Source organism: Oncorhynchus masou, chromosome 32 (assembly GCF_036934945.1).
Source record: "Oncorhynchus masou masou isolate Uvic2021 chromosome 32, UVic_Omas_1.1, whole genome shotgun sequence".
NCBI classification, from domain to species: Eukaryota; Metazoa; Chordata; class Actinopteri; order Salmoniformes; family Salmonidae; genus Oncorhynchus; species Oncorhynchus masou.
Genome location: NC_088243.1, coordinates 42931392 through 43003480, shown reverse-complemented (window position 1 = coordinate 43003480; position 72089 = coordinate 42931392). Strand labels below are relative to the sequence as shown.

Sequence of the window (72089 nt, the reverse complement as noted above, 5' to 3'; positions counted from 1 at the left end):
GTACCTAATTTGTCAGACTTAAGTAAAAGTAAAGATACCTTAATAGAAAACGACTCAAATAAAAGTGAAAGTACTACTTGAGTAAAAGTATGAAAGTATTTGGTTTTAAATATACTTAAGTATAAAAAGTAAATGTTATTGCTAAATATTTACTTAAGTATCAAAAATAAAAGTATAAATCATCTCAAATTCCTTATATTAAGCAAACCAGATGTCACAATTTTATTTTTTATTTTTATATTACGGATAGCCATGGGTATTCTCCAACTGCCATGGGCATACTCAGACATCATTTACTAATGCAGCATTTGTGTTTAGTGAGTTAGCCAGATTATAGGCAGTAGAGATGACTAGGGATGTTCTCTTGATGTAAGAAGTAAAAAGGGCAATATTTTCTTTTGGAATGTAGTAAAGTAAAAGTTGTCAAATATATACAGTTCCAGTCAAAAGTTTGGACACACCTACTCATTCAAGGGATTTTCTTTATTTGACTATTTTCAACATTGTAGAATAATAGTGAAGACATCAAAACTATGAAATAACACATATGGAATCATGTAGTAACCAAAAAAGTGTTAAACAAATGACAATATATTTGAGATTTTTCAAAGTAGCCACCTTTTGCCTTGATAACAGCTTTGCACACACTTGGCATTCTCTCAACCAGCTTCATGTGGTAGTCACCTGGAATGCATTTCAATTAACAGGTGTGCCTTGTTAAAAGTTCATTTGTGGAATTTTCTCCCTTCTTAATGCATTTGAGCCAGTCAGTTGTGTTGTGACAAGGTAGGGGTAGTATACAGAAGATAACCCTATCTGGGCCAAGTCCATATTATTGCAAGAACAGCTCAAATAAGTAAAGAGAAACAGTCCATCATTACTTTAACTTCATGCGACGAGCAATCCCGTATCCGGGATCCTATTTATAGCCTCAAGCTCATTAGCATAACGCAACGTTAACTATTCATGAAAATCGCAAATGAAATGAAATAAATATATTTGCTCTCAAGCTTAGACTTTTGTTAACAACACTGTCATCTCAGATTTTCAAAATATGCTATTGAACTATAGCTAAACAAGCATTTGTGTAAGAGTATTGATAGCTAGCATAGCTATAAGCCTAGAATTCAGCCAGCAACATTTTCACAAAAACAAGAAAAGCATTCAAATAAAATCATTTACCTTTGAAGAACTTCAGATGTTTTCAATGAGGAGACTCTCAGTTAGATAGCAAATGTTCAGTTTTTCAAAAAATATTATTTGTGTAGGACAAATCGCTCCGTTTTGTTCACGTTTGGCTACGAAAAAAACCTGTATCCAGTTATAGCCTCAAGCTCATTAGCATAACGCAACGTTAACTATTCATAAAAATTGCAAATGAAATTAAATAAATATGCTAGCTCTCAAGCTTAGCCCTTTCTTAACAACACTGTCATCTCAGATTTTCAAAATATGCTTTTCAACCATAGCAAAACAAGCATTTGTGTAAGAGTATTGATAGCTAGTGTAGCATTTAGCGGGCAACATTTTCACAAAAACCAGCATTTACCTTTGAAGAACTTCGGATGTTTTCAATGAGGAGACTCAGTTAGATAGCAAATGTTCAGTTTTTCCTGAAAGATGCTTTGTGTTGGAGAAATCGCTCCGTTTTGTACATCACGTTTTGCTACCAAAAAAAACCGAAAATTCAGTCACCAAAACACCAAACTTTTATCCAAATTAACTCCATAATATCGACTGAAACATGGCAAACGTTGTTTAGAATCAATCCTCAAGGTGTTTTTCACATATCTCTTCATTGATATATCGTTCGTGGAAGTCTGCTTTCTTCTCTCAATCACATGGAAAAATACTTGCAGCTGAAGTTTGCGCACCAATTTCGACGCAGGACACCGGGCGGACACCGGGCGGACACCTGGTAAATGTGGTCTCTTATGGTCAATCTTCCAATGATATGCCTACAAATACGTCACAATGCTGCAGACACCTTGGGGAAACGGCAGAAATTGTAGGCTCATTCCTGGCGCATTCACAGCCATATAAGGAGACATTGGAAAACAGCGCTTCAAACATTTTGCTCATTTCCTGTTTGAAGTTTCGCCTGTAGCATCAGTTCTGTGGCACTCACAGATAATATCTTTGCAATTTTGGAAACGTCATTATTTTCTTTCCAAAGTTGTCAATTATATGCATAGTCGAGCATCTTTTCGTGACAAAATATCTTGTTTAAAACGGGAACGTTTCTTTATCCAAAAATGAAATACTGCCCCTAGAGTTCCAAGAGGTTAAGAAATGAAGGTCAGTCAACATTTCAAGAAAGTTTTCTCAAGTGCAGTTGCAAAAACCATCAAGCGCTATTATGAAACTGTCTCTCATGAGGACTGCTCCTACTTCGAAAGGAAGACCCAGAGTTACCTCTGCTGCAGAGAATAAGTTAATTAGCGTTAACTACACCTCAGATTGCTGCCCAAATAAATGCTTCACAGAGTTCAAGTAACAGAGACATCTCAACATCAACTGTTCAGAGGAGACTGTGAATCGGGCCTTCATGGTTGAATTGCTACAAAGAAACCACTACTAAAAGACACCAATAAGAAGAAGGGACTTGCTTTGAACAAGAAACAAGAACAATGGACATTAAACCGGTGGAAAACTGTACTTTGGTCTGATGAGTCCAAATTTGAGATGTTTGGTTCCAACCGCTGTGTCTTTGTGAGATGCAGAGTATGTGAACAGATGATCTCCGCATGTGTGGTTCCCACCGTGAAGCATGGAGGAGGTGGTGTTGCTGGTGACACTTTCTGTGATTTTATTTAGAATTCAAGGCTCACTTAACCAGCATGGCTACCACAGCATTCTGCAGCGATACACCATCCCATATGGTCTGTGCTTAATGGGTATACCATTTGACTACCAATAGCCCTTACACACTTCCAGGCTGTGTAAGGGCTATTTGACCAAGAAGAAGAGTGATGGAGTGCTGCATCAGATGACCTGCCCTCCACAATCACCCGACCTCAACCCAATTGAGATGGTTTGGGATGAGTTGACTGCAGAATAAAGGAAAAGCCGCCAACAAGTGCTCAGCATATGAGGGAACTCCTTCAAGACTGTTGGAAAAGCATTCCTCATGAAGCTGGTTGAGAAAATGCCAAGAGTGTGCAAAGCTGTTATCAAGGCAATGGGTGGCTACTTTGAAGAATCTATTATCTAAAATATATTTTGACTTGTTTACGCCCCCCTTTTTTTTACAATTTTTGCCTAAAATGACATACCCAAATCTAACTGCCTGAAGCTCAGGCCCTGAAGCAAGGATATGCATATTCTTGGAGCCATTTGAAAGGAAACACTTTGAAGTTTGTGGAAATGTGAATGGAATGTAGGAGAATATAACACAATAGATCTGGTAAAAGATAATACAAAGAAAAAATCCAGCCGTTCTTTTGTATTTTTTTGTTCCATCCTCTTTGAAATGCAAGAGACAGGCCATCATGTATTATTCCAGCCCAGGTGCAATTTAGATTTTGGCCACTATATGGCAGCAGTGTATGTGCAACTTTTTAGACTAATCCAATGAACCATTTATTTTCTGTTTAATAAAATATTGTTTCAATACTGCCCAAATGTGCATAATTTGTTTATTAATAACTTCATGTTCAAAATTGTGCACTCTCCTCAAACAATAGCATGGCATTATTTCACTGTAATAGCTACTGTAAATTGGACAGTGCAGTTAGATTAACCTCTCTGGGATATGTGGGACGCCACCTGGCCAAAAGCCAGTGAAAATGCAGAGCGCCAAATTCAAATAAATTACTATAAAAATCTAACTTTCATGAAATCACACATGTAAGATACCAAATTAAAGCTACACGTGTTGTGAATCCAGCCAACGTGTCAGATTTCAAAAAGGCTTTTCGGCGAAAGCAAACGATGCTATTATCTGAGGGTAGCACCTCCGTAAACAAAGAGAAAACATATTTCAACCCTGTAGGCACGACACAAAACACAGAAATATAAATATAAATCATGCCTTACCTTTGACGAGCGTCTTTTGTTGGCACTCCAATATGTCCCATAAACAAAACAAATGGTCCTTTTCTTCGATTAATTCCGTCGATATATATCCAAAATGTCCATTTATTTGGCGAGTTTGATCCATAAATCACCGGTTCCAACTCACGCAACGTGACTACAAAATATCTCAAAGGTTACCTGTAAACTTTTCCAAAACATTTCAAACTACTTTTGTAATACAACTTTAGGTATTTTTAAAAGTAAATTATCGATAAAATTGAAGACGGGATGATCTGTGTTCAATACAGGAAGAAAACAAACTGACGCTACCTTTTTTGTCACGTGCCTCTATCTAACAGTACACTTGAAGTGACCCTCATTTTGAACAGGGCTACTTCTTCATTACACAAAGGAAAAACCTCAACCAATTTCTGAAGACTGGTGACATCCAGTGGAAGCGGTAGGAACTGCAAGAAGGTCCCTTAGAAATCTGGATTCCCAATGAAACCCATTAAAAAGAGAGTGACCTAAAAAGAAAAATCTGAATGGTTTTTCCTCTGGGTTTCGCCTGCTACATACGTTCTGTTATACTCACTCATAGTGTTGATGTCTTCACTATTATTCTACAATGTAGAAAATAGTAAATAATGACATCAGCTTTTGTGAATGAACAATGAAGATGTCGCGCCCCACTGTGGCCCAGGAGTACGATTAACACACACACACACGTACACACAGATTTATTTAACAAGATTGAGAAGAAAGGGAGTGTGTTTCTCATTCGACTTCAGGACAAGACGAGACACGTAGACTGAAACTGGGTGCGAGCATCTCGAAAGAAGCCCTCGCGATAGAGAGAGAGAGAGTATAAAGTGTCTGTTTGAGGAGGAGGAGGGGATCACCTGTGTCTCACGGCCAGGTAAGGGCCCGGTTTCGAGCAGTGATACTGTACTAGTCCGGATGGCGAGGTGGTCTGACTGAACATGTTCCCTGCAGGTGATTTGGGATGAGGCAACAACGAGGCCATGGAAAGCCTGGAAAGCACTCTGGTCTCACTATCCCACGGGAATATCGCAAGTCATCCATAAAGAAAGTGGAGGGGTGGAGGGAGGGAAGGGGGGAAGAAGAAGAAGAGAAGGAGGAGGTAGATGGTTATCGTAAGAGGGAGAGAAGGAAGTGCAGAGTACTGCACGCTATGTTTGAATCAGTGGGTCTTGCTTTTGGTCCATTTGACAGTGTGATAAGGAGTTTCACACATCACTCACACCCACACGCCTGATTTACAGCCATTTCCCAGAAAGACGATTACACTGTCTATTCCATAACACATCCGGTCATTTGTAAAGTTTTTATTTATCTCCCTTTCTGTGCACAAACATGTAAATACACATGTACTCACACACACAAGGCATGTTTAAAAAAAACTCATAACAGGAAACAAATGCACGGACGTTTCATTTCCATATCCTTTCACGCTTCAAACTGTCAAAAAGGTAATGTCACCAAATTCCTGCATGTAGTTGGAATTTTATATTTTTTCTCAGTGGAGTGTGTGTTGAAACACCAGCTGTCCCTCTCACATTTCACTTAGAGAACAATATATTTTAAGTATCTGCTGCTGCAAAACCAAGCAGAAAATTGGTAGTAATTGTTGTAGCTAGTTGGAGTTGTCTGTGCTATCACAGCATTTTGCCCTCAGGGTTGCCAGATTGGGCCTGTGGCTGCAGGCTGCTGACTTGGATCATGTTAACTACTGCAGCCTGGAGCCAAGTTCCTTTAGGGCTGTAATAGGGAGGGCTCTATGGCTCTGCACTGGACTGAAACCAGCCAGAGAGATTAATCAAGCTTCGCTCTCTGGGTGTGTCCGACTCAAACGCTCCCGAAGCTGTTAAAAAGTGTGTGTGTTTTCTGAAATATTCAGAGATTAGGGGTGTTAAGTCTAAATCCCATTGATTAGGTTTGCAGGCGGGTTTGGTAAAGGTCTAATGAATTCACTGGAGAATGTTTACTTTGAACGAGCATGTTGTAATTAATAAAACCAAAAGCTTACCTTGACTTGGAAGAGTTCCAGTGTTGTGTTGAATAGTCATAGCCAGCTAGCTAACATAGCATCCTTCTGTTTGAGCCGGGTGTTTGAGTAGGCTAATCTAGCCAGCTGCATTTGCTAGCTACTATAAATAAGTGAAAATGAAAGTGATAATAAAAAATGACACTTTTTCTCTCTTGCTTCTCTTTCATTTTTGAAGAAATACATTTTTTGAAAACTGTTCAAATATTGTCTTACTCTTTCTTTGAGTCAACTACTCACTCCATTCTATGCACTGCAGTACTAGTTAGCTGTAGCTCATGTTTCCCGTACTTGATTCATTGTCTGATCCTTGATTGGGTGGACAACATGTCAGTTCATGCTGCAAAAGCTCTGATAGGTTGGAGGATTTCCTCTGGAAGTTGTCATAATTACTGTGTAAGTCTATGGAAGGGGGTGAGAACCAAGAGCCTCCTAGGTTTTGTAGTGAAGTCAATGTAAGCTAGCTGTCCACTGGCTACACTGGTGGTACCCTACAGAGTGCTTTTGACGCTACTGTAGACCTTCATTGTAAAACAGTGTGTTTTAATCAATTATTTGACGACGTGAATATATTTAGTATAGTTTTATCTTTTTCAATGTTTTACCATTTTTATTTTTTATGAAATTCAGTGAGGAGGATGGTCCTCCCCTTCTTCCTCCGAGGAGCCTCCACTGTTGGACATGAAAGACTGTTAAAGCACCAGGAAATCAGCTCAAAGTGATTTTAATTCAGGGAGGCATATGTGATCATATCACAATGTAATTGGGGTTTGAAATTATTCTGTGTTTGTCAAATATTATATCTGTTTGGGGTTCTTGCTTTGTGGATAATTATCAATTTCTTTGTGGATTTTGATGTGTGCTTAGGGTTGTCTTGCTGGAAGGTCCACTTGTAGCCAAGTTTCAACCTCCACTCTTGAGTTGACTTGAGAATACATTCTCATTTACAGCAACAACCTGGGGAAAATTAAAAAATATAGTAAAAGTATATAGTAAGCCTACAAAATACACTACCAGTCAAACATTTTAGACCACCTACTCATTCAAGGGGTTTTCTTTATTTTTACTATTTTCTACATTGTAGAATAATAGTGAAGACATCAAAACTATGAAATAACACATGTGGAATCATGAACTAACCAAAAATGTGTCAAACAAATCAAAATATATTTTATATTTCAGATATTTCAGATAGCCACCCTTTGCCTTGATGACAGCTTTACAAACACTTGGAATTTTCTCAACCAGCTTCATGAGGTAGTCTCCTGGAATGCATTTCAATGAACAGGTGTGCCTTCTTAAAATGTTCATTTGTGGAATTTCTTTCCTTCTTATCGCATTTGAGGCAATCAGTTGTGATGTGACAAGGTAGGGGTGGTATACAGAAGATAGCCCTATTTGGTAAAATACCAAGTCCATGGCAAGAACAGCTCAAATAAGCAAAGAGAAACGCTTCACAGAGTTCAAGTAACAGACACATCTCAACATCAACTGTTCAGAGGAGACTGTGTGAATCAGACCTTCATGATCGAATTGCTGCAAAGAAACCACTACTGAAGGACACCAGTCGTGAAGAGGGCACGACAAAACCTTATCCCCCTCAGGAGACTGTAAAGATTTGGCATGGGTCCCCAGATCCTCAAAAGGTTCTACAGCTGCACCATCGAGAGCATCCTGATCGGTTGCATCACCACCTGGTATGGCAACTGCTTGGCATCTAACCTTAAGGGTATTGTGAACGGCCCAGTACATCACAGGGGCCAAGCATCCTGCCATCCAGGACCTATATACTAGGTGGTGTCAGAGGAAAGCCCATAAAATTGTCAGAGACCCCAGTTACAGACTGTTTTCTCTGCTACCGCATGGAAAGCGGTACCGGAACGCTAAGTCTAGGACCAAAAGGCTCCTCAACAACTTCTACCCCCAAGCCATAAGACTGCTGAACAATTCATAAAATCACCACCGGACAATTTACATTGACCACCCCCCACCTCCCCATTTTGTACACTGCTGCTACTCAATGTTTGTTACCTCTGCATAGTCACTTCGCCCCCACTCACATGTACAGATTACCTCAACTGGCCTGTACACCCTCACACTGACTCGGTACCGGTGCCCCTGTATATAGCCTCGTTATTGTTATTCTTGTGTTACTTTTCATTTTGGTCTACTTGGTAAATATTTTCTTCTTCTTGAACTGCATTGTTGGTTAAGGGCTTGGAAGTAAGCATTTCACGGTAAAGTCTACACTTGTTGTATTCGGCGCATGTGACAAATGAAGTGTGATTTGATTTGAATAAGAAGAAAATACTTTCTTGGGCCAAGAAGCACGAGCAATGGACATTAGACTGGTGGAAATTTGTCCTTTGGTCTGGAGTCCAAATTGGAGATTTTTGGTTCCAATCTCTGTGTCTTTGTAAGATGATCTCCGCATGTGTATTTCCCAACATAAAGCATGGAGGAGGAGGTGTTATAAACAAGGCAATTAACCCAATGTTCCTAGGCCAACATTGAAAATAAGAATTTGTTCTTAAATGATTTGCCTAGTTAAATAAAGGTAAAATAATCAAATCAAATAAAAATGTGATGTGGGGGTGCTTTGCTGGTGACACTGTCTGTGATTAATTTAGAATTCAAGGCACACTCAACCAGCATGGCTACCACAGCATTCTGCAGCGATACGCCTTTCCATCTGGTTTGGGTTTAGTGGGACTATAATTTGTTTTTCAACAGGACAATGACCCAACACACCTACAGGCTGTGTAAGGGGTATTTTACCAAGAAGGAAGGTGAGTTCTGCATCAGATAACCTGGCCTCCACAATCCCCCGACCTCAACCAAATAGAGATGGTTTGGGATGAGTTGGACCACAGAGTGAAGGAAAAGCTGCCAACGAGTACTCAGCATATGAGGGAACTCCTTCAAGACTGTTGGAAAAGCATTCCAGGTGAAGGTGGTTGAGAGAATGCAAAGGGTGGTTATTTGAAGAATCTCAAATCTAAAATATATCTTGATTTGTTTCACACTTTTTTGGTTACTACATGATTCCATGTGTTATTTCATAGTTTTGATGTCTTCACTATTATTCTACAATGTTGAAAATAGTAAAAAATAAAGAAAAACCCTTGAATGAGTAGGTGTTCTAAAACTTTTGACCGGTAGTGTATATAAGCAGGCAAAACACAGAAACATTATATAAAAAAAACATAATATCATGCATAGAATCAAAAGAAACAAACAAATTAATTTGTATAACAAAAAAGTGTATAACGGGTGTGCGTGGCCAAAGTGCTCTATTGTCACGTCATCCAACAAATGTAAATGCCTGGAGTTTGCTAAACGGCATTGGAAATTGGATTGGAACCAGTGCTTTAGTCAGATGACATTAAAATAGTGCTCTGGCCATCCATACCAGTGTTGGGTTTGGCATTGAAAAGAGAATGCATAAGCAGAAAAGAACCCCTTACCTAGTGTAAAAAATGGTGGTGCATCTTTGATGTTATGAGGTTATTTTGCTTCCACTGTTCCTAGAGCCCTTGTTAAAGTCAACGGCATCATTAACTTTATCCAGTACCAGGACATTGTAGCCCAAATCTGGTTGCCTCTGCCAGGAGGCTGAAACTTGACCGAAAATGGATCTTCCAGCAAGACAGCACCAAGCACACATCAAAATCCACAAAGAAATGGTTAATTTGCCACAAGATCAACATTTTGCAATGGCCATCTCAGTCTCCGGACATGAAACCCATTGAAAACCTGTGGATTGAATTGCAGAGGGCAGTCCATATGCGCAGACGAAGGATATCAAGGATCTGGAAGGATTCTGCATCGACAACTGTTCTACGACACCTCGCAATGTATTCTCCAACTCATAAAACATTTTAGAAAAAGGCTCAGTGCCATAATTTTCACTACCGAGTTCCAAATTGCCTCTGGAAGCCACGTCACAAGAACGGTTCGTCGGAAGATTCATGAAATGGGTTTCCATGCCCGAGCAGCCACACATAAGCCTAAAATCAACATGCGCAATGACAAGCGTTGGTTGGAGTGGTGTAAAGCTCGCCACTATTAGAATCGGGAGCATTGGAAATGCGTTCTCTGGAGAGATGAATCACACTTCACCATCTGGCAGTCTGACGGTCGAATCTGGGTTTGGTGGATGCCAGGAGAACGCTACCTGCCCAGCTGTAAAGTTTGGTGGAGTTGTAATAATGGTCTGGGGCTGTTTTTCATGGTTCGGGCTAGGCCCCTTAGTTCTAGTGAAGAGAAATCTTAACGCTACAACATACAATGACATTCTTGACGATTCTGTGCTTCCAACTTTGGGGAAGGCCCTTTCCTCTTTCAGCATGACAATGCCCCCATGCACAAGGCGAGGTCCAGACAGAAATGGTTTTGTCGAGACTGGTGCGGAAGAACTTGACTTGCCTGCACAGAGCTCTGACCTCAAACCCATCGAACACCTTCGGGATGAATTGGAACGCCAACTGCGAGCCAGGCCTAATCACCCAACATCAGTGCCCGACCTCACTAATGCTCTTGTGGCTGAATGGAAGCACGTCCCTGCAGAAATGTCCCAACATCTAGTGAAAAGCCTTCCCAGAACAGTGGAGGCTGTTATAGCAGCAAAGGGGGGGACCAACTCCATATTAATGCCCATGATTTTGGAATGAGATGTTCAACGAGCAAGTGTCCACATCCTTTTGGTCACGGACTGTATTTCTAGCACTGTCACAGAATGGTTGGTTCGAGAGGCCTGCGGGGAATGGCTAAGCCTATCCTGTGCTAAGGTGAGTCATAGGCCCTTTTCTCCTTTGATTTTCAATGAGTCTAATAGAAATGCATGTGGCAGTATTGGGCAACACCAACAACTGTATTTAAACTCCATACATTCCCCATGGATACTCAACAGCCATAATGTGTTGCAATGGTTGGGGATTTGAAGTGGTAAGTGGCAGCCCCCCCCCCATCCTTCCATCCTTCATCCTGCCCCCAACTCTGGAGCCCATGTTGGGTTGCTGGGAGCCTGGGAGGGAGAGCAGGGGTTGGAGAGGGGTGCCAGTAGGATCTGTCGTGTTCTCTCTCAGGGCTCTGTGCTTGGCTAAAGCAAATACATTGACAAGACAGCTCTCTACCTGAGAGTGCATGCACACAATCACACACACTGTAGCGCCAAAAGCACCTGCCAGGGGTCACAATAGCAGACCCCCTGTCTTCTCCATACACACACACACACACCCGTGGGTTGCCCCAAGGTCCACCGGGGTGCAGCGGGGTCCAGCATTCAGGGCGGTGGTGTTGTTTGGATTACCACTGTCTTGTAAGCGAGGGTCGAATAGATACAGGGAATGATAACTACAGATCTGCTAATAACCAAGAAAAGGGTAGAGAAGAAAGGAGAGAGGGAAAGAAGGAGTTTTGGTATTCAGGTCAATTCCTTTAGCTTAAGGTAACAGGTGCACACATTGTCCTCACCAGAGGGAATGACATGCTCCAGGGTTCTAGCGTCGTACACCACTATCTGCACAAATGCCTCCTTGACAAGCTACCCATTATAGATTGAGAGGTAGGGTTGGATTCAATCCGTATCGCAGAAGTGTTATTGAAGATCTGCGTTGTAGCTCGATTGAAATTTAAAGGCAATGTTCCCATGTTCGTGGAGACCACATTCACGCTAAACGGTGCATATGTCGGCTCAAAAGGAAATTACCTTTACATTTTAACACAGATCTTACGCGATATGGATTGAATCCAGCCCCTTAGATAGCTTATGATACCACATGTGAATGTTGCTCTTTTAACCTTTGCAAAGGTTTTTCTTTCAGTTATTTGTATATTATTGTGTTTCATATTCGCATATACAATACCTCATTTGTTAGAAAAATATATGAGTTGTGTTCTAAAAGAAGTTATAGGCCTCTGTACAGCTTTCCACAAAATATCGTAAAATGTTAAAAATACTCAAAACTAAACTAAAGTAAAAAATGGAATTCATATGAAAACAGTACAGGGTTAGAGGTTAGCTCTACATTTCAGACAAGGCTTAGTGGGAGAGTGGGTGCTTGTTGTCTTTAGCAGTGGAAGGACTGAAGAAAGGAAGAGAAAGGAAGAGTTACTGAGAGAGGGGAAGATAGAGCGGGAGGGAAAGGCGATGAGAGAGCCCCTTCTCAGCGGAAGTGGGGCGTAGAGACACCCCCTGACATGTCTGTTTGCTTGTACTCATGCATGACTGCACACACACACACACATAAATACGCATGTGTGCGCACACATACGCCAGACAGACACAAAGACAGGCAAGTAAAGCAGGCAGGTCGGACAGACGGATAGACAGATGGCGCCGAACAGTTGGTAGTGCAGTTTCAAGGCGTGAAAGGGGAGCACACCATTTCTATTCACACCCTGTAGTGAAGCTGAGCTGCAGACTTGATCTGTGTCTTGATTGGGGCCGTTAACACCTCCACACTCTCAGAGAATAACACCACCACTCATTCGTTTTTACCAGGGTTGGGATGATGGACAGTCACTGTGGAGCACTTTCAAATGTTCCTACCTCTTTATCTCAGAGCACTCAAGTCTCCTAAGATTCTTCTCAACTCTAATCTTCATCAAACAGAGTGTGTAACAGGTTGAATTGTTGAACAAATATCTGTAGGTCCGCCAGAGGCCTGTTCAACACCTCAACCTGTGATAAAGGCAATGTAGCCTAGTGGTTAGAGCGTTGGACTAGCAACCGGAAGGTTGTGAGTTCAAACCCCGAGCTGACAAGGTACAAATCTGTCATTCTGCCCCTGAACAGGCAGTTAACCCACTGTTCCCAGGCCGTCATTGAAAATAAGAATTTGTTCTTAACTGACTTGGCTGGTTAAATAAAGATAAATAAAAAAACAAGAGAAAGGGAACACTCTCTCTATTCAATTCAAGGGCTGTATTGGCATGGGAAACATATGTTAACATCAACATAGCAAGTCAAATAAATAATAAACAAAAGTGAAATAAACAATAACAAATGGAACAGTAAACATTAAACTCACAGAAGTTCCAAAAGAATAAAGACATTTATTTATTCATATTATGTCTTTATACAGTGTTGTAGCGATGTGCAAATAGTTAAAGTACAAAAGGGGAAATAAATAAACATAGATATGGGTTGGATTTACAATTGTTCTTCACTGGTTGCCCTCGTGGCAACAGGTCACAAATCTTGCTGCTGTGATGGCACACTGGTATTTCACCCAGTAGATATGGAATTTTGTCAAAATTGGGTTTGTTTTCAAATTCTTTGTGGATCTGTGTAATCTGAGGGAAATATGTGTCTCTAATATGGTCATACAGGAGGAGGATAGGAAGTAAAGCTCAGTTTCCACCTCATTTTGTGGGCAGTGTGCACATAGCCTGTCTTCTCTTGAGAGCCAGGTCTGACTACGCCGACCTTTCTCAATAGCAAGGCTATGCTCACTGAGTCGGTACATAGTCAAAGTTTTCCTTAAGTTTAGGTCAGTCACAGTGGTCAGGTATTCTGCCACTGTGTACTCTCTGTTTAAGGCCAAATAGCAAATAACAACCGTGAAGCTACAAATGAGACCTGTGCTGACACAAGCAACTAGCATAGACAATCACCCACAAACAAACAGTGCAACCCAGGCTACCTAAGTATGATTCTCAATCAGAAACAACTAATGACACCTGCCTCTGATTGAGAACCATACTAGGCCAAAACATACAAATCCCCAAATCATAGAAAAACAAACATAGACTGCCCACCCAACTCACGCCCTGACCATACTCAATAAATACAAAACAAAGGAAATAAAGGTCAGAACGTGACAATGGATAGTTTTTTAGTTTTTTGTGTGCTCTAGGGCAACGGTGTCTAGATGGAATTTGTATTTGTGGTCCTGGCGACTGGACCTTTTTTGAACACCATTATTTTTGTCTTACTGAGATTTACTGTCAGGGCCCAGGTCTGGCTGAATCTGTGCAGAAGATCTATGCGCTGCTGTAGGCCCTCTTTGGTTGGTGACAGACGCACCAGATCATCAGCAAACAGTAGACATTTTACAACAGATTCTAGTAGGGTGAGACCGGGTGCTGCGCACTGTTCTAGTGCCCTCCCAAATTTGTTGATATATATGGTGAAGAGGATGGGGCTTAATCCAAATCCCTGTCTCACCCCACGACCCTGTGGAAAGAAATGTGTGTGTTTTTTGCCAATTTTAACCACACACTTGTTGTTTATGTACATGGATTTTATAATGTTGTTTTTCCCCCAACACCACTTTCCATCAATTTGTATGGCAGACCCTCATGCCAAATTGAGTCAAAGTCTTTTTTGAAATCAACAAAGCATGAGAAGACTTTAGCTTTGTTTTGGTTTGTTTGTTTGTCAACTAGGGTGTGCAGGGTGAATACGTGGTCTGTCGTACGGTAATTTGGAAAAAAACACAATTTGACATTTGCTCAGTACATTGTTTTTACTGAGGAAATGTACGAGTCTGCTGTTAATGATTATGCAGAGGATTTTCCCAGGGTTGCTGTTGACACATATCCCACGGTAGTTATTGGGGAATTTGTCTCCACTTGTCACGTCTACTCCTGTTCCTCCCCTCCGGAGTTCGACGTTGCCGGAGTACTAACCACCCACTAACCACGCACACCTGACATCCATCATTACGCACACCTGACATCCATCATTACGCGCACCTGCAGATCATTAGGATACTCACCTGGACTCTATTACCTCTCTGATTATCTTCCCTTTACCTATCACTCCCTTGGGTTCCTTCCTCAGTCGGTACTGCTCCTGTGTTCATGCTATATCGCCACTGTTACGTTGTCTCGTTTTCATGTTTGTTGTTTTTATTAAAAAATTTTGGCCCTTTTTTCGTGATATCCAATTGGTAGTTACAGTCTTGTCTCATCGCTGCAACTTCCGTACAGACTCGGTAGATGCGAAGGCTGAGAGCCGTGTGTCCTCCTAAACACAACTCAACCAAGCCGCACTGCTCCTTAACATAATGCTCGCTTAACCCGGAAGCCAGCCACACCAATGTGTCAGAGGAAACACCGTACACCTGGCGACCGTGTCACAGTGCATGCGCCTGGCCCGCCACAGGAGTCGCTAGTGCGCGATGGGACAAGGACATCCCTGCCGGCCAAAACTTCCCTAATCCGGACGACGCTGGGCCAATTGTATGCCACCCCATGGGTCTCCCGATCATGGCCAGCTGCAACAGAGCCTGGACTCCAACCAGGACCTCACAGCTAGCACTACGATGCAGTGCCTTAGACCACTGCGCCACTAGGGAGACCCCACAGCGTCAGTGTTATACCACTTTTGTTGATTGGGGTGATCAGTCCTTGCTTCCAAATTGGGGAAGATGCCAGAGCTAAGGATGATGTTAAAGAGTTTAAGTATAGCCAATTGTAATTTGTTGTCTGTATATTTTATGATTTTATGAGGATACCATCAACACTACAAGCCTTTTTGGGTTGGAAGGTTTGTATTTTGTTCTGTAGTTCATTCAATGTAATTGGAGAATCCAGTGGGTTCTGGTAGTCTTTAATAGTTGATTCAAAGATTTGTATTTGATCATGTTTTTGCTGTTTGTTCTTTGTTATAGGGCCAAAAAGATTGGAGATGTGGTTTACCCATACATCACCATTTTGGATAGATTACTCTTTGTGTTGTTTGTTTTCCAATTTTCCCATTAGTCTATGGATTCTTCAATTACTGAAGAATTTCTCATTTCTGACGTGCTGTTACTCCTTTTTCCGTAGCGTATTTCAGTATTGTTTTAGTGATTCACAATAGTGAAGGAGTAGACTTCTCTATGTTTTAATGTTTTTGATTGGATAGGTTTCTCAATTTCTTTCTTAGATTTTTACATTCTTCATCAAACCATTTGTCATTGTTAATTTTTTTTAGGTTTTCTGTTTGACATTTTTAGAATTGGATAGGGAAGCTGAGAGGTCAAATATACTGTTGAGATTTTCTACTGCCAAGTCTACACCTTCACTATTACAGTGGAATCTTTTGTCCTGTAAGTTGTCTAAAAGGGATTGAATTTGTTGTTGACTAATTGTTTTTTGGTAGGTTTCCACACTACATTCCTTCCATCTATAGCATTTCTTAATATTTTTCAGTTCCTTTGGCTTTGATGCCTCATGATTGAGTAATGCTCTGTTCAAGTAGACTGTGATTTTGCTGTGATTTGATAGGGGTGTCAGTGGGCTGACTGTGAATGCTCTGAGAGACTCTGGGTTGATGTCAGTGATAAAGTAGTCTACAGTTCTACTACCAAGAGATGAGCTATAGGTGTACCTACCATAGTCAATGGTAGGCTTTGAGGGGACTTCTATGTACATACCCAGCTTGCGACAGAGCTGCAGGAGTTTTTGTTGGTTATGTAGTTGTGCCTAGAGGGGCATATGGGGGAGGGAATGCTGTTACCTCCAGGCAGGTGTTTTCCCCCCTGTGTGCTGAGGGTGTCAGGTTCTTTATTTGGTTCTGGCATTTAGGTCGCCACAGACTAGTACATGTCCATGGGCCTGGAAATGATTGATTTCCTCCTACCGGATTGAGAAGCTGTCTTCATTTAAAGTATGGAGATTCTAGTGAGAGGATATAGGTAGCACACAGGAGGATATTTTTCTCTGTTAAGATCATTTTCTTTTGAATGTCTAGCCAAATGTAAAAGGTTCCTGTTTTGATTAATTTAATAGAGTGAGTTAGGTCGGCTCCAAAATTAGCATACCCCCCTGAGTCCCTTCCCTGTTTCACACCTGGTAGTTTGGTGGATAGGACTACCAGCTCTCTGTAACCTAATAACTAATATGTTAATATCACCTCCATAAATAGAGAGAGAGAGGGACAGAGCGAGAGAGTCCCACACCTGAAAGGAGAGGCCGTTCACGCCCAGGGAGAGGTGATGAAAGGTGAACGAATAGCTGTCAGGGGCTGTATTGTGCAAAAGGCCCTCTCTTTCAACCCCTCATTCTTTTTGGTACTATCTCCCTTTGTCTCTCCCTTTTGTCTCTCCCATTCTCTATCGTCCCATTCCCTCTCTCTTGCTCTTTTGTTCTACTTCGCCCACTTGACTCTCTCCTTCCTCTCTCTTTCTCTCTCTGAGGTTGTTGCAGATGCCAACACTCCTATATGGCTATCTAATTCAAATCAGTGTCTGCAAACAAATAGAAGATGCATTTAATGATCCTACAGTGCAGTGGAGACTGGTGACTTGGAAAATTGAGGAGGATGGGAGATCTACGGTATAGGTGCGGACCACCTAGATGACAAAGCGTGTTTCAAAAATCGCCAAAGACTAATTATCTTAACCTAAATAATTGAATAAAGACATTAGTAGTACAATATTATGGGGAATGGGAATGAGGGGGCTTCTTACAGTGTTGGGAAGGGATTACAGCAGTGATTGAATGAGGGTATGAGGCATGAGTTGAGGTGTTCACAGTCTTGACTTCAATGCAGGACCGGGTTTGAGGTGTTCATTGGCTTCAGTGCAGGACAGGCTCATCGTGGATGGATGGTGTTGAAGAAGAGCTCAACTTCCACTGAGGGCAGGACAGGATATGACTGGGAAGACAAAAAACAATAACACAACACACTGCACAGTTAGACAAAAGAGCTAAGAATGAGTTAGTCCAAGCAAATAGTAAAATCATTGATGTGTAATAATGTGATTGTGTTTGTGAATGTGATTGACTACATATAGTAATGAGAGAAAATGGACAGGTCTACTCACATTCAATGTGCCAGTGGATGAGCAGGTACATGAGACATGGCTTCAGTTCATGTAAGGAGAGAGTTGACAATGGTAGTGGAGTGGAGTAGTCATCACCTCTTAATCAGGGAACAGGAAGACTTAGCTTTCAATACAAATAGCAGATACATTCCATTAAAGTAAATCAAATCAGTAGCCTAATAGGTTTGGGCAACAAGTTTCTCCATGAAGTTAAACTCAGACGTCTCAGATTTCACAACGTCAAACACAGACTGCACAGCTCACCCACTTGACAGACCAAAGTAGCCCGAGAATTGTTCCTGAATAAAGCCATGATCATCCACATTACCTGACAATAACTGACAACTGTGAGCAGACTGGTGGCACCATTGGTCCCAGAGCGGTAGGGCAATTTCTCTCCCCCCCCCTTTTTCTTTATCTGGTAACCTAACCAGGAAAACTCTGGACCCTATTGGGTATAACATTGATTCATTTGTTGTTAAAAGGTTTTATATGTGCGATGATAGGACCAGTTTTTCTAAATCAGGTCACATGGTTTAAAAAACTCCTGGGAAATACTACTGGCCCTGGGGAGGATGAAAACCTTGTCAAACTGCAGCAACCTTATACTTGTTCATATAAATTATATTTAGACTAGACTAAGAGGGGGTTTCCTCTACCCAGACAGAGAGACAACAACGGATAGACAATTTAACTCACAGGGCTGAGCTTGCTTTATATATATATATATATATCCCATTTAGCAGACGCTTTTGTCCAAAGCGACTTACAAGTCGGCTGGGGCCACTACTTTTACATATGGGTGGCCCTAGCGGGAATCGAACCCACGACGCTTGTTTGCATCATGCTGGCCTATGCAATAACACGAACTCACTATTATCACTATTATGTTGATTAATTCCAGGTAATCATTTTCGATTGAAAAGGTATAGGTAGCCTAGGCAGCCCAAGTTTAAATGTAAACCTAAATGTATCACATTCACATTTTCTCCTGACAAATAAATGGACTATAAATACATAGGGTTACCAATTTGTTTACTCTGACCAGATGGACAGGGTGCATAGGCTGTATGCATCTGCTCTTATTAGTAGCCTATAATTGATCAGACTGAACAATTGTCTTGTTTTCAGCCAACACAGCATGTCAGATCTCTATTGTTGAAGTGTAGCCTCGGCTGCTGCAACATTTATGAGATGAGTTTTTTGCTTGTGTCCGTCTGTAGTGATTATGCGCTGTCGCCTTTGCTAAATAAATACCAGAGGAAAGTGGAAAGACCACGCGCTGCGTCAACCTCTCGCTTTAATCGCACTTTTAATGGATGATGCAATGAAATCATTCTGAATTGATTTCACCGTCCCAAAAGAAGACAGGAGAAATGTCCATATGCTCAGCATTTAAAGCATGGTAAAACGCAATTACATCTGCAAGTTCCTTGTTAGTTGCCCTTGTTAGCTAAACTTTCCCTCTCGTAGTGCCCCTAAGTAAAAGCCAACTCTGGCCGATAAGCTGCTTGTGACCGTTTCTTCTTACCTTCTCGTTGTGTTGCACAGTTTGAATATGCAGACATTCGTCCATTACATGATCGATGCAGCTTTTTCCAAGAAGCTTGAATCTGACGTGGGCAATGAATGGGGTTCTTCAACAAGAAAATCCACTACATTGTTGTTAGCGTTCGATAGCCATTCTGGCTGAGAAAACTGCACTCTGGTAGCTAGCTAACATTAGCAATTGCTACTAAAGTTAGCAAGGCAACTTGAAATAAATGGCACTAAAAATAAAAGTTATAAAAATCAAGAAAACAACATATAATCTACCTCCTACATCTCCTGTAGTTTGAAAAAACTAATTTGAATTGAATAATATCCTAAAAATCCTAAAACTATCACTCAATTCTCAATCTCTATCCAATATGTCACCAACTCACAAAATTTCTCAACACATAGAACCCCCATAATGCTCTGTGGTACAACCCCAATACACCACACTAGGTTTGTTCATCCAATCCCATGATTGGATGGACAACATGTCAGTTCATATCGCAAAATCTTTGATTGGTTGGAGGACGTCCTCCGAAAGTGGTCATAATTACCATGTAGGTCTATGGAAGGGGGTAAGGCTTACGAGCCTCCTAGATTTTGTATTGAAGTCAATGTAGCCAGAGGAGGATAGGGAATAGCTGTCCTCTGGCTACACCATGTTGCTAGCCTAGAGTGGGTTGTTGAGACTACTGTAGACCTTCATTGCAAAACAGTGTTTTAATCAGGCATTTGGTGAAATGTGAATATATTTAGTATAGTTTTATCTTAAAAGGATAACTTTTTAAAATGTTTCATAATTTTCTTTTTTGCTGAAATTCACCGAGGTAGATGGTCCTCTCCTTCCTCCTCTGAGGTGCCTCCACTAATACAAGTGAGAATTTCAATTAGTACAGAAACCTCACATAAGTCACTTCTAAAAATCGTACCGTTATTAGTCAGTGCTTCGACGTCATTACACAGTCGGTTACTGTATTTTATGTGCCTGTTGCTATGACCATGATATAATCATGATATTGTTTGTAACTCATTGGGCTGTAGCTCAAGTGATCAAAACCAAACTTGGCTGAAATCTAATCTAATACAAACAATGAGAGTGATTAAAAAGTGTGACCTCACTGAGTTCAGCTAATAACACTTCCTGAGGATTACATTATTATAGGGAACGTAGATACCTAGTCAGTTGCAGATCTGAATGCATTCAACCGAAATGTGTCTTCCGTATTTAACCCAGAGGTGTGTCACTCAATGCATTTTCTCTCTTTCTCTTTTCATCTGATTTACATCCAACTTGCCCTCAGGCCTCAGTGTGTGTGACGGTGTGTGTCTCTGTGTGTGAGAGGGTTTGTGTGTGTGGGGGGTGGGGGGGAGGCGCAAGTGTCAGAGCACACACCCTTATGTGTCTCCACGCCAGATGCCCTGAGGTCCCAGGAACAGAAAACACACACGTATACACCACACACACACACGCATACACACATACAGTATACACCCTTACAGATGCATGCATTACATATTAATTTATCTTCAGTGCACAGATGGCCAGAAAGGCATGTTTATGCCAGAGTCCGGATCAATTCCATTTTAATTCCATCCATCCATCCATCCATCCATTAATCATATTTATTATGATCTAAAAGGCACAACTGATCCTAAATCTCTAATCTGAGATGCCCATGTGTTGTTGTTTTTGGTTCTTCAGAAAGGAACGGAAAATGTGTGGGTGGATGAGGCCAGTGCACGTTTGCCTGGAGGAGCCTTATCATTGTAACAATCTAAGAAGATCCTTATAGGAACACAGATTTCTGTTGGTAACTCAATTCATAATTCATTGTGAAATAATTGTGAAGAAAGGTATCATGTAATTTGTATATTGTGATCTGTGCTGGATGGGCTGACCCCCCTTTCTTATTCATCTGTCATTTCGTTTCCTCTGTAATCACATGGTAATACGCCTAACGAAATAAACTACATTCAAAATACAATAATATACAGTACCAGTCAAAAGTTTGGACACGTACACATTCAAGGGTTTTTTCTTTATTTTTTTTACTGTTTTCTACACTGTAGAATAATAGTGAAGACATCAAAACTATGAAATAACACACATGGAAACATGTATTAATCAAAAACTTGTTAAAAAAATCAAAATATATTCTTCAATGTAGCCACCATTTTTTGGTTACTACATGATTCCATATGTGTTATTTCATAGTTTTGATGTCGTCACTATTATTCTACAATGTACAAACTTTTGACTGGTACTCTATGTTTGTGATATTTCCTATTATATGTGAAATATTTTTCATTTTTATTTTTTTCACCTTTATTTAACCAGGTAGGCAAGTTGAGAACAAGTTCTCATTTACAATTGCGACCTGTTCAAGATAAAGTAAAGATGTAATGCTTTTGAGAGTTATGAACTCTCAACTCGGATTTCTTTCTAGATTTGAAATAATACGTATTTCCTGTTTATTGAAATGCAAAATTCAAACCAGAAAAAATCCTAACCTAATTCTAAAAAATGTAAATCAGCAAATGTTTTTTTGTAAACTATTGCAGAAATTTACTAAGCACATGAAAAGGAGTTTCTTTATTGGGAACATATTCTAATGTTTATCATGTGCCTCTTGTGGATAATTCAATATGCAATGTAACACATCCTTACAAATCCTACCCAAATATAAAGTATTGAACCACTACTCCCAACTACTCCCATCAAATAGTTTTGCCAATGATAATTACAAACACAAGGGCACCAAAACCACCAGTTGAAATTTCACAACATCGTAGACTCAGAGAGAGAAAGTAATGATACTGAATTAACGTTACCATTTTAAAGCCTAGTTCCTGCAAAAACTCTTTGGTTTATCACTCTAAATAAGAAGCATTTCACACCTTGGAGAAGCCAATCTCACTATTTTCTTTAAATCTCAATGAGATGCGTGAAATGCTGCCCAGCATTGTCCTGCTAAGTACCCACCACCCACACCTGGTTTCTCACCAGCACTGAAACAGTTAACCCATCTACACCTGTCCTATCAGGCACCTGTCTCCAGAGCCCTCGGCCAATCAGGAGTGAGTGAGGAAAGCTACCTGTCGGCATGAAATAAATGTTGGGAGCCAATGTGGACAGGAATCAAACAAGCTCACTCAGCGGGACAAGTCTGCTTCTCTCTGCTAAGACTGACTGACAGCCTTTCACAAGAACACACAAACACATACACACTAGAGGAGACTTTACCTAAAGAAGCCTGAGATCTACTGTCTTGGAAAGGAGTCATGACCAAAGAGATTGAGTAAGTTGACCATTTTTTCTGTGACATGCTATGTTTCATGGGGTTGGAGTTGGTGTTTCATGCTAGAATGTGTTATTTAAGGGAAATGTGTATGGACTTGGAATAATTCATTTTATTTAAACGCTTTTAACAAAACCCAAAGTCACTTTATATACAACAGAAAATCAGCAGGATAAAACTAGTTAAAATCACACATTAAAATAAGTAAGTATATAAAAGAACACTAAACATGATGACAGACTAACCAGCGAGAACACTAAACAGGATGACAGACTAAACATGGAGAACACTAAACAGGATGACAGACTAAACATGGAGAACACTAAACAGGATGACAGACTAAACATGGAGAACACTAAACAGGATGACAGACTAAACATGGAGAACACTAAACAGGATGACAGACTAACCAGGGAGAACACTAAACAGGATGACAGACTAAACATGGAGAACACTAAACAGGATGACAGACTAAACATGGAGAACACGAAACATGATGACATACTAACCAGGGAGAACACTAAACAGGATGACAGACTAAACATGGAGAACACTAAACAGGATGACAGACTAAACATGGAGAACACTAAACAGGATGACAGACTAAACATGGAGAACACTAAACAGGATGACAGACTAAACATGGAGAACACTAAACAGGATGACAGACTAACCAGGGAGAACACTAAACAGGATGACAGACTAAACATGGAGAACACTAAACAGGATGACAGACTAACCAGGGAGAACACGAAACATGATGACAGACTAAACATGGAGAACACTAAACAGGATGACAGACTAACCAGGGAGAACACTAAACAGGATGACAGACTAACCATGGAGAACACGAAACATGATGACATACTAACCAGGGAGAACACTAAACAGGATGACAGACTAACCAGGGAGAACACTAAACAGGATGACAGACTAACCAGGGAGAACACTAAACAGGATGACAGACTAACCAGGGAGAACACTAAACAGGATGACAGACTAACCAGGGAGAACACTAAACATGGTGACAGACTAACCAGGGAGAACACTAAACATGGTGACAGACTAACCAGGGAGAACACTAAACAGGATGACAGACTAACCAGGGAGAACACTAAACAGGATGACAGACTAACCAGGGAGAACACTAAACATAATGACAGACTAACCAGGGAGAACTCTAAACAGGATGACAGACTAACCAGGGAGAACACTAAACATGAGGACAGACTAACCAGGGAGAACACTAAACATGAGGACAGACTAACCAGGGAGAACACTAAACATGAGGACAGACTAACCAGGGAGAACACGAAACATGAGGACAGACTAACCAGGGAGAACACTAAACATGAGGACAGACTAACCAGGGAGAACACTAAACATGAGGACAGACGAACCAGGGAGAACACTAAACATGAGGACAGACGAACCAGGGAGAACACTAAACATGAGGACAGACTAACCAGGGAGAACACGAAACATGATGACAGAAAGTGAACTAGATAGAGGATGTGTGAAGAGCTGTGTCTTTTAGTGTGGACTTGAATGTATGTATGGATTGCGAGGTTCTGACATGGAGACGGAGGGACTTCCAGAGTTGCACTGCTACTCTGGCCCCAATCTGACTTGTGTCTTGTGGTTTAACTTCCAAGGTGAAATGCAACCAGTCATATAGTCAAGTGTATTGGTTGGTTAGAATGACAGATGTAAGGCCTTTGGCTGAAACTGCTGTTGATTCTGCAACATTCTCCCCTCCTCTTGTAATTTTCATCTGAACTTTTCTGCCGAGGGCCAGAATAGAAAATTATGCAAGCGTTGACTTGTTCATTCATCTTCTGTTGTACAGTAGTTTGAGCCACTTAGACTTCCAGAGAGAGGGTGAGAAATCAGGCACTCGGGGCCCCCCTTCTCTTTTTCTCTTTACATTGTGTAATGAGACCCCCATGTGAAAGGTGTGTTTTTAGAAAAGTGTGTGTCAGGTTTCTCCATTTTATATTTGACATTCTCTCTCTCTCCCCGCTATTTTGTAAATTTAAGCCGGCTCATGATTTAAACTGGCCTGTCATAAGCCGTGTTGACACTAACCCAGGGGGTACAACACACAATGGGGGAGAGAGAAACGGGTATCCCCCGAATGTGTTAGAGGGGCTGATTAATGACAATGTGTAATGAGTTGAATTACATAACAGTGTAGTAGTGAAACTCTAGACCGGGATTCTCTTTTGTAACATCTGTATTGAGCATTATTTAGGGAAAGGAGAGTAGCTAATGAGATATTGTGGTGTTATAGTGTACTGAGGTGAGTGAGCGTACAGGGAGAGACAGGTGTATCTTAGAACAGTGGTGGGTAGAAGTTTTGAGGTGAAGCATTTTAGTAAACAGTTGTATGGAATTATAGAAGACGTATAGGTGACCACACAGTCTTATTTGATGCTAATATACCTTATTGTGACAGTCATTAAGAGTTTGGGTTGGAATCGTAACAGCTTAGGTATTGTTCTTGCCATTCTCCCTCTCTCCTAATCAAACATAGTCGGCTGTCAATGTCTGGAGTCTTCCTCTGTTGTTGGCACATGATGTGGTAGCCCATAGGTAAATCTGCACTGTTTGCATGCTGGCCATTTCAGGGCAACTTACAGGAGAATGCTTATCCCATTCCCAGTAGCCAGGAAATTCCCAAAACAAATCCTGCTTTTCTCTCTGTTTATCCTGGTCTGAGGAGTAACTCATCCTTCCCCCAAATCCCTTGTTTTCTTTCTGGCCTTTTGGCAATATTGAAACCCAGGGACTCCCAGGTGAGCATTCTGGTCCTGAAATGTTTACTTTAGAAATCGTTATATGTTCCTACGAAGGGAAAGGCTCAAATCAAATAAGTTGTTTCTTTCTTTCCTAAAAAAAAAAACACCATACAGTTCTGAGGTAAATTGATCATTTTGAGGTCATACAAGGCATGTTTGTGTCCATGAGCTCTTGGCCCCTGGCATGTTGAACTTCTCTGACACTTGCAGCCAAATATGGTTAAGATCTGTGGTTTTGCAATCGAAACCCTCCAGAGGAAGGTATGTGCAGTGCTTAAGGTTGTTATTAGCATGCAGATGATCACACCATAAAGCCCTTGCCTTTCTAATACACCGGTAAAGAGGCACTTCTATAGACAAAACATGCTCATTGTTGCCTTTCTAATATATTATTGTATTATTTAAAAAAAGAAGATGAATTTAATGACCTAATCCTTCACTGTAATGCCACATTCTGAATGGGAAGCCTACCATTTTGACCTGTAATAAAACTATAATGTAAGTTTATTCATGTGATGTTTTTCCTGGCCCTGTTTGCTGCAGGACTCTGGGATTGGTCCTTCAGAACGAGAGCTTCAACTACCAGCGCTACAATAACTACAGCATGGACTCCTGGGCCTACACAGACAGCCTACTCGCATACGACCAGTGCAAGGTAACTGTGTGTCTGTGTGTTATACCACCTGTTCAACTTTGAGTCCTGTGTATAGATATTGTGCTGTATCAGTACTCATGGTTGTTGTTTTACTTTCACAGACACCCAAAGAGCAGAAGATGGTTGCATGCAGCCGAGGCAGTAGCATGTACAAGCCATCAGAGAGGTAAGATTGACTTCTGAGCAATTATTGACACTACCAAGAGTATGGACTTGATTGAGAGAGCCACCTGTCAATCTAGGGAGAGAGGCACTAAAGGGGGGTGCTTATGGCACAGATAAGGGGGTAAGGGATTTTAAGTGGTTGCCGGGTGGTATTAGGAGTTCCCATGTCATGAAGTCAAGCCCATTGACATGGAGTCAAGCGGTAGAGGCAGGGCAGGGTTTTGGTGAGGTTAGAGTTGGGTGAGCTGGTGGCTAATCCCCATGTCAAACAGAGCCCAAAGGGATTATGGGCCGTGGTACACCTCCTTCTCATCATTCTCCTCCCTCCCCCGAACAACACTCTGACTCACAAAGGAGGAGAAGCAGCCCCAGCTCTGCTGCTCTCTCACCCTCTCTTTTGTCTGGGTTGAAAAATGGCCATCGGTGGATCACGCTGTTGTCCCGTCAAACACACCCGTCAGTCCCACAGAGAAACTTATAGAAAGAGAGAAAACATTCCAGGATTAGGCCGTAAACAGTTCCTGCCCAGCTCTGTTTAGTTCACTTTCAGTAGCATTGTGTGCTTAGTGGACTCTGAGAACTAAACTGGCTTTATTCATGTTTTATTGACTTTGACGCCTATTTTTACAGTCTGTAATTGTGTGCATGTGTGCTGCTGTATCTGCTACTGTATAAAAGAGCTGGAGTTTATTTGAAGGAAGGAAGTACCTTTGACAATCAGTGTTTCGCGCGAGAGTAGTATTTGTCAAACAACCCCATTGATTTCATTGAGTGTCAATCGAAGGGGTGGCGAATTGGGTTGGTCCTGTATCTAAACTCCTCCCCCCAATCCAGGACTATGATTGGCTCCTCCCCCGAGCTGATCTCCCTGGAGACGCCAGCAAACATTATGAAGCTGCTGTCCGAGAACATTTCATCCAACCATCCCCAGGAGGCGCTGGAGCTGAACAGCAAGCTGTCACCCCTCTGTCCCCCCTCTGTCCCCCAAAACCCTCTCCCTCTCACTCCCAGTGCCGACACCTACCACAAGCAGGTCATCAACAACATCTTCGACTCCTTGCTCTCCCAGAAGTGGCCCACAGAGACAGCCTTCCCTGAGGCCACCACCGAGGTAAGCTTACAGCACCAAGAAGAGTAGCCATCTTGTTTTTTGTCTAAATCACAACTGGTGTTGTCCTTTGTACATTTTCATCTCTGGCAATGTCTCATCTTCCCCTTCACTTCTAGTTACCCTCCCTCCATCTCTCTCTTTCTTTTTGTCCTTTTCATATTCACTCTTCTCACATTTTGTCTTGTGTCGCCCTGAAGCAGACTCTACCCTACAGCAATCCCTTTGCCGAGCAGCACAGCCCAGTTTACTCTGACACTTACAGCAAATCCCCTCCAGAGAGATACAGGTAGCTATTTGCCCCCCGAGAATCAGATCAAATTATGACACCTGTGTGATGACTTCAGTCATCACGTCAGCTTGAACACTGAACTATTGTACGCCCAGTATCGCTAATACTTATTAGGCTAAAGATAATGAATATAATTGAGCTCTGTGTAAATTATAAAGCAATGGGGGGTAAAATTCCAATAGCAACGCATAATGCTGTGCACTAACATTCTTCTCTGTTCTTTTCTGTCTCCAGGAACAATTTCCAGTTCATTCTGGGAGCCCCTCAAGCCATCCAGCACAAGTCGTCTGAGCTGCCCATGGTTTACCTCAACAAGGGCCAGTTCTACCCCATCTCCCTTCAGGGGGTGGACAGCTCAGCCAGTCTGATCCCCAACAAAGTCAAGGTGAGTCGAGCTTTGATGACATCACCCAGGAACATTTCCTCTATCCATAGGATGTTCTGTCTGACACAACCCCAGTGAAAGTATGTTCCTTAGGAATCTCCCGAGAAAAAAATATATATATATCCCGGTTCAACATTGTTGACTGTCTGAACCAAGTCGTGGTGAATTGGGGTGGGAAACCTTTTTCTCTCTTTCTGTGATGAGTGATTTCGGGTTTGGAGTTCCGCCAGGCACAGTACTCGGGCCATTGCATATTTCGTCTGGCGGGGCCAAACCCAATGCATGTCAGCCAGTTAGTCAGGCCCTGAGTTCTTTGTGACTAAGTCAGAAGGAGAACAGGGGGAGAGGTGTGGTGCCAACGGCATGGGTGACAACCCTCTCTTTTGTCAAGTAAAAAGAGAGCACACACAAGCCCTGCTAATAGTTGGTGACAATACCAGGAGAGAATTGAGGATTTAGAATTATGATAACAGGGCCTGATGTCTGAATAAAACGTGCCCAGTTGTGCCTTTCTCAAAGTCGACGACGCACCAACAAAGACGTATAACCTACACAAAATGTACCTTGTCTGATCGCTCTCTCTCTCTCTCTCTCGCTCTCTCTCTTTCCCTATTTTCTCTTCTTTCTCTCTCTCTTTGTTTGTGGCTCTCTTTCTCCAGACGGTGGTCATGGCGGTGTTTGAGAACGACAAGAGCGCAGAGATTCAGCTGAGGTGCTGGAATCATTGGCACGCACGGCAGCCGACCGTTAAGCAGAGAGTCATTGACATCGGTATGGCACCGCAACTTTGACCGTCTACACACAAACACATGTATAGTATAGAAACAGACAGTTACAAGGCTTTCCCCGTTGTCTTCTCTGAAGAATGTCATGGATAAATGCCATTGGTCAACATCTACAACAACAAATGCCACTGACTGGAAGAATTTTTTTTATCAGTTTTTGTTGTTTTTGCTTTTTGTAAGGTTGTATCTATTCTGAGCAGATAACCACTTCAATGAAAGACAATAACAATTCCAATGGCTCCAGAAATTTCTCTGAACTAAATCAATATCTTTCTATTTATCTACTAGCTGACTACAAAGAGGTATTCAGTGGCATCAGCCACGTGGAAGAGGTGGCCTTCAACGCTTTGTCCTTCATCTGGAACCCCAATGAGGAAGCTAAGGTAAAAGCAGCGAGGAAACTGGAGCAACAGTGGAAAACACGCACACTGGCACTCACACAGATGATGTCGTAATGCTTGGCGCACCCCTATTATGTACCCAGCCATGCTACCCATTGAGCTGAAATGGGGCGATGAAGGAGCACTGAGGGTTGGGAGGGGAGGAATCCCTGGCATGCGGCTGCCCCGGTGCAAGGGAAGAGCGTCACGTCGAGAGCGCTTACTGCAATCTGCTCACTGCCCCCCAGGGCATAAGGGTGGGGCAATAAAACTCACTGCAGGTGAGGGAGAGAGAATGAGAAGGGAAAGGACGGGTTGGAAGGAATGAGAGAGAAAAACTCCTTTTAATAAACACGGAAGGCACTTGTTGTCACAACCATCCCTTTCCACTCCTGGCCCCTCACAATAGTATGTTCAAATCAATGCCTCTCATATCCTAAAACCTTACCAAGACCCAACCAGTGTGCAAACATTCTAGACTTTTCTGCTATACTGTACCTCTGTACATTTGTCCACATTGGAGGGGGTTTTACAATCCAAAAAGGTGTCATTACACCATGTGTCCATAGACTTCTAGTGTTTGTTTTGTAAAACAAAAAAGCGAATTGTGTCAATGCCACCAACGTACCTTATAGGAAACATCGCTGCACTCTATACTCCTCTGTAAACTGGTTATCTTTGGGGTGGCAGTGTAGCCTAGTGGTTAGAGCATTGGACTAGTAACCGAAAGGTTGCAAGTTCAAATCCCTGAGCTGACAAGGTACAAAATCTGTCGTTCTGCCCCTGAACAGACAGTTAACCCACTGTTCCTAGGCCGTCATTGAAAATAAGAATTTGTTCTTAACTGACTTGCCTAGTAAAATAAAGGTGTAAAAAAAAAAAAAAATCTCTGTATACCCGTCACAAGGCCCACTGGTTGATGCTTATTTACATTTTAGGCCTCACTCCCCCCTATCTGAGATATCTACTGCAGCCCTCATCCTCCACATACAACACCCGTTCTGCCAGTCACATTCTGTTAAAGGTCCACAAAGCACACACATCCCTGGGTCGCTCCTTCGCTGCAGCTAGCGACTGGAATGAGCTGCAACAAACACTCAAACTGGACAGTTTTATCTTAATCTCTTCATTCAAAGACTCAATCATGGACACTCTTACTGACAGTTGTGGCTGCTTTGTGTGACATATTGCTGTCTCTAACTTCTTGCCCTTTGTGCTGTTGTTTGTGCCCAATAATCTTTGTACCATGTTTTGTGCTGCTACCATGTTGTGTTGCTACCATGTTGTTGTTATGTTGTGTTGCTACCATGCTGTGTTGTCATGTGTCGCTGCCTTGCTATGTTGTTGTCTCTTGTCGTGATGTGTGTTTTGTCCTATATTTTATTTATTTTATTTTTAATCCCAGCCCCCGTCTCCGCAGATGGCTTTTTGCCTTTTGGTAGGCCGTCACTGTAAATAAGAATTTGTTCTTAACTGACTTGCTTAGTTAAATGAAGGTTAAATTTAAAAAAAATGTTTTAATGATTTTTAAGGTTCCAATTGCTGTGCAAGGACCTTTAACCTTTTACTGCAGTGGGCTAAATCAGGGTCACACAGAGTGTTTCTTGGTAGTCTTAAACAAATCTACATTGAAACAAAATATACACCTCTCACACATGGTTATGGGCCTACAAAAAAAGAAGACAACTGTACCATGTCAGACATAGAGTAGAAATGTATTCAATGTTGAGTTTGCATCCCAATATTACACTTTACATACATCAGAGAAGACTGAAATATAGCAAAACCGTTTGACATCGATACACCGTATTTTCTGCGGCTTTTAAAAAATAATGTTCATTCATTATGAATAACATTTCACCCATGAGGCCACTAGGTCATTTGACGACAGAAAAGTGCTACAGGGCAGCAAAACTGTTCTCGAAAGTTCCAATTCAGCTGTTGTCTGATATCCTGTTTAACCCTCTTCTTCTCTCTCCTCCAGGTATACATTGGCATTAACTCTCTGAGCACCGACTTCTCCTCTCAGAAGGGAGTGAAGGGGCTTCCTCTCAACCTCCAGATCGACACATATGACTTCAGCAGCGGCACCAACCACCTAATCCACAGAGCAGCCTGCCAGGTCAAAATCTTCTGCGATAAGGTCAGTGAAGATCTCGATCCACTGTGCTACTAGCTATGCTCATCCATGACATAAAAATATTTGTTGTTGTTTGTTTTTAAAGAAATGCACCTGTTGTACGGCTGACTCATTTGTTAAATGAAGAGTAAAAGTGTCAGAGTGGAGCTTTGACCATCTGTCTTTTTCCTCAGGGTGCAGAGAGGAAGATGAGGGATGAAGAGAGGAAAAGGAGCAAGAGGAGGGTCAAGACAGTCATTGACTCAAGCAACAACAGTAAGTCTAGCTCAGGCTCTTATTACTAATATCATGACAGCCTACTACATCCACCAACAAAATAATCCATCGATACATCATGTTGTGTGTCAAAACACGCAAATAAGGAATTTAATTACAGTTTGAGTATCTTTCATCAGTTTGTTTTTATCGTGAAGCTTGGCCTTCCCAAGTCCAATTCAACTCCATTGCGTGATTGAAAATGTACTCTGACTAGATCAGCAGTGGAGCAAGACACCAACCCAAGCAAGAAATACATCCTGTATTTTAAGTCTGTGATTGTAATTTAACACCTCATGGGTTTCTAACAAAATGTAGAATTTGGGGATTTAGCCCCATTTGTATGAATAGCATCCGACTATTTCTTAAAGAGAATAACTAGTGGTGCATTACAATGTCATAGAGCCAGTTTCCGACACTTAGGTAAACCTTACTCATAGACTAAAGAGCACCGGGTAAACCAGTCCTTTATACCTTAGGCCAGTCTGTAACGGCAATTCTAAACCAGTGTTCTCCTCTCCCTCCTCAGCCAACAAGTCAGTAGTGTCCAGCTCAATGGGAAGTGGCAGCACCTTCTTCAAGACCCTGGAGGACCACGTCACCAACCCTGTCCTCTTCATCCCAGAGATGCACCTCTCCAACATGCAGCGCTGCGGCCTGGTAGGTCCCCCCCCATCCCTTATTCACTTCCCCTTTATTTTCCTCTCTCTCTCTCTCTCTCTCTCTCTCTTTTTTTTTCTGGGATTGAGGGATCTTGGAGTTCACCACCACAAGAGTGAGTTGAGTCATGTTCCCTGCTATCCCTGGACTGTAGCTCCAGGCTGACGGCGCGCAGGGGGGGGAGGGATAGTGTGGGAAAAGTGGGTTGGGATGGGAGAGTGAGGAGAGACAGACGCCGAGATCAGACGATCTAGTTGGTGGGTCGTTCAGTTTCCTCGACTCAACTCGACTCAAGTGTGACTGACACACGGATTAACCTGCGGGGGCTTAGACAAAGACACACACACACACACCTGGCACACACACACACACACACACACACACACACACAAGTCCCCCTTTTCAGTGTTGTTGACACAAGTCAGTGAAGGTGGTAAGGGCTGCAGTCCTGACAGGCCTTTAGTTCCCACAGTCTGGGCTTTAGAGAGTGGGGAAGGAGAGTGTGTATGTGCTCAGTATGTCTAGTAAGGTCTGCATGCCAGCCCCTTTCCAGCCCTTTCCAGTATTGTTTCCCTAGTGTTAATGAACACACACTTATTAGACAGTACATAGATTATATACATCTTCACAGCTTTAAGGGAGGAAAGCAAGGTAGAGATGTGACCTAATTCAGGCTAAAGGTGAAGGGGGTACCTTGCATTTTGGGGGGGAGGGGGTTCAAGACTTCAGTATCGTAAATCATTCCATCGCTCAAAGAAAATGTCTTCGATAACTTTCTTAGAAAAGGTCAGCTTCTTTAGAGGGGAGCGACATCAACATGACTCGTAAAAGAGTCTGGAAATGTTCTGTTCTATAATATACACTGTGACTCGCTGACCGGTTGTGAGACAAACATCTCTGATAGTCAGACAAACGTCTTGTCTGGAACCTTTTATCTGTCTGCATCTGCGTCACAATTCATGTGCGTATCGACAGATTCGTGATAATAACATTCATACTCGTGACTGTTACAACCATGCAATGACTGGGGATGGGAAATGAAGCAATAATATTCTATGGAGGAGTTGTACCTAATCGTTTTACATGTCTCCTATTTCTCCATGTAGGCACCCCCCACAACACTGGAGGAGGTTGAAAAGAGCTCACTGAAGAGACTTTACCCTAATCGACTGGAACAAAGCAATGGTAGCCCACCACCAAGCAAGCAGGCCAGATGCGAGGAGCAGCAGCGAGGTAAAGAAGAATTTCTGAATTGAAAATAATGTACTTCCTGTATTGAAATGGAATTGGCTCAAACCCAAACCTGTTGTACAGACAATACATATAGTACGAAGCAAAGAATAAGTGGTCAATATGCAAAGCAAAAGCCCTGCTGTAGTCCTTGTCTGGCACACACAACCTGAAGTATTCTGTTACCTTGTTTTTGCAGTGCTCCTGTACGTGAGAACCGAGTCAGAGGAAGTGTTCGATGCTCTCATGCTCAGCAGCCCAACCCTGAAAGGCCTAAGACAAGCGGTAGGTAGTACACTCATAAGACTTGTTCCTTCCTTACCCAACCTTGTTGTCATCCTCCAAGCATCTCATCCAGCAAACAGGAGAAGATACCGTGGGAGTTGACCGTGCCACTCATCTTTCGTTTGTTCCTTTCTCAGATTTCTGAAAAGTACGCCATGCAACAGGACACCATTGGGAACATCTACAAGAAATGCAAAAGAGGGTAAGTTACTTTTTAAACCAAGGCCCTGCATTGATCTGTGTTTTTTTTTTTTTGGGGGGGGGGGGTTACATCAGGAGGAATAAGTGTTAGCATTAGCTATGCTACATAATTACCAATAGTATTAGCATATAACATTAGCAAGATACAGTAAGTTGAAGGGAAATTGTTCGGATTTGATTAAAGGAAAACTCCACCCAAAAAGAATTAGTCTATTGTTCCAAAAAGTTTTACTTGTCAGCACTCATGTTTTCAAGATGCACTATACATACAAAAGTATGTGGACACCCTACAAATTAGTGGATTTGGCTTCTTCAGCCACACCTGTTGCTGACAGGTGTATAAAATCGAGCACACAGCCATACAATCTCCATAGACAAATATTGGCAGTAAAATGGCCTTACTGAAGAGCTCAGTGACTTTCAATGTGGCACCGTCATAGGATGCCACATTTCCAACAAGTCAGTTAATCAAATTTCTGCCCTGCTAGAGCTTCCTCGGTCAACTGTAAGTGCTGTTATTGGGAAGTGGAAACGTCTAAGAGCAACAACGTTTCAGCCGCGAATTGGTAGGCCGCACAAGCTCACAGTACGGGACTGCCAAGTGCTGAAGCGCGTAAAAATCGCCTGACCTCGGTTGCAACACCTCAGTACCGAAAGAAAAATATATATACTTTCAGAATACGATACTTGTTTTACATTAATAATTACAAATATTTCACATTTATGTATAGAATTCAAAGGATAAATTAATTTGCTGGATGGAAAGGGGTTTGTTCTGATATTGCAGGTACCTTCATCAGGCCTTTGGTGGGGTTTGTGTGTGTGTGTGTGTGTGTGTGTGTGTGTGTGTGTGTGTATCTCTAACTGTGTGTATGTGTCTATCTATCGGAGGCCATTCCAACTGCCTCTGGAAGCGACATCAGCACAAGAACTGTTCTTCGGGTGCTTCATGAAATGGGTTTCCATAGCCGAGCAGCCTAAGATCACCATGTGTAATGCCACGCGTCGGCTTGAGTGGTGTAAAGCTTGCGACCATTAGACTCTGGAGCAGTGGAAACGCGTTCTCTGGAGGGATAAATCACGCTTCACCGTCTGGCAGTCTGATGGACGAATCTGGGTTTGGCGGATGCCAGGAGAACGCTACCTGCCCGACTGCATAGTGCCAACTGTAAAGTTTGGTGGAGGAGGAATAATCGACTGGGGCTGTTTTTCATTGTTTGGGCTTAGTTCCAGTGAAAGGAAATCTTAATGCTACAGCATACAATGACATTCTAGATGATTTTGTGCTTTCAACTTTGGCAACAGTTTGAGGAAATCGCTTTCCTGTTTCAGCATGACAATGACCCCGTGCAAAGTGAGATCCATAGACAAATGGTTTGTCGAGACTGGTGTGGAAGATCTTGACTGGCCTGCACAGAACCCTGACCTCAACCCCATCGAACACCTTTGGGATGAATTGGAACACCGACTCCGAGCCAGACCTAATAGCCCAACATCCCGACCTTACTGATGCTCTTGTGGTTGAATGGAAGCAAGTCCACGCAGCAATGTTCCAACATCTAGTGGACAGCCTTCCCAGAAGAATGGAGGCTGTTATGGCAGCAAAGGGGACCAACTCCATATTAATGCCTATAATTTAGAAATGAGATGTTCGACGAGCAAACTTTTGGTCATGCAGTATATAACTTTCAACATACTGAAATCATCCCTGTATAATGCTGCAAAATGCATCATACGGGATGATTTCTGTATTTTGAAAGTTACATATCTTGGTAGGTTGAATCTAAGTTGAATCTTGCTCGAATTTTGGTCTTTCCTCAGTAAAGAAGGCAACTAAAGTTGACAGACCGGCTAGGTGAGCTAGCTAGCTCTGTCTCCTGGAATGTGATAATTGCAGCTCTTCCAAAAAACACAGGATGGAAAGATTTTAAAACTAGGCTGGATGAGTCACCCTATTCTTTTACTTTACAGTATTTATGTTCCTCTAATCTGATCTAACCATCCCATAGCTACACCAAGAAGTGTTCTGGTCTATTTACTTCAGAGAGTGAAAAGAGGGTGGCACCTTATTGAGCAACAATGTGGAGGCCAGGTGGTTGACATTAAATAGGACTAGCCTTTGAAAAAGAGCTGGTCTCCCTATTGGAAGCATGTCAACCATGAAATTAAATAATGGTGGCCATTTTGTTTTCAATGCTTGCGCCAAAGGCTGTGTCCGAAATCGGTCTTGCCAAATACTTACTAAAATGTCCTACTATGTACTAATTCTACTACATACTATTTAGAACGTACTATTTAGTAAAAACGAATGCAGTTATCAACAAATATCAATATACTAGGCTCACCCAACTGAGAACCTGTCATCTAGTGTGCAATTGTGTTGATTCCCGCCATTCGTTCATTTGGTCACAGCGCGTCTGCTTATTTCATTATTGAAGGTCTTTATCAAACACATGCAAGTCTGGAAAGACAATTATCTTCCTTAATAGTGTGCAGCAAGTTCTACTAGATGAAAAGCAGTAATGAGTATACCATACTGGCATTTAAATCTGCAATATGTAACTTTTTGGGCAACCTGATCAAATTCACATATATATGTGAGGTATATTGGTATATTGATCTGTCATTCTCATTGAAAGCAAGTCTAAGAAGTGGTAGATATGTTCTATGTGCACTATTTCTATGGTTCCCGTTCTTAAGTTTAGTTTTTGCATCTTTTTATAATTGGTTTTGTACACCAGCTTCAAAAAGCTGAAAATAATACAATATTTTTGGTTGTTGAAAAATATATTTCACAGCACTTTAGATGGTACAATGATTCTCTACACTTGCTTGTTTTGTCACATTAACTATTTGCATTTTAGCAACCAGAAAATGGCAGAACTGTTTGTGCATATTGCACCTTTAAACCATACTCGATTTTAGACATTTCACATACTATAAAACGTACTCTTTTCACATAACTAAAATGCCTTCTATTTAGAATGCAAGTATATGTATTTGGACGTCACCATAGTCTTTGGGGAACAATTCTGTACTATTCTAATTTTATAGTGTACATCGAAGGTCTTTATGTTTACTGAATAGGTGACATTTCCCTAAGCTTCAGACCTACCACTAGTAGTAAAGTTGGCCTGTTGTAGGTGTCTTCACACAAGCATTCATACCAATGAAGATGTGTAACTAACATGTTCCGAGGCAGTAATCTGTTGAAGCTGACTTGATGGAGTAGATCACTGTCACCTAGAATGTTGTGTGGTTATTCTGTCACACTGCCTGAAAGGCTTTAATAACTTTGACTGAAGTTGAATTTGCCCTGGAGTTTGAATGGAGAACGCAACAGGTTATGTCTCATTCCGCTTATAGTGTTCTATCAGTCCATTCCCTCCGGGTAGCGTGAGCAGGCAGTTCGCTTGATTATCAACAGAGCTTTACTTACCGTAAAGACGGGTTGCCCTATGGGAAAAGGAGTCTGGCCTGATAAATTGTCTGCAGTGTTGAGGGAATTGTAGGCTTCTCACTCTTTTGTTTCGTGACTACAAAATGTATCAGCCAGACAGCAGAAAACTGGTAATTTACATAGCATGTTCCCCCCTACAAAGACATTAATCTGTTATTTGTCTGTTTATTTTTCAGGATTTTCGTCAACATGGATGACAACATCATTGAACACTACAGCAACCACTCAGCATTTCTCATAGAGATCTCTGAAATCATGTGCGGTCAGTTCCAGGTCACTCTCATGGAGTTATGAAGAGAGGGGGCGGACATTTTTGATGTTCGGCCCACCCCATTGCAAAGTGTGGCCAATCAAACTGCCTGCCGATTTCAACTTTTTAAGCACTACTCTGTGAGAGACTCTATTGGCTAGCCCAAGATGGCAAAGACCAATGAGGCCATAGAAGACAAGCTACACCCACCATTAGTTCAACCATCGAACCGACTTCAGACCAAGAGCTTTATATCAATACCAGTCACTGCCTTTGTAAATACAATTTAACCCCCTTATGACTTTTTACTGTGGTATATATTTTATAACAGAGCGATTCTGATGAATTATGCTGTAAATATTTTATGTAAATAGAAATTAATATGACATATGAGTGATAAAAAAAGATAGTATAACCCATTTTCCGCAAACATCCAAAGCTATGTATTTCTATTTCAGGAGACATACCGTTCATGTATGTTGTCAACTTTTCCAAAAGACTGCCATTCTTGCTGCTTTTCATGTACTTATAATTTCTTCCAAGGGATCTCAAGTAATGGGAATGATGCCATTGTGTTGGATTATATATGTTTTTCACTATATTACAGATGTGGGATCTTAATTTGTGCCAGTTTGCAACAGAAGGAAAATAATCCTGCAGCAATAGGGAATGTGAAGTATTATGTGGATTATAATAAATTTACATTTTTGTAGGGGTTGATACATTTTGCATAAGGGAAAATCAGGTGACATTTCTAAGTGGAAGCAAACTTTAAAAACCCTTTTTAAACCTCAAATACACTACGAGTTTAAAATGTTCTGCATTGCAGGAAAGTTGTCCTGCAATAGGGTGATCAATTAAGATCTTACATCTGTGTACTTCTCTGACCATAATGTTTGCTATAATAGTGCTACCGATGCTGTAGCCTGTTAGTATCACACCCCAGAATTCTCCATCCAGGGACTTTGTTTAGAACCAAAGTCACACATTTCCCACTTCGGCGAGTATTGCCTTCACAAAAACCTCAGTGGCCTTCTTTCATAGAGGACTGTACACATTTCTCGGTTGTATTGTAACCATCACATTTTTCCCCTAAAGACCTGTGCCTGAACCACTTGATACCTGATCAACCCCTGTCAAAATCTTTCAGTTGAGTTTACTTGTATGTTTTTGCAACATTTCAATTCTCTATCTATATCCCTGTAATGTATATTATGATTTTAGCATGGCGATCCTTTTGTATTGATACTCTTCTTAGTTTTTTTGTTTTTGAAAGAATATAAAAAATATACGAAATAAAAGATGGTTTTAGTATGCTAAAGTTTGAAGATGACTTAAAATGAATTCACTTCAACTCAAATCTTACTGAATGATGACATGATAAGAATACCCTAGACCAGTGCAGGCCTATAGCCTATAGCACAGGCCCTTTCCAGCTAGCACGTAACATTCTGAGAACTATATGTTTCTTCCAGGTTGGTGAGAGCGTGGTTGTCCTATGTTTATTTTGAATACAACCTTCCCACAACATTCTGGGAACCATATGTGCCTTCGGTGGAAATTTCAGTTAGCAGTGTTAAGTCTTATTGAAACATGTTCTCAGAACGTTATTTAATTACCTTCAAATAACCAATCATTTCTGTTCTCAGAACCTCCCTGCAACCAAAAAATGAACGTTCCCAGAACAGGCAGAATTTTCACTTATGGTCTCAGAAAATGTATCACTTAGTTCCCAGAACCAATGGGAAACCAAAAACATACGTCCCCACAACTTCCAAGGAACCAAATGTGCTAGCTGGGTTAATACCAGACAGATTGCTCAAAAGTGACTTCAAAATTGGATGTCTATCCATGTCCTCAGGACGTTGGGAATGCCTGTAAAACTGGCTACTAGGGGCAACAGTGAGCTCTATTGCCATCAAGTAGGCTTGGGTTTTGCCAATAATCCCATGACTCTCGATCAGAAGGTTAAGTGTTCACTCCATGTTTTTTTGTTTTAGACCTATCCCAAACGTTAACCCTTAACCTTACAAATTTGACATTTGGAGCAACTTCAAAATTTGATGTTTTGAGAAACGGAATGATACTGAGCAGGAGGACTCTGAAGGAGTCAACCCAGAGTCTCAAATACTCTTCGAAATTTGACGTTTGGAGAAACATCTTATTCTGCAGTGAGACTGTGAGAGCTTGTTGTTTAATACATGTACACGTGTGTGTCTAGTCCTGTCTGCTTATTTTATATCAGACATCACAAACCCAATTCTTATTCTGTTAACAATAAGGTTAAGTATCTCTATCATCTTGAGTGTGTGTGTGTATACATGAGTGTACTGTATGCATGAGTCTGTGTCTATGTGCACGTGTGTGCCTGTCTGTCTGTTTAGCCAGTTTATTGGATGAACCCTCTTGCCTCTTCCTTATCCTTATCCTTACCCATTTGTTCCAGCATGCGAGCTGCTTCTAGTGCGGACACAACTTATATAGCAGGCAGCACACGTACCTATGTGGAGTGTTTGGGCATCCTTCACTGGGTAACATAGAGGAGACAGAGAGCGGGAGCGGGGGAGAGAAAGTGAAGAGAGAAGAATAAAAGAGAAGCAAAAGACAGCGAGAGGATTTGTGAATCCAGTAGGTACCAGAGATGAGAGAGACAGAAGGAAAGAGAGAGCGAGAGAAATAGAAGTGAGAGAGAGAGAGAGAGAGAGAGAGAGAAGCTGAATGCACACTCGGCTACATCTGAAATCTAACACAGCCATCTTCCCGTGACCCGTGATCGAGACAAGAGAAAGAGGGGAGGAGAGAGAAAGGGTAAGAGATGCATAGGGCAAGCATAGGATCCTACTAGAAGGAATAACGTAAGGAGTACAGACGGACAGAGGATGAGCAGGCAAGACATGGAGCCCGCTACTACCTCACCTGAATGGTACGTGTGTCCTTCTAATTCGGTTTGGCTTACAGTGCAATCAATATGACAGCTAATGAGGGAAAGAGTGTGTGTGGATGTAGGATGTCTGTGAATCATAGAACATTTTGTGAGAAACTAAACACGCTTAGAGAGACTATTGAGTCGTCACAATGATACGTATACAATGACGAGATTGTCAAGTCTCATGTCTAACAATGAGATTCGCTGTCCTCGGAGAGGAAGAGGCAGGAGAGACGAAGTGAATACCATGTGGGACCATTCTAGCCAATGAGAAGGAAGATAGTGTGAAAAACAGGCACAACACCATATAAAATAGTTTTTCTAAAAGTTGCCGGTATGCCACGTGTGTGTACTTATGTTAGTACATTTGTAACAACCTACACATCACAACACTTCTATTCAATCAAATAAGCCTCACATAGCAAATAAGGCATTACAGTTTCTGGGGACCAAATTCGGCATTCTCTCATGGACCTCCATACAAAAACGACTCGCTTGGTGGGCAAACATTTTTTTTTTTAATGCCACCTTCTGGAGGAGACCGATTGTGGACCGAGTTACCCTTTTCGCTTCACCTCTTCCTCTCTGGTCTTCATCTTACAATTCAAACCGGAATCGCATTTCTAATAGTTTCCCCTGATTATTATTCTGAAAGTTGCTATACCAACTTCTGTATCTTATGTCAAATGTGTCCTGCTGCTCAATGTCTTAGGCTGAATTTGCACAGACAGCATTTACACAGACAGCCCAACTCTGATCTTTTGGCAGAATATCCGAATGGGGCTGCCTGTTTAAACACAGCCTTAGAGACACAGGTGTCATCAGGGGCCGCATTTGCTCATTTGTACTTGATCATCTCTGGGTGGCCATGAAGGTGAGCATGTCAAAAGAATGAGAGGGAAAATGATAGAAATTACTTTTAAAAGTTTGGAACTTTCTATGATTCAAAATAGTAAATTACAGTGCCTTGCAAAAGTTTTCATCCTCCTTGGCATTTGTCCAATTTAGTGGCATTACAACCTATAATTTAAATGGATTTTTATTTGTATTTCATGTAATGGACATACACAAAATAGTCCAAATTGGTGAAGTGAAATGAGAAAAAATAACTAAATAAGATCTGGTGCAACCAACTACCTTCAGAAGTCATGTAATTAGTTAAATAAAGTCCACCTGTGTGTAATCTAAGTGTCACATGATCTGTCACGTGATCTCAGTATATATACACCTGTTCTGAAAGGCCCCAGAATCTGCAACACCACTAAACAAGGGGCGCCACCAAACAAGTGGCATCATGAAGATCAAGGAGCTCTCCAAACAGGTCGGGGACAAAGTTGTGGAGAAGTACAGATCAGTGTTGGGTTATAAAACAATATCTGAAACTTTGAACATCCCATCCATTATTACAAAAATGGTAAGAATATGGCACCACAACAAACCTGCCATGAGAGGGCTGCACACCAAAACTCACGGACGAGGCAAGGAGGGCATTATTCTGAGAGGCAACAAAGAGACCAAAGATAACCCTGAAGGAGCTGCAAAGCTCCACAGTGGAGATTGGAGTATCTGTCCATAGGACCACTTTAAGCTGTACACTCTACAGAGCTGGGCTTCACTGAAGAGTGACCAGAAAAAAGCCATTGCTTAAAGAAAAAAATAAGCAAACACGTTTGGTGTTCACCAAAAGGCATGTGGGAGATTCCTCAAACATATGGAAGAAGGGATTCTGGTCAGATGAGACCAAAATTGAGCTTTTTGGCCATCAAGGAAAACTCTATGTCTGGCGCAAACCCAACACCTCTCATCACTCCGAGAACCCCATCCCCACAGTGAAGCATGATGGTGGCAGCATCATGCTGTGGTGATGTTTTTCATCGGCAGGGACTGGGAAACTGGTCAGAATTGAAGGAATGATGGATGGCACTATATACAGGGAAATTCTTGAGGGAAACCTGAGGGAAACCTGTTTCAGTCTTCCAGAACTAAGATGGCATAGATGTCAGATGTCCTTTGTTCTCGTCTTTGTTCTACATCTTTTCTTCGTAAAGCTCAACTTCAAAACACTCTCCTGCAACCCGCCTCACCAATTAAAAAAAAAAGTATTATTCACCTCAAATCTGAAATCCACAATAGAAGCTAGCCAAAAGCTAGCCAGAAGCTTGCCAGTTTACTGGCTAACGTTAGTATCCAGCTAACCACGGTTGGTGGTCATCAGCTATCCTTTAGCTCGAAAAGCTATCGCAAGTTATGTACAACGCGACTCAGACCAGAACATACCAGACCTATTTTTCCCTCCATATCCCCAGATTTCTACCGCAAGCTCTGGACATTTACACCTGGATCTTGCAGCTAGCTAGCTGCTATCCGAGTGACTATTGGCTTACGTTCCTCCTGGAGCAAACATCAATGATTCCGGAGCTAGCCAGCTGAAGAGTTCCATCAGCCACTCCTGGGCAACAATCACCTATCTGGGACCCGTTTTACTGCCGATTCGGAGCCCTACAGGGCCTTCACGACTGGACTACCGATGTTATCTGCCCGAGGTAGTTATTCAACTGTCCCCTCCATCGCGACTTTACCTGAACGCCCATCTGCGGCCCGCTAATCGTTAGCTGTCTTATCGGCTGCTATCTGAATAGGTCTATCGGACAATTTTCTTTGGTCACTATATATTTTTTGCCAATTGGATTGTTCCCCTCTACCACACGGAACCCCACTAATCTACCAAAGGAAACACACGAGGTGGCTAAAAATAGACCTCCATCCTCTGCCAGCTTGCTACCGATGACCCGGCTAGCTGTCTGAATCGCCGTTACCCCAGCCAACCTCTCTACTCACTGGACCCTTATGATCACTCGGCTAAGCATGCCTCTCCTTAATGTCAATATGCCTTGTCCATTGCTGTTCTGGTTAGTGTTTATTGGCTTATTTCACTGGTGACCATCTAGCCCTGCTCATTATACCTTATCCAACCTTTCAGTTCCACCACCCACACATGCGATGACATCTCCTGGTTTCAATGATGTTTCTAGAGACAATCTCTCTCATCATCACTCAATGCCCAGGTTTACCTCCACTGTATTCACATCCTACCATACCTTTGTCTGTACATTATACCTTGAAGCTATTTTATCACCCCCAGAAACATCCTTTTACTCTTTGTTCCGGACGTCCTAGACGACCAATTCTCATAGCTTTTAGCAGTACCCTTATCCTACTCCTCCTCTGTTCCTCTGGTGATGTAGAGGTGAATCCAGGCCCTGCATTGCCTAGCTCCACTCCTATTCCCCAGGCGCTCTTTTTGATGACTTCTGTAACCGTAATAGCCTTGGGTTCATGAATGTTAACATTAGAAGCCTCCTCCCTAAGTTTGTTTTATTCACTGCTTTAGCATACTCTGCCAACCCGGATGTCCTAGCCGTGTCTGAATTCAGGCTTAGGAAGACCACCAAAAACTCTGAAATCTCCATCCCTAACTACAACATTTTCAGACAAGATAGAACGGCCAAAGGGGGCGGTGTTGCAATCTACTGCAGAGAAAGCCTGCAGAGTTCTGTCCTACTATCCAGGTCTGTACCAAAACAACTTGAACTTCTACTTTTAAAAATCCACCTCTGTAAAAACAAGTCTCTCACCGTTGCCGCCCGCTATAGACCACCCTCTTCCCCCAGCTGTGCTCTGGACACCATAGAGCTCGTGCTGCTAGGTGACCTAAACTGGAACATGCTTACCTCTGAACCATCCATACCGGATCCGGGATAATTGTCATCAGCAACGCTGAATAGCATAGCGTCACAGTCAAATAATATTACTAGAAAATATTAATATTCATGAAATCACAAGTGCAATATTGCGAAACACAGCTTAGCCTTTTGTTAATCCACCTGTCATCCCAGATTTTGAAATTATGCTTCACAGCGAAAGCAATACAAGCGTTTGTGTAAGTTTATCGATCGCTCGAACAAAACATATAAGTACACTTAGCATCAGGTAACTTGGTCACGAAAATCAGAAAAGCAATCAAATTAATCGTTTACCTTTGATAATCTTCGGATGTTTTCACTCACAAGACTCCCAGTTAGACAACAAATGTTCCTTTTGTTCCATAAAGATATTTTTTATATCCAAATACCTCCATTAGTTTGGTGCGTTATGCCCAGGAATCCACCGGAAAGAGCGGTCACGACAACGCAGACAAAATTTCCAAATTATATCCAAAATGTCCACAGAAACATGTCAGACGTTTTTTATAATCATTCCTCAGGGTGTTTTTCAAATATCTATTGGATAATATATCAGCCGGGACAGTTGGCTTTTCACTAGGACCGGGAGTAACAATGGCCACCTTTCTCTTTTGCGCACAATTCACTCTGAGAGCCCCCACCTATCCACTTACGCAATGTGGTTGTTCACGCTCATTCTTCAAAATAAAAGCCTGGAACTATGTCTGAAGACTGTTGACACCTTGAGGAAGCGATAGGAAAATGAATCTGGTTGATATGGAGCAATAGGAGGCTATGGAACATGGAGTTTTCAAAATAGAAGCCACTTCCTTGTTAGATTTTTCTCAGGGTTTTGCCTGCAATATCAGTTCTGTTATACTCACAGACAATATTTTGACAGTTTTGGAAACTTTAGAGTGTTTTCTATCCTAATCGGTCAATTATATGAATATTCTAGCATCTGGTCCTGAGAAATAGTCCGTTTACTTTGGGAACGTTATTTTTCCAAACATAAAAATAGTGCCCCCTAGCTTCAAGAGGTTTAACACCCCAGCCATCCTACAATCTAAGCTTGATACCCTTAATCTCACACAAATTATCAATGAACCTACCAGGTACCACCCCAAAGCCGTAAACACGGGCACCCTCATAGATATCATCCTAACCAACTTGCCCTCTAAATACACCTCTGCTGTCTTCAACCAAGATCTCAGCGATCACTGCCTCATTGCCTGCATCCGTAATGAGCCAGCGTTCAACCGACCTCCACTCATCACTGTCAAACACTCCCTGACACACTTCAGCGGGCAGGTCTTTCTAATCGACCTGGCCCGGGTATCCTGGAAGGATATTGACCTCATCCCGTCAGTAGAGGACGCCTGTTTTTTTTAAATGCCTTCCTCACCATCTTAAACAAGCATACCCCATTCAAGAAATTTAGAAACAGGAAGAGATATAGCCCTTGGTTCTCTCCATACCTGACTGCCCTTAACCAACATAAAAACATTCTATGGCTTTCTGCATTAGCATCGAACAGCCCCCGTGATATGCAACTTTTCAGGGAAGCAAGAAACAAATATACACAGGCAGTTAGAAAAGCCAAGGCTAGCTTTTTCAAGCAGAAATTTGCTTCCTGCAACACAAACTCAAAACAGTTCTGGGACACTGTAAAGTCCATGGAGAATAAGAACACCTCCTCCCAGCTGCCCACTGCACTGAGGATAAGAAACTCTGTCACCACCGATAAATCCACTATAATTGAGAATTTCAACAAGCATTTTTCTACGGCTGGCCATGCTTTCCACCTGGCTACCCCTACCCCGGTCAACAGCACTGCAACCCCCACAGCAACTCGCCCAAGCATTCCCCAATTATCCTTCTCCCAAATCCAGGCAGCTGATGTTCTGAAAGAGCTGCAAAATCTGGACCCCTACAAATCAGCCGGGCTAGACAATCTGGACCCTTTCTTTCTAAATAATTATCTGCCGAAATTGTTGCAACCCCTAATACTAGCCTGTTCAACCTCTCTTTTGTGTCTTCTGAGATTCCCAAAGATTGGAAAGCAGCTGCGGTCATCCCCTCTTCAAAGGGGGGACACTCTTGACCAAAACTGCTACAGACCTACAGTGGGGAGAACAAGTATTTGATACACTGCTGATTTTGCAGGTTTTCCTACTTACAAAGCATGTAGAGGTCTGTAATTTTTATCATAGGTACACTTCAACTGTGAGAGACGGAATCTAAAACAAAAATCCAGAAAATCACATTGTATGGGATGGACTGGGATGGAGACTGGGATGGAGGTTCACCTTCCAGCAGGACAATGCTTTAGCCTACTGCTAAAACAACACTTGAGTGGTTTAATCTTGAAACTCCCCATCCCGGATCCGGGATCGTGACTAAAGCCTCAGGCTCATTAGCATAACGCAACGTTAACGATTTCTGAAAATCGCAAATAAAATGAAAATAATGCGCCTACTCTCAAGCTTAGCCTTTTCTTAACAACACTGTCATCTCAGATTTTCAAAATATGCTTTTGAACCATAGCAATTGACTAATTTGTGTAAGAGTATGCTAAGCTAGCTTAGCATTTTGAGTAGCATTTAGCACGCAACATTTTCACAAAAACCAGATAACCAAATAAATAAAATCATTTACCTTTGAAGAGCTTCGGATGGTTTCAATGAGGAGACTCTCAGTTACATAGCAAATGTGCAGTTTTTCCTGAAAGCGTCTGTGTGTAGGAGAAATCGCTCCGTTTTGTACATCACATTTGGCTACCGAAACGAACCGAAAATTCAGTCACCTACAACGTCAAACTTTTTCCGAATTAACTCCATAATATCGACCGAAACATGGCAAACGTTGTTTGGAATCAATCCTCAAGGTGTTTTTTCACATATCTCTTCATTGATATATCGTTTGTGGAAGCCTGCATTCTTCTCTGAATTCTGTGGAAAAATACTTGCAGCTGACTTTTGCGCACCAATTTCGGCGCAGGACACCGGGCGGACACCTGGTAAATGTGGTCTCTTATGGTCAATCTTCCAATGATATGCCTACAAATACGTCACAATGCTGCAGACACCTTGGGGAAACGACAGAAAGGGCAGACTTACTCCTCTCGCATTCACAGCCATATAAGGAGACAATGGAAAACAGAGCCTCAAAAATCCTGCTCATTTCCTGGATGCCGTCTCATCTTGGTTTTGCCTGTAGCTCACGTTCTAGGGCACGCACCGAAAATATCTTTGCAGTTCTGGAAACGTCAGAGTGTTTTCTTTCCAAAGCTACCAACTATATGCATAGTCGAGCATCTTTTTGTGACAAAATATTGCGCTTAAAACGGGCACGTCTTTTTATCCAAAAATGATATAGCGCCCCTAGAGTTTCTGGAGGTTAAGCTCAGACCTCAATCCAATTGAGAATCTGTGGTATGACTCAAAGATTGCAGTACACCAGCGGAACCCATCCAACGTGAAGGAGCTGGAGCAGTTTTGCCTTGAAGAATGGGCAAAAATCCCAGTGGCTAGATGTGCCAAGCTTATAGAGACATACCCCAAGAGACTTGCAGCTGTAATTGATGCAAAAGGTGGCTCTACAAAGTATTGACTTTGGGGGGGGGGTGAATAGTTATGCACACTCAAGTTCTGTTTTTTGTCTTATTTCTTGTTTGTTTCACAATAAGAACTATTTTGCATCTTAAAAGTGGTGGGCATGTTGTGTAAATCAAATTATACAAACCCCTTAAAAAATCTATTTATTTTAATTCCAGGTTGTAAGGCAACAAAATAGGAAAAATACTTTCGCAAGCCATTGTAATAACATTTCTGGTGAATATGTCACAGTTTCCAATACCTGCCAGAGTGAAAGTGTAAAGTTGGTTAAAGTAACTGTCCCAAGAAATCTAATTTTAAAAGCTCATTCTGTTAACTCATACCCAAATAAAGTTGCTGACTCGTCCTTACCTTGCAGAAGAAACACTGTTACAAAAAATGCTTGAAATCTGCTTGCAACATGACATCATGTTCTTTGTTTAGAAGCAGTTAGCTAGAATGGTGGCAAACTTAGCTATACCGAACACAAATATCAATGCAACATGTAAAGTGTTGGTGCCATGTTCAATGAGCAGAACAAAAATAAATAAATGTTTTTTTTCTTATGCACTAAAAGCTTATTTCTCCCAAATGTTGAGCACAAATTTGTTTACATCCCTGTTAGTTAGCATTTCTCCACGTTTAACCACACCAGCCCAGAACCTCTACATCCAGCATCTTCACATGGCTAAGACCAGCCACGTGGACAGCTGATGAAAGTGTGGGTTTGCACAATCGAAGAATTTCTGCACAAACTGTCAGAAACTGTCTCAGGGAAGCTTATCTGCCTGCTCGTTGTCCTCACCAGGGTCGTGGCCTGACTGCAGTTCAGCGACGTAACCGACTTCAGCGGGCAAATGCTCACCTTTGATGGCCACTGGCACGCTGGAAACGTGTGCTCTTCACGAATGAATCCCGGTTTCAACTGTATCGGGCAGATGGCAGAAGTATTGGCGTGGTGTCGGCGAGCGGTATGCTCGTGTCAACGTTGTGAACAGAGTACCCCATGGTGGCAGTGGGGTTATGACATGGGCAGGCATAAGCTACGGCCAATGAACAAAACTGCATTTTATCAATGGCAATTTGAATGCACAGAGATACTGTGATGAGATCCTGAGGCCCATTGTTGTGCCATTCATATCATGTTTCAGCATGATAATGCAAGGCCCCATGTTGCAAGGATCTGTACACAATTCCTGGAAGCTGATAATGTCCCAGTTCTTCCATGGCCTGAATACCAGACATGTCACCCATTGGGCACGTTTGGGATGCTCTGGATCAATGTGTACAACAATGTGTTCCAGTTCCCACCAATATCCAGCAACTTCGCACAGCCATTGAAGAGGAGTGGTACAACATTCCACAGGCCACAATCAACAGTCTGATGAAGCACATGCGAAGGAAATGTGTCATTCTGCATGAGGCAGATACTGACAGGTATTCTGATCCACGCCCCTACCTTTTTTTAGGTATCTGTGACCAACAGATGCATATCTGTATTCCCACTCATGTGATGTCTATATATTAGGGCCTAATGAATTTATTTAAATTGACTGATTTCCTTACATGACTCACTAAAATCGTTTTAATTGTCGCATGTTGAGTTTATATTTTTGTTCAGTGTAGCTGGCTAGCCAACAAGAAAGCAAGTCAAGGCAAATCCTCCACACAGCCATCTCGCCATTCCCTTCTATTTCAAATCCTGTGGTTTGTAGCAAAAATGTGGATGTCAAGATGAAACCTATTTACCTGTTGTTGACTGCCAAAATAAAATAAACACTTGAGTAAGTGAGTAAGTGAGGGATACAAAGTATATTGACCTGCGCTACACAGGTGTGGTTCCTGAGTTAATTTAGAAATTCAAACAAACCATTATGCTTAGGGTCATGTATAATCATGCCCAGTTGCCCATTATTTTGGATGGCATGGCTAGAATAAGAGATCTCAGTGACTTTTAAAGAGGGATCTCAAAGGAGCATAGGGGATTTAAAAGGTGTGTCACTCACCAGATCTCAATCCAATTGAATACTGAGACAGTGTTTTCCACCACCATCAACAAAACACCCATAGATTTCCAGACACTTGTAGAATTTATGCCAAGGCGCATTGAAGCTGTTCTGGAAAATCAACTTAATTAATATTGTAATTCATTTTAAAGACCCAGTGCAGTCAAAATTCAGTTTTCCTGTGTTTTGTATCATATTGTACAAAAGCTGATGATACGAACACTGTAAACGTGTTTTTTAAGAGTGATATTTCCTGATAGTTGCTCGTTGCTCAAAATACAATCTACGCAAGACATTCTAATCGGCAGGTTTGCATGGGCAAGAATTTCGGTTTTTGTGAGATTATCATGCGGTAAATAGACCACTAACAAAGAGATTTCCAACTCTCTCTGCCAATAACAGCTAGTTTCACATTTCCCCCTCCCCATCACTCCCAAACAGTCCTAGCAAAATTCTTGATACATTTCAGCAAAAACATTTTTTTTTTATTGCAAATATATTATTCCATTGTTACCCAGAAATGATTTGATGTTGATATAAAAACCGCTGCATTGGGCCTTTAAGTCATATTTCACAGATATCTGGAACACTGGACAGCCACTTTAATTGGTCAACAGCGGTCATACTGTATGTGCTGAATTTGTGGTATATCATCCATTATTCAGTGATAATGCCAGGATCAAAAAATAAACGCCAACGATAAAGCCAGATGCTGATAGTGAAAATGTCACTGCCCAAGTGCCCATGTTCACTCAGGCCTAGATTCTATCAGATCCGAGCTAGCCGACACCCACGTAGGGGTTGTTTTGTCCATGTCTGTGTTGGACCTAGATTTAGAGCTGTCAAATCCACAAGCTCCTTACGCTAGTTTACCGCGGACACGGCTATTGGATGCAACAAAACCACCGACTTTATAATCCGACAAATCTCATGCAGCCTCATTTGAATCTCATGCAGCCTCATTAGAATCTCATGCAGCCTCATTAGAATCTCATGCAGCCTCATTCGAATATCATGCAGCCTCATTAGAATCTCATGCAGCCTCATTAGAATCTCATGCAGCCTCATTAGAATCTCATGCAGCCTCATTAGAATCTCATGCAGCTGCGCTACAAGTTCAAACACTTACATGTGCGATGCTCTATTGTTTAAGACAGATAAGACTGATAGGCTATAAATCCCCCATCAACTAAACATGAAAACATGCGTTAGCCTACACTTCCGGCGCCGACAGAGATGGCCGCCTTGCTTCGCGTTCCTAGGAAACTATGCAGTTTTTTTTTTTTTACGTGTTATTTCAAACATTAGTATCTTAGGTTTCATTACATATATTCAGTAGTTCTTCTCGACTGTAAGAGCAGCGTCAACTCACCATCAGTACGACCAAGAATATGACTATCGCGAAGCGGATCCGGTGTTCTGCCTTTCACCCAGGACAACGGAATGGATCCCAGCCGGCGACCCAAAACAACGACTTCGTAAAAGAGGGAAACGAGGCGGTCTTCTGGTCAGACTCCGGAGACGGGCACATTGTGCACCACTCCCTAGCATTCTTCTCGCCAATGTCCAGTCTCTTGACAACAAGGTTGATGAAATCCGAGCAAGGGTAGCATTCCAGGGACATCAGAGACTGTAACGTTCTTTGCTTCACGGAAACATGGCTCACTGGAGAGATGCTATCGGAGTCGGTGCAGCCAGCTGGTTTCTCCACGCATCGCACCGACAGAAACAATGGCTAACGAGACGTGGTGTGATCACAGAAACATACAGGAACTCAAATCCTTCTGTTCACCTGATTTAGAATTCCTCACAATCAAATGTCGACCGCATTATCTACCAAGAGAATTCTCTTTGATTATAATCACAGCCGTATATATTCCCCCCCAAGCAGACACATCGATGGCTCTGAATGAACTTTATTTGACTCTTTGCAAACTGGAATCCATACATCCTGAGGCTGCATTCATCGTAGCTGGGGATTTTAACAAAGCTCATCTGAAAACAAGACTCCCTAAATTGTATCAGCATATCGATTGCGCAATCAGGGCCTGCAAAACCTTGGATCATTGTTATTCTAACTTCCGCGACACATATAAGGCCCTGCCCCGCCCTCCTTTCGGAAAAGCTGACCACGACTCCATTTTGTTGATCCCTGCCTACAGACAGAAACTAAAACAAGAAGCTCCCATGCTGAGGTCTGTCCAACGCTGGTCCGACCAATCTGATTCCACACTCCAAGACTGCTTCCATCACGTGGACTGGGATATGTTTCGTATTGCGTCAGACAACAACATTGACGAATACGCTGATTCGGTGTGCGAGTTCACTAGAACATGCGTTGAAGATGTCGTTCCCATAGCAACGATTAAAACATTCCCAAACCAGAAACCGTGGATTGATGGCAGCATTCGCGTGAAACTGAAAGCGCAAACCACTGCTTTTAATCAGGGCAAGGTGACTGGAAACATGACCGAATACAAACAGTGCAGCTATTCCCTCCGCAAGACAATCAAACAAGCTAAGCGTCAGTATAGAGACAAAGTAGAATCTCAATTCAACGGCTCAGACACAAGAGGTATGTGGCAGGGTCTACAGTCAATCACGGATTACAAAAAGAAAACCAGCCCAGCCACGGACCAGGATGTCTTCCTCCCAGGCAGACTAAATAACTTTTTGCCCGCTTTGAGGACAATACAGTGCCACTGACACGGCCTGCAATGAAAACATGCGGACTCTCCTTCACTGCAGCCGAGGTGAGTAAAACATTTAAACGTGTTAACCCTTGCAAGGCTGCAGGCCCAGACGGCATCCCCAGCCGCGCCCTCAGAGCATGCGCAGACCAGCTGGCTGGTGTGTTTACGGACATATTCAATCAATCCCTATCTCAGTCTGCTGTTCCCACATGCTTCAAGAGGTCCACCATTGTTCCTGTTCCCAAGAAAGCTAAGGTAACTGAGCTAAACGACTACCGCCCTGTACCCTTTGCTTACCGCCCAAATAGGTCCACAGACGATGCAATCTCAACCACACTGCACACTGCCCTAAACCCATCTGGACAAGAGGAATACCTATGTGAGAATGCATTTCATCGACTACAGCTCGGCATTTAACACCATAGTGCCCTCCAAGCTCGTCATCAAGCTCGAGACCCTGGGTCTCGACCCCGCCCTGTGCAACTGGGTACTGGACTTCCTGACGGGCCGCCCCCAGGTGGTGAGAATAACCTCACACTCAACGTCAACAAAACTAAGGAGATGATTGTGGACTTCAGGAAACAGCAGAGGGAACACCCCCCTATCCACATCGACGGAACAGTAGTGGAGAGGGTAGTAAGTTTTAAGTTCCTCGGCGCCTCTTCAACCTCAGGAGCCTGAAGAAATTTGGCTTGTCACCAAAAGCACTCACAAACTTCTACAGATGCACAATCGAGAGCATCCTGGCGGGCTGTATCACCGCCTGGTACGGCAACTGCTCCGCCCACAACCGTAAGGTCTCCAGAGGGTAGTGAGGTCTGCACAACGCATCACCGGGGGCAAACTACATGCCCTCCAGTACACCTACACCACCCAATGTTACAGGAAGGCCATAAAGACCATCAAGGACAACAACCACCCGAGCCATTGCCTGTTCACCCCGCTATCATCCAGAAGGCGAGGTCAGTACAGGTGCATCAAAGCTGGGACCGAGAGACTAAAAAACAGCTTCTATCTCAAGGCCATCAGACTGTTAAACAGCAACCACTAACATTGAGTGGCTGCTGCCAACACACTGACTCAACTCCAGCCACTTTAATAATGGGAATTGATGGGAAATGATGTAAAATATATCACTAGCCACTTTAAACAATGCTACCTAATATAATGTTTACATACCCTACATTATTCATCTCATATGTATACGTATATACTGTACTCTATATCATCTCCTGCATCTTTATGTAATACATGTATCACTAGCCACTTTAACTATGCCACTTTGTTTACATGCTCATCTGTATATACTGTACTCGATACCATCTACTGTATCTTGCCTATGCTGCTCTGTACCAACACTCATTCATATATCTTTATGTACATATTCTTTATCCCCTGACACTTGTGTGTATAAGACAGTAGTTTTGGAATTGTTTGTTAGATTACTTGTTGGTTATTACTGCATTGTCAGAACTAGAAGCACAAGCATTTCGCTACACTCACATTAACATCTGCTAACCATGTGTATGTGACAAATAAAATTGGATTTGATTTGATTCTATCGCCATTTCAAACTTCTAACTTGGTAGGAATAATAAGGGAGTGTCTTGACACGAGAGCAGCCGCTCATACCACAGTTACACCTCCAACCCCATCAAAACATCCACTATGCGGACGAATGCCAATGCAAGTTAACGCTCAATCTGATGGAATGGAAGCCAGTCACAGGCAGGGCTCTAAATTAATATTTTTCATTGGTATCAATGGTGCTCTGCATTTAAAGTTTGGAGCACTCATAAGAGTTATGAACACTACAAAATATTTAAGTGCCTTTGAATGGGGTATGGTAGTATGTGCCTGTCCAGAACTGCAATTCTGCTGGGGTTTTCCACACTCAACATTTTCCCATGTGTATCAAGAATGGTCCACCACCCAAGGACATCCAGCCAACTTGACACAACTGTGGGACGCATTAGAGTCAACATGGGCCAGCATCCCTGTGGAACGCTTTCGACACCTCATAGAGTCCATGCCGACAAATTTAGTCTTGTCTGAGGGCAACAGGGAGTGTAACGCAATATTAGTAATGTTTTGTACACTCAGTGTAGAGCAACACACTTCGGTCAAAAGTTGGAATCTGTAACAGAGATGCTGGGAAACGAGAAGCAGGTGCGTAATAATACAAGAAACATGTTACGATACAAAACAAGAGCAGCGTCTGGACATGACACACAACCAATACTCCCTGGGGAATGGAACTAAGTGAGTGACAGATAATCAGTGAAATGGTGGAGTCCAGGTGTGTCTCATGAGGTGCCGGTGCGCGTAACGATGGTGCCAGGTGTGCGTAATGAAGGTTGTCAGAGCCAATGATTAGTAAACTGTCGAAGGGGGTAAACTGCCCCCCCCTCCCCACTCTGGCCAGGGGGACGGCCTCGAGGGCAAGGAGCGGGCGGCGAAGATCACGGATGATGTTGGCATCCAGAATGTCCTCCATCGGAACCCAACACCGCTCCTCTGGACTGTGCCCCTTCCAGTCCACCAGGTACTGGAGCCGACCCCCACTACCTGGGGAATGGAACTAAGGGAGTGACAGATATAGGGGAGGTAATCAGTGAAATGGTGGAGTCCAGGTGTGTCTCATGATGAGGCGCAGGTGCGCATAATGATGGTGCTCGGTGTGCGTAATGAACGTTGTCAGGGCCAGTGATTAGTAAACCGGCAACGTCGAACGCCAGAGGGGGAGCGGGAGTAGACGTGACAGAATCATAAAAATATAAGTATTATTGCCATGGTTATTGGCTATATTGGCATGTTATTTGTTATTTGGCATGACAACTAATGAAAAAGCCAGGTTGCAGTAATGACAGGGTAGGAACCAAAGTGTTGGTCAATGGTTCCCAGGGAACCCTAATCACATTTGAATAGGTGAATAGGTGTTACAAAGATTTTAACATAGGCTATTTGATTCAGAAAATGCCGTTGCACAAATAGCATTTAGCTAGCCAGCCATAATAGCGATTAGCATTATGTTTGGATCATGTCACACTTTGCAAAGAGAAATATACAGAAACTAATAGCAGCCTATAATAGAGATATAATAGAGCCTATAATAGAGATTTATTTTTGCAAGCAAAGTGGAAAGCAACATCATTCTTGTTTTGTAAGAATCTGTTGGGCATGAGTTGACAGCATGCTGAGAGAATAAACAGCATGGAGGAACTGTGTGCAGTCGTCACTAGTTACCACAGCCACAAAGTCATAAACTGTGCCTATTTCTACAATTTCTCATCTTAAAATGCAATTTTGAACCTAAAATTAACCCTAACCTTAACCACAATGCTAACCTTATGCCCAACCCTAACCTTAAATTAACACCAAAAAGGGAATTTTTGTTTTCATTATTTTTTTTTACGATACAGCCAATTTGGACTTTTGGCTGTGTTAACTAGTGATAACCCGAGGAGAGAGGCGTATGCAATTGAGTAACAATTTTTTAATTAACAATTATTATATAATCTCCCCAGAGCATCAATGTACTCGCATCCACCCTGCATCCAAACCCACAGATCAACAATCTGCCTGGGAGGCTGCAGACAAACTCCCATTGCAATCTCCCCATGTTGTCTGTAATTAGTCTGATCCGCATATAGACACACACAGCAGCGTTAGGGGAAATAGAAATACACAACAAGGTTATTTCAAAGTAGCAGGAGTGAAAAATGTTACAAACACACACATGCGTGAATGCACACACACGTGCACATACGCAATCACAAATTCATAAACACACACCCTACCAGTGGGAAGGGGCTCAGTAGGACTCCTTCAATAAATAAATCACCAGAAACAGTGAAGAATCAAAGTGATACAGACTGAGCAACTGTTTCTAGAGCTCTATGCTGCAGCCTAGCAGCATCTGTATCTGCTGTATGGCCGTCATAGAAAAATAATTACCAGTCCAACCATTATGGCATAATTGGCTTGAATGGGAATGTCCCTTCTAGTAATTCTATTTCTATGATGGCAGCCACTAAGATGCTAATATGATGTTGTCACACACAACGCAATTAATTGATGCCTTGTAGCACTTCACACAATGTATCAAATGCTTAATGCATGCGTGGTAATTGCTATTATGTGGCAAATCATGAAGAGAATACTTTTAGATTGCTATTAACTAAAAGGGTAATTATCTTGGGGTGGATAAAACACTGTCACAAAACTGGGATCAAACAACTGGGTTGTGGTATCAGGCACCAAGTTGAGAAAAAAAATCTGAAAATAGGGAGGGACTACATGGACTTGACTAATAAGAAATGCTCATTTTTATTTTCAATTTCAAAACACTTCAATATGGTGTGCCCGACTGAACATGGCCTTGATGTCTTTGATTGGAACATCCCTTTATAAGTACACGTTTGTCATGCAGCCCTCTGATGGTGACGGATGTTGTTTGTACCCGGGGGATGTTTGTTCCTGGATTTTCCGTGTGTGTGCCTAGGTGTGCCCCCTGAGTATTCTTGTCACTGATCAACTCATTCAGCATTCAGACAGTAGAACAACCCAATTACATCCTAGCCTCAATATAACCAAGGTCACTACTCACTGTTCCTAACTATCCCTACCATAAAGTAACACACACACGCACACGCACACACACACACACACACACACGCACACGCACACGCACACGCACAAAGTCGGAAGTTTACATACACCTTAGCCAAATACATTTAAACTCAGTTTTTCACAATTCCTGGGATTTAATCCTAGTAAAAAATCCCTGTCTTAGGTCAGTTAGGATCACCACTTTATTTTAAGAATGTGAAATGTCAGAATAAGAGTAGAGAGAATTATTTATTTCAGCTTTTATTTCCTTCATCACATTCCCAGTGGGTCAGAAGTTTACATACACTCAGTTAGCATTTGGTAGCATTGCCTTAAAATTGTTTAACTTGGGTCAAAGCTTTCCACAAGCTTCCCACAATAAATTGTGTGAATTTTGGCCCATTCCCCCTGACTGAGCTGGTGTAACTGAGTCAGGTTTGTAGGCCTCCTTGCTCACACACGCTTTTTCAGTTCTGCCCACAAATTTTCTGTAGGATTGAGGTCATAGCTTTGTGATGGCCACTCCAATACCTTGACATTGTTGTCCTTAAGCCATTTTGCCACAACTTTGGAAGTATGCTTGGGGTCATTGTCCATTTTTATGGCGGTTTTGGAGTAGTGGCTTCTTCCCTGCTGAGCAGCCTTTCAGGTTATGTCGCTATAGGACTTGTTTTACTGTGAATATAGATACTTTTGTACCTGTTTCCTCCAGCTTCTTCACAATGTCCTTCTGGGATTGATTAGCACTTTTCGCACCAAAGTACATGCATCTCTAGGAGACAGAACGCATCTCCTTCCTGAGTGTATGACGGCTGCTTGATCCTATGGTGTTTATACATGCGTACTATTGTTTGTACAGATGAACGTGGTACCTCCAAACGTTTGAAAATTGCTCCCAAGGATGAACCAGATTTGTGGAGGTCTACACTTTTTTTCTGAGGTCTTGGCTGATTTCTTTTGATTTTCCCATGATGTAAAGCAAAGAGGCACTGAGTTTGAAGCTAGGCCTTGAAATACATTCACAGATACACCTCCAATTGACTCAAATGATGTAAATTAGCCAAACAGAAGCTTCTAAAGCCATGACACATCGTTTTCTGGAATTTTCCAAGCTGTTTAATTAAGGCACAGTCAACTAAGTATATGTAAACTTCTGACCCACTGGAATTGTGATCCAGTGAATTATAAGTGAAATCATCTGTCTGTAAACCATTGTTGGAAAAATTACTTGTGTCATGCACAAAGTAGATGTCCTAACTGACTTTCCAAAACTATAGTTTGTTAACAAGAAATTTGTGGAGTGGTTGAAAAACCGAGTTTTAATGACTCCCACCTAAGTGTATGTAAACTTCCGACTTCAACTGTATGAATATTCATGCACTCACACACACTCATTGACTAATGTAGCTTTCAATCCGACGTTTCCAAGTGTAATAAAGCGGCTGTGAGACTGGCCAGGTTAGTGTATCTTAGCAACAGAAAGGCATCTAGATTCTCCTAGCCTCCAGCAGACCACTGAAGCCATATTCTCTCTCACTCTCTCTCTCTCGCTTTATTGGCATGACGTAACAATGTACATATTCTCTCTCAGCCCAGTGAGGAGTGAAGGATGCTTAGAAGACCACAGCAAGGTGAAGGGAACCATTTAGATCTGTCACGTAAACAGTTACACCAGATATAAGACCGTTAGAGATGGGGATGAAATCCAGCACATTCCAAATCAGGTCAATTGGAGTTTGTGGTCAGAGGACAGTCAGTCATATTTGCGTCAGTGCAAGGTTTTGTACTGGGTGAGGTAATGTCTTATGTCTCCTCTTTCCTCCTTGTAGATTGACGGTGTCCTACCTCAAGGTGTGACTGACGTCTACTGTCTGTGACTCAACTGGCCACGATCTCAGATCTACCATCCATCCTTTGTCTCTGAACAAGGTCAACCTACACCACAGATCGACCTTCATAACCACTATCACTTAGAGTCGAACATTATCCAGAAGCCCATCCAGAACTCCATTACCCAGAAATTCCTCCGAAATTACCCAGCAGCAGCATGCAAACCCCGGCCTCCATGGTGATGGGCATCGTGTTTGCCCCTCTGGGCCTTGTGCTGGTCTTCATGGCAGCCATCACACCCCAGTGGAGGGAGGGGCAGACCCAGCTAGTGGGTGTGGCCGGGGCTGAGCCCCGCCTCCTCCTGCGCACCGATGGCCTATGGGAAAGCTGCCTACAGGTGGCCCACTCGGAATTGAAGCAGTGCTGGCCAGTAGAAGGCGCATACCAGAGCGACCCACAGTTGAGGCTGGCGCAAGGCCTTGTGCTTAGCTCCTTGTTCCTGTGTGGTGCCGGCATTGTGCTGGCCAGTGTGGGGGTGAGGTGCTGGACCGACCTGCCTCTGAGAAGCGTGGTGGCGGCGGGAGGCCTGCTAGTGGCGCTGTCAGGCCTGCTGAGTCTAACCGCCCTGGGGGTGTACACACACAACCTTGGAATACTGGGGATGGAGCAGACACCCCCCCACAGACCTCATCATAGGCTGCCACAGCTCACTCTCCACCCGGCCGGGTCGCTCTACTTCGGCTGGGTGGGGGGATGTGTACAGGTGGTGGGGGGGGTGGCGCTGCTGCTCAGCTTCAAGATTCGGCCCAGATGTCCCTCCTGCTCACAGCTGAAGAACAAGCAGGACACAGAGGTGTACGACGTCAGCTGTTAGTGGAGACTGTGGGGGAGTTACTGTGAGTGAAGATGATGAATTGGATTTACCCTTATTAACACTACAAAGCCAAGCAAAAGCCGAACCAAGCTGTACTGCAATTGCTTGGTATGTTTCCACCATAGATGCTAGAACAATGCTGGAAAGGGCATTGTGAAAAGAACATATCTAAGCCAACACAGTAAGGTTCAGGTCGACACCAGGGGCAGACTGGGACCAGAAATTGGCACTAGCATTTCTAAAACACTGGCCATTGTTTTTCCTCGAGGCCCCCAAACCGGACAATTTTTTTCCTTGAAGCCCTCATTATTAGCTAAATAATGATCAATTTGTGCAAAACCCCAAGCTAGAAAGGGATACTGGTCTAAAAATGTACCCGAAACGCCAGCTGGCCATTCTGCCCCTGGTTAACACAACAGTGTGAAAAGGGTGTTTGTGGATGGTTTGGGTTCAGTGGTGGGAGTCTTTTGTTCATTTGGCACAGAGGGTGTATGAAGGATGATGAACTTTAACTTTTGTAAAGGAAGCTGTATGGCACTGTGGTGTTTAACTTGGAGATGATAACCTTAAAAAAAAGTATTCATGTTGCCTTTAACTGCAAAAAAAAGTATAGAACTGTCACAAAGCACTGTTTTGATGTCAGCCTTGTAGGTAGTTGTAGTAGCCTACTACCCATGCCTTTGCCAACTCTTTGCCCTTTGTCTAATACTTTCTCTTGCTTTCCTGATTTTCATTAAGTCATGGTTTCTGTCGGACACAATATTTGAACACACAGCAGACCCTACTACTTCTGTATCAAACTAAATGTATATGATTTAGGGATAATCTTAGATCTAAGGGCATATTTAGGACTTAAGCTTTAGAGGCAGTGTTAGTTGTTGACCATTTTTGACAATACCTCAAAGAATGAAATCACGGATTGTATAGAATTTTAAGTCAGACATACATTACAGATGCCAAATCCTATTGATGACTGTGAAGATTTTATCAAGATGTTTATACTGTTTGTAGTGTAGAGATAATATACGGGGAAAACATATTATTTCTATGTCATTTGGAACTGTATAGTAGTTGTCAGTATGTAATGTATTGTTACTATGATTCTACTGAGAATAAACAGGTTTGTTAACTGTGCAACAAACACTATCATCGGAGTTTGTAATGATTATTTAGTAAAACTGTAATATTCACAACTCACACTGTCAACACGTTAGCACTGCCATGGTTGAAAAGCCAACAATAACCGTGTCTGTGTGAAGACGGAACTGGCGAGCGAGCGAGCACGCACGCCCGTGCACACACACACACACACACACACACACCTTCCATTCATTCAGAAGCTGGCAGAGGTAGAAGAGAATATATAACAGAATACAATGCACATCATCTCGGAAGGTCGGAACTAAAATCTTGCGTAATTGCATCAGGTGCTCGATTAAGTTCTGGGGGCAGACTGCAGACTTGTTAGAACATTTAAGTGGAAGCAGGGCGGTAGCTCCACCCCCTCTCTTTGCACCTCCCCTTCTGAAATTCCAAAGTTGCAAACCCTTGCGAAATCTTGATTTTTCCAAATGATCGAGAGGGGTCCACCTCATCTCTCAGGCCCCTCATTTCTCAGGCCTCTCTCTATACTGAGACCTTCTCGAGACCTTAATTCTCAGGCCCCTCCCCCTCATCTTTCAGGCCCCTCACATCTATCAAGCCTCCCGCCCTCATCTCCCATGCCCCTCTCCCCTTGTCATCATCCAACATAATTTATATTTCAATAATACAAAATATGGTTAAAGTCGTTATCTCCCAAATATAATGAAATAAACAAGACAATAAAAACATTGAGATAGTGACACAAACAGCCTTCCATGAACTAAAAGACTTATAAGCATATAAATCAGGAACAGTAGGATATTATGATTCAGATAGGCAAACCGAAATTAAGTTTTAAAATAATATGGCTGCTACTGCGACCCATAGAACGAGGCACTTCCGGCGCCGACAGAGATGACCGCCTCGCTTCGCGTTCCTAGGAAACTATGCAGTATTCTGTTTTTTTTTACGTGTTATTTCCTACATTGGTACACCAGGTAATCTTAGGTTTCATTACATACAGTCAGGAGGAACTACTGAATATAAGAGCAACGTCAATTCACCATCATTAAGACCAGGAATATGACTTTCCCGAAGCAGATCCTGTGTTCTGCCTTCCACCCAGGACAATGGATCGGATCCCAGCTGGCGACCCAAAACAACGACGTCGTAAAAGAGGCAAACGAAGCAGTCTTCTGGTCAGGCTCCGGAGACGGGCACATCGTGCACCACTCCCTAGCATACTACTCGCCAATGTCCAGTCTCTTGACAACAAGGTTGATGAAATCTGAGGAAGGGTAGCATTCCTGAGAGACTGTAACGTTCTTTGCTTCATGGAAACATGGCTCACAATGGTTTCTTCACGCATCGCGCTGACAGTAACAACCATCTTTTTGGTTGAATAATACTTAATATAATGTTTACATACCCTACATTATTTATCTCATATGTATACGTATATACTGTACTCTATATCATCTACTGCATCTTTATGTCATACATGTATCACTAGCCATTTTAAACTATGCCACTTTGTTTACATATTCATCTCATATGTATATACTGTACTCGATACCATCTACTGCATATTGCCTATGCCGTTCTGTACTATCACTCATTCATATATCTTTATGTACATATTATTTATCCCTTTACACTTGTGTGTATAAGGTAGTAGTTTTGGAATTGTTAGCTAGATTACTCGTTGGTTATTACTGCATTGTCGGAACCAGAAGCACAAGCATTTCGCTACACTCGCATTAACATCTGCTAACCATGTGTATGTGACAAATACATTTGATTTGATTTTGAAGCCAATAGAAAGAGAAGCATCCAGGAGCTAATTGAAAGGGGGGATTTGTTTTCCCTGGGCAGTTTGTCACTGAGCACCTGAGAGATGAGGGGGAGACGCCTGAGAGATGTGGTCTCCAGTAGGTGGCAGTATACAGAGGGGGCTGAGAGATGAGGTCTCCAGTAGGTGGCAGCTGAGAGATGAGGTCTCCAGTAGAGGGGGCTGAGAGATGAGGTCTCCAGTAGGTGGCAGTATACAGGGGGCTGAGATGATCCAGTAGATGGCAGTACAGAGGGGGCTCCAGTAGGTGGCAGTATACAGAGGGGGCTGAGAGATGAGGTCTCCAGTAGGTGGCAGTATACAGAGGGGGCTGAGAGATGAGGTCTCCAGTAGGTGGCAGTATACAGAGGGGGCTGAGAGATGAGGTCTCCAGTAGGTGGCAGTATACAGAGGGGGCTGAGAGATGAGGTCTCCAGTAGATGGCAGATACAGAGGGGCTGAGAGATGTGGTCTCCATAGACAGTATACAGAGGGGGCTGAGAGATGTGGTCTCCAGTAGATGGCAGTATACAGAGGGGGCTGAGAGATGATGGCAGTATACAGTCCAGTAGATGGCAGTATACAGAGGGGGCTGAGAGATGTGGTCTCCAGTAGATGGCAGTATACAGAGGGGGCTGAGAGATGTGGTCTCCAGTAGATGGCAGTATACAGAGGGGGCTGAGAGATGAGGTCTCCAGTAGGTGGCAGTATACAGAGGGGGCTGAGAGATGAGGTCTCCAGTAGATGGCAGTATACAGAGGGGGCTGAGAGATGAGGTCTCCAGTAGGTGGCAGTATACAGAGGTCTCCAGTAGGGGCTGAGAGATGAGGTCTCCAGTAGGTGGCAGTATACAGAGGGGGCTGAGAGATGTGGTCTCCAGTAGGTGGCAGTATACAGAGGGGGCTGAGAGATGAGGTCTCCAGTAGGTGGCAGTATACAGAGGGGGCTGAGAGATGAGCTCTGCAGCTCGAGCATTGAAATCATTAGTGTTGATAAACCTGTGCACTCCTGTGGTGAACTTATTGCATCCGACGTCCTACAATACCAGTTGTGTTACATGCGTCTGTCCACAGGAAATTGCAATGCACAGAATGAACTATTGTGGACTTTTTAATTACAGAGCAAATATCTGAAGAACTCACGTCACTGACCTATGGGACACAGAAATCCACATCCATTGCGCGAAAAGTGATTTCAAAATATGCCCCACAGAAACAATGGGTTTCTTGGGTATTTCATTGATACTGACTAGCAAACATGTGACAAGACCTTGGAAGAACCTAGCGTGTACTTACAATGATAAGCCCTACTTACACCAGGCTACACCTCGATTCCTGGGCCTGTATTCATAAAGCATGTAGTGCGAATCTAGGATCAGTTTACAGTGGACTTTTAGACCACAGGGACCTTTATCAAAGAGCAGCACTCCTACTCTGAGATGCTTTATGTTCACAGGTCCTGCTGTGTAACGGGCCATTTACACGAGGAAGCGCCAATGCATGGCGAAACATCGGGAGCCATTCATGTTCAATGGAAGGAAAGCGAGAGAAGCGGAGTGGGCTTGGACCATTGAGCGATGCGAGCACGAGCGAGGGAGCTGAACAGGGCGGGACTAAAGTTGGGGAAAGCGGAACTATAATTCAAATCGCGATATCGCGAGTAACCAATCAAAGCTCACCATAACTTCCAATCCCTACTGGATTGGCTGACAATGGCTGTTGATATGTGGCACTACTTAGCTTGCTTAGTACCCACATGAGGGCGAGGCTAGCATGGCTGCTTGTATAGTGTAAATGCTATGTAATCCTCTAAACACAAGCTGCCTTCAGGGACTAACGATAAAGAAAGCTAATCGCAGGCTAATTTTCAACAGGCTGTGAAGTATTGTAGCCTAGTTAATGGAGCCCTATACAGACATCCTGTTTTGAAACCTGCAAAGAGGGTAATTATTAATTAAATATGTTTAAGTGTCTTTAGACACATGGAACGGGTGGGTTTGTAAAGATATGCGCTACCACTTTTATCTTAATATTTGTGTTCTTGGCCCAGCACAAAGATCATTTTGCCCAATCACACAATGAGGAAGAAGAAACCCAAACACATTGCTCATCAAAATTCATACACACACACACACTGGCACCCGTCCTGTCCAATGTGATTTACAAGTTTTTGTCGGGGAGGTAACCATTACAGCAGTGGTGTAGTGGTACCTGGAGAAGTGGGTATACTCTAATTTTGCCAACAATTTTCCAAATGGCCCACCCGGCGAAGGAAAGGAGCCCCTTGTTAAAAATTGTATAACAAACAGTGACATACACTCTGGATTACCTAAAATTATAAATCCCATATTGGTCTTTCACAGTCAAGCCAACCTAATCTATACTGTTCAAGTTGGCTAATAGTAGGCCTATTATTGAAATAGATACATGTAGCAGTCAACTGAGTCAGAAATCCACAGGTTTCTGATTTTCAAAATTGTCCAGGTTTTCGCTCTCAAAGTTAAACAACAATCAGGGAGACGACTTTTGAGGTCTGGAAAAAATCCAATACATTTACTCGATTTTTTGGTGGAGTTACCCTTCAATTCAACTGCGCAGGCACCTACAACCGTTTTTTGTGTAACACACATGAGCATTTACATAAAAAAAAAAGTATATTCCGATTTTTTAGGGGGTGCCGCAGCACCCTCAGCACCTCTACTTCCCCGTGGCTATGCACGAGATGGAGTTTGCAAAACAAGTAGCCAAACATTGATGCAAGTAATTATGATATCATTCTGCCAGGAAGGCATATGCTACTTTGTAGCTAGTTAATATTTAATTCAGAACGTGAAAGCCTTTCCATCTACCAGAAGACAGTTAGGTCTATCATTATATTTGTCCTGTTTCTTAATGGTTGGAAACCTGGATGTTTTCCTTCGTATTATGACGCATGTCTTACCTTGCTGCAAAGTAGACTATAGCCAAAATCCCACCATAGAAGCACTAAGGAAATTATTTTAAAGACTTCCTCATATGGCTATTCTGTTCTATTGGTTTTCAAATGAACTTTCTTTCATTGTCTTGCAGCCAAATGCATTATCCTAGTCATATTTGCAACCCATGATAGTTGCTGCATCTATTATTTCACCTCTTTCTAAATTTAGATTTCTATCTCTGTCTATGAAACCGCTGAGCATTTTGGCATTTTAGAAACTTTCCTGGGGCCAGGTTTTGGGTCTTTGCCCCAACAGCCGATTCAAATAACCAACTCATCGTCAAGCTTAGATTATTTGAAATCAGTTGTGTGGTGCTAGGGGTAAAAAACTAAACATGCACCCAGGGGGACACCAGAAAAAAATTAGAAAACCATGGACTGCACCACTGCATGGCAGCGAGTGTCTTGGAGAACTATTTGAGGAGGAAACGTAGGGAACTAAACAATATTCAAAGCTGTCAGTGATAAAAACCGATCTTACAGCACAGAAATGTATACTGAACAAAAATATACAGTTCATGTGAGGAAATCAGTCAATTGTAATAAATTCAATAGGCCCTAATCTATGGATTTCACATGACTGGGCAGGGGCACAGCCACGGGTGGGCCTAGGTTAGGTCTTCCCCACAAAGGGGCTTTATTACAGACAGAAATACTCCTGTTTCCTCAGCTGTCCGGGTGGCTGGTCTCAGACGATCCCACAGATGAAGAAGCAGTATGTGCAGGTCCGTACACGTGGTCTGCGGTTGTGAGGCCAGTTGGACGTACTGTCAAATTCTCTAAAACGATGTTGGAGACTTATGGTAGAGGAATGAACATTCAATCCTATGGAAACAACTCTGATGGACATTCCTGCAGTCAGCATGCCATTTGCATGCTCGCTCAAAACTTCAAATCAAATTATTTTAAGACATCTGTGGCATTGTGCCAAAACTGCACATTTTATTGTATTTTTTACATTTATTTATCCGTTATTTTACCAGGTAAGTTAACTGAGAACACGTTCTCATTTACAGCAACAACCTGGGGAATAGTTACAGGGGAGAGGAGGGGGATGAATGAGCAAATTGTAAACTGGGGATTATTAGGTGAACATGATGGTTTGAGGGTCAGATTGGGAATTTAGCCAGGGCCGCGGGGTTAACACACCTACTCTTACGATAAGTGCCATGGGATCTTTAATGACCTCAGAGTCAGGACACCCGTTTAACGTCCCATCCGGGGCATTGGAATATTTTTTTAGACTGGAGGAAAGAGTGCTTCCTACTGGCCCTCCAACACCACTTCCAGCAACACCTGGTCTCCCATCCAGGGACTGACCAGGACCAACCCTGCTTGGGATGCAGGGTGGTATGCTACTGGCTCGTGGCATTTTATTGTCCCCAGCACAAGGTGCACCTGACCTGTGCAATGATCATGTTGTTTAATCAGCTTCTTGATATGCAATACCGGTCAGGTGGATGGATTATCTTGGCAAAGGATAAAATGCTCACTAACAGGGATGTAAACAAATTTGTGCACAAAATTTGAGAATTCAGATGTGTGTATGGAAAATATCTGGGATCTTTTATTTCAGCTCATGAAACATGGGACCAACATTTTTCATGTTACGTTGATATTCAGTTCAATATATTTACTGACAAATTACATGGTAATATTGTATACAGCAACAACCTATTAACTGCTTGTTTGTTTGAGGTTCATTACCAAAAACAAGTAGGCACCGTTTGATACTAGAGGAAACAATGTTGTTCCCAATTGTGTTGATTTCCAAATAAATTATCAGAAGGTGCCCTCTGTTATCATGCAAATTCTTAGCCAATACCCTGTATATACAGCCAAGTTACTCATTGTGTATTTGTATCTCATGGTATTACCTTTTTTCTTCTTTCTGTATTGTTGAGAAGAGCCCATAAGGAAGCTCTTAGTCTACACCTGTGGTTTATAAAGAATGTGACAAATACAATGAGAGTTTTACCACAACCTTGTCAACACTTTTCTCATCACTTTTTTCAGCAATGAATGCAAAACTAAAGTCAATACAAATATCAATACAAATTTCATCAATAAGTGTAATGTCATTTTATTGACAGTTTCATCATCACATAGGACATCACAACACACACAGCTGGAGAAGACACCCCCCAACAGACCTCATCATAGGCTGCCCCCCAGCTTACTCTGCACCCGGCCGGGTCGCTCTACTTGCCTGGGTGGGTGTGGGGGGACTGAAGATGGTCTTTGACCCTTTGAAGGACCCTTTTTGGTTACAGGTAGAACTGTTTTTGGATCCATGTAGAACCCTTTCCACAGATGGTTCGACATGGAACCCAAAAGGGTTCTACCTGAAACCAAAAAGGGTTCTTTCTCCCTGGAACCAAAATGGGTTCTCCTATGGAGACCTAACCCTTTTGGAACCCTTTTGTTCTAAGAGTGTAGGACAATGGCTACTTGAAATAGATTATTAAACTTTAATCAAATGTATGCGTTCATCATTTGTTCTTTACAGCAGTCACTTGCTCAGTCACCAGTGAGGATCGCTATTGCTCAATCAGAATATATTGAATCAGTTTACACTGAGTGTACAAAACATTAGGACATGGACTGATCAGGTAAATACAGGTGCAAGCCATGATCCCTCCTTGATGTCACTCGTCAAATACACTTCAGATGAACGGAAGGAGACAGGGTAAAGAAGGAGTTTTAAGCCTCAAGACAACGGAGACATGGATTGTGTATGTATTGCCATTCAGAGGGGGAATGCGCAAAAGATTGAAGTGCCTTTGAACAGGGTATGGTAGAAGGTGCCAGGCACACCGGTTTGAGTGTGTCAAGACCAGCAATGCTGCTGGGGTTTTCACACCTAACAGTTTCAAAGTGTGTATCAAGAATGGTCCAGCACTCAAAAGGACATCCAGCCAACTTGACAACTGTGGGAAAGCATTTGGGTCAACATGGGCCAGCATTCGACACCTTGTAAAGTCCATGCTGAAGAATTGAGTCTGTTCTGAGGGCAAAAATGGAAGCAACTCAATAGTGGGAAGGTGTTCCTAATGTTTTGGACCATCAGTGTATTCAAGATGCATTGGACAAACCCAGCTGAAAACAAGCACGTACGCGCACACACACTTGGGAACACATCTTGGAACAGTCTTCAATGTTAACCTCAGATTAAAATGAATAATTGTCTTTGATCTATAATAACAATGTTCATAAGGTGGTAAGATCGGACCTTATTCTGTGCAAAAAGACATACAATCTAAGTTTAAAAATGGCAATACATCTTGTTACATGACATTTAAAATTCTATGTACATAACAGGCATAAAGCACAGATATAATTTACCTGTAAAATCTCCTTTAAAATCTGCAATAATAATGCAATAGTAGAAAACTAAGACAGCCCATAATATCCCATGAATACAGTATATATATCTATCAATAGAGTGATACTTGGCAAAATTGTTAGTTTTTTGTTATATGAATACCGAATTCAGGTTTGGATAGACAAAGCCCGTCTTTCCTATCAACAAAAACCAAGCAAAAATCCTGAGGGGCCACACTTTTTACTGACCAGAAAAATCTCCTGGAAGGTATCACAGCTATAACTAGAGCCATGAGTTTTTCCTGCTTAGGTCATATGGTTGGGAAAAACACCAGGCCCTTATAATAATCATTGATGGAAACTAGAAAAACCATCATCAGATCAGTCCATTGGTGTCTCATATGTAGAAGTAATTATCTGGGCTAGCTTCATCGGCTGTGTTGCTGCTCTGCTGCTCTGTGCTGCTCTCAGCAGTCGATGAGTGTTCGGACTGTGGCTCTACATCCAAGTCACCCACATTCTTCACCGGGCCTGACAACAACGGCTCCGCATCCACCAGCATCTCCCCGTCACTAAGGCTCAGTCCACACACACACCCCCCCGTCTCCACAGTGACCTGCTTCCCGGGCGACGGTTCGGGGGGTGTGTCCTGGTCCTCTTTATGCCCCACCCTTGCCGTGGCTACAGCTTTAGCCCGTTGGACAGCCAGTTTCTCGATCACCAGGTGAAGGTCTTCGTTATGTTCTTTCCACTGGCGGTACTTTTGCGACGTCAGATCAGAGTCCTCCAGAACCTTGTTAATGAGTTGGAGCTCCGCCTCTTTATCCTAGAAGCACATTCAGAACAGACGGTCATTCACATGATAATAGTAAATTAAATGTTTATATTAGTACACTATAATGAGGGTCAGGAGTTTTGCCTGGCTACGTGAACTGGGGCCAGGAGTTTTACCAGGTGAAGTCACACAGACCAGGCCATACCTCCTGCTGCTATGCCTGTTCCTTTCACAACATTCTAGGTCATGGGGAAAACCACTTGTGGAAAGAGATCTTCTTTCAAAGACAACCCAATTTAGAAATGGCTCAAATTGTATAAAAGAGAACAAATTAAGACAACATTAAGAGCATACCATTGGTCAAAAGTGAGACTACTTGTGGATACAATCCCCATATAGGTCACTTATACAAAAGCGTTCAAATAAGGAGTACATATAAGTAGCGATGTGGGTCAAGTTCAGGGGACACTGCTTAGCTGAAGAGGCTCTGAGCTCGGATGGTCGACCCGAACCTTGAGGGTGCTCTGCAGCACGCGGAGCGCGTGGGCCTTCTCGTTGATGACCGGGTTCTTGTTGCGCCGGATGAAGGACTTGCGGAAGTGGTCGTGAGTTGTGAGCTTGTCGCTGCCAATCAGGGACACGCCACCCTCATTCAGCCGGTGGAACAGCACGCCCATCTCATCCTCCGGAGCTCCTAGAGAGAGACAGAGAGAGAGACCTTTTGTCTTTCTTTAATGATACAGCCTCATTTCATTAAAACTGCACCACCCCACCCCCCACCCCTCTTTAAAAAACAAATATCCCCTGTACTGCATACTCACCTTGCCCTCCACCTCACAAAACAAAATCCCACATCACTATATCCAAAACCTCAACACTTCTTTCATCCTCTTCCTGTCTAACTTTGAAAAAAAAACAACAACCAGTGGGTACCGCTAAACTAACACTTTTGGGATTGTATTTTGTCATGCTTTCGACACCAATAAAACTTGTTGAGAAGAAGGGGGGCTTATTAGATATCATGACACAAAGGAGGCAGACAAATAAACACATTATAGAATCCCTGGTGGCACAATTTGAAGACACTGGGGAGAGACAGGCAGACAACAGCCATGATGAAGCTGGCGAAGCCCCCAGAACATTGGGGCCATCTGGTAGAAATTAAAACGTATCCATCAATGGAACCCCCTATAGGCCTATTATATGACTCTCTTCTTCCACCTTGTGGTAAAACAGAAGTGTTGCGCTCCACCATACAGTACCTGGGCTTCTGCTGCGCCCTGTGGGTGGACCAGGAACGTGCATCTTGTCCTTCTTCTCTTTGTCCTTGTCCTTGCCCTTGTCCTTGCCCTTCCTGGCCCGAGGCAGTGTGTTGGACAGCGTTTTCTGGTGTCCATTAAAGACAACACATTAGATTAGTATGGAACATCACTTGCTTTTTTATGAGTGGATGGAGAGAAGGACAGAGAGAGAGGCAGAGAGGTGGGAAAGGGTTAGAGGGAGCGAGAGAGAGACAGAACGAGTAACCAGAAACAGAGAACAGGTAAGTGTGGCGGACTTAGGGAGAGTTCTGACTTGGACCTCTATTCTACGGCATTACTAGAGCCAAGATTTCATGTCATCTGACGAGACAAAACGGAGTAAGTTAAGAACAAATTGTTATTTTACCGGTACGATGATGGCCTGGCAAGTAAGTAACAAGAGACAAGTGCGGCAAAAAACAAATCAAATAAAAATAAGAATAGTACAGTGCAGAATAAGACAGACAACAAAACACAAAAAGACAGAAACAATGCATGTGTTTGTGTGTGGTTCTCCTCACCGTGTAGATCTTGTTTCTGTGTGGAGAAGGAGAAGACCCCTCATCTTCTGACTCGGTCTCACTGTAACAATCTGTCCATAAAGACAAGAAAATAAATAAATCAACCTTAGCATTATTATTTCCACTTTGTCCACACCAGTTGTCCAGACAATTGCGCTTACAACGCCACGGGTCGTGGGTTCGATTCCCGCTGGGACACCGATACGGGAAACAATGTATGCACACACGAGTGTTACTGGCTTTGGAAAAAAAACGGTCAGCTAAATGGCATACATTATTATTAATA

At 42.5% G+C, this 72089-nt stretch overlaps 3 protein-coding genes across 6 annotated transcripts in view; 2 read left to right on the top strand and 1 right to left on the bottom strand.

Annotated features, from left to right (window-relative positions):
* Positions 1-22264: 22264 nt before the first annotated feature.
* grhl3 (grainyhead-like transcription factor 3) lies at positions 22265-39049 on the top strand. Of its 4 annotated transcripts, none has more exons than XM_064954193.1 (15): positions 22265-22682; positions 26027-26138; positions 26240-26304; positions 27138-27414; positions 27615-27700; positions 27938-28088; positions 28748-28859; positions 29162-29256; positions 31238-31396; positions 31567-31648; positions 32178-32308; positions 33415-33541; positions 33738-33823; positions 33961-34025; positions 35357-37653. In XM_064954193.1, exons 1-15 carry the CDS (start codon positions 22666-22668, stop codon positions 35532-35534), a joined length of 1743 nt encoding a protein of 580 aa, XP_064810265.1. In that variant the 5' UTR covers positions 22265-22665; the 3' UTR covers positions 35535-37653. The 4 variants fall into 4 exon arrangements, with proteins under 4 accessions (XP_064810265.1, XP_064810264.1, XP_064810268.1 ...); XM_064954192.1 differs by having other exon boundaries at positions 22267-22682; positions 27612-27700; XM_064954196.1 differs by lacking the exon at positions 35357-37653 and adding an exon at positions 37661-39049 and having other exon boundaries at positions 22272-22682.
* A 1067-nt stretch (positions 39050-40116) lies between these two features.
* On the top strand, positions 40117-61132 carry cldn23l (claudin 23-like). The gene is made up of 2 exons (XM_064955669.1): positions 40117-40657; positions 59118-61132. The coding sequence occupies exon 2, from the start codon at positions 59336-59338 to the stop codon at positions 59990-59992; it is 657 nt and encodes a 218-aa protein (XP_064811741.1). The 5' UTR covers positions 40117-40657; positions 59118-59335; the 3' UTR covers positions 59993-61132.
* A 7207-nt stretch (positions 61133-68339) lies between these two features.
* The window catches only part of LOC135526094 (connector enhancer of kinase suppressor of ras 2-like), an 83170-nt gene continuing 79420 nt past the window's right edge, over positions 68340-72089 (bottom strand). Inside the window, exons 18-21 of the mRNA XM_064954191.1 lie at positions 71804-71874; positions 71244-71367; positions 70494-70675; positions 68340-70032 (exon numbers count right to left, since the gene is read on the bottom strand). Of these exons, the coding sequence (XP_064810263.1) occupies positions 69604-70032; positions 70494-70675; positions 71244-71367; positions 71804-71874 (806 nt within the window). The 3' untranslated portion in view covers positions 68340-69603. The remainder of the gene's footprint in view (positions 70033-70493; positions 70676-71243; positions 71368-71803; positions 71875-72089) is intronic.

Bases quoted from the DNA above. Each gene is read 5' to 3' on its own strand.
- grhl3 (XM_064954192.1), top strand. The intron at 31,397-31,566 runs GTCAGTGAAGAT...CTTTTTCCTCAG, and splicing joins TCAAAATCTTCTGCGATAAG to GGTGCAGAGAGGAAGATGAG. The intron at 33,542-33,737 runs GTAAAGAAGAAT...TTGTTTTTGCAG, and splicing joins ATGCGAGGAGCAGCAGCGAG to TGCTCCTGTACGTGAGAACC.
- cldn23l (XM_064955669.1), top strand. From the start codon at position 59,336: ATGCAAACCCCGGCCTCCATGGTGATGGGCATCGTGTTTGCCCCTCTG.